A 60,948-nucleotide genomic window follows, 5' to 3' on the forward strand; every position below is an offset into this window, starting at 1 on the left:
TGAAACCACTTCATGCATGAAGAGCTGCTATTTGAAAGATAAAAGCCAGGAATCTTTATCTTCCTACTGAGTAGTAATTATGTGATCAGCACCATGCTAGACACTGGGTTAAAGTGATAAAATACACAGACATAATTTGGTGGTGACCATGAAAATTAGAAGGGATCATGGATTTCACTACTGCTTATTGTTTCATTCTTCTTCTAGTGTAGCACTACCTTAAAGAGATCAAAATATGACATCAGACTTTATGTAACTGTTTATCATGAAGCTACAATAATTAACTTGGTGATGAATTAAAAATAGAACAATGAAAGAGACTAGAGTACATTAACAGACCAAAATAGATAGAGCTATTTAATGTATTATAGAGATGGCATAACTGTGGGCAAAAGATGGATTGTTCAATAAATGGTATTTGGAGAGTGATGACAGGGAAAATGGTGGAGTGAGAAGTGTTAGGAATCCGTCTCTCCACGTAGACAACAATTGTACTTCTAGAAACTAGAAACTGTCTGACATGACTGTTTTGGAAATCTTGATTCTGCTTAAACTCTTTCAGCTTCCAAGGGGAAAACTTTGCTGGTAAATTGTAGTTATTATCAGTCCTTTTTAGCCATCAGTGCAATAGGAGCTACTCATACTCTAGCCTCCTTCCAAGGCCCGTGTCAGTGTAGGGACAGAAACCTGTGTCTCTGGCATGGCTTGTTGGAGCTACACTGCATAATAAGGGTATTGTCCTCCAAATATCAGCAGTTTATATTCTGTTACGGATAGCTGCTTCTGATTACTGAGGTGCAGGTAAATAAACCTGGCAACCGTTGTTTTACTCCTCGCCAGCTCAAGTAGCTTCCAGAGGATTTAAGCGAGCCTCATCATCATTTTTTTTTTTTTTTGGACATTCAAAAACAACTGCATATACAGAGTAATTTAGAAAGGCACTGTGTATACCCAAGGAAAGATACGGTCCCAGAAAAGACCTGAGAAGACCTTAAGCTTCCACCCCATGCTGACTTCTGGCATAGAGACATGTTACAACAATTTTTTAAACCACAGAAAACCTTAGGGAAGGGGATATACAATTCGACTTCCAGAGTTACCACATTATAAGATTCAAATGTGCACTCTTTAACAAAAGGCCACAAGGCATGAAAAGAAACATGAAAGTATAGCCTATTAAAAGCAACAAAATAATAAATAAACAAAAAACATGCCTGAGGAAGCACAGATGCCAAACTTACTAGACAGAGATGTTAAAACTGTGGTCTTAAATATGCTCAAAGAGCTAAAGGAAGACATGAATGATGACAGTAAAATGGTGTATGTACAAAATGGCAGTATCAATAAAGATATAGAAATTATGAATAAAGAACCCAAAGGAAATTCTGGAGCTGAAAGGTACAGTAACTCAAAAGACATTCAACTAGTGCAAAAGCTGATTTCAGCAAGCGGAATAAAGATTCAGAGAACTAGAAGATAGAACCTTTTAAATTATTGAGTCTGAGGGACAGAAAGGGGAAAAAAATGAAAAGTGAACAGAGCCTAAGGGACCTGTGGGACATGATCCAGCAGAACAACAGGCCAACTTACACATTATGGGAATATTAGGAAGAGAAGAGAGAGAGAAAGGGGCAGAGAGATCATTCAAAAAATAATAATGGCTAAAAACTTTCCAAATTTGATAAAACACTTGAATGTAAAAATCCAAGAAGCTCAATGAACTAGAAACAGGACAAAACAAAGTGACATGCTAACACACATTATAATCAAATTATTGAAAGACAAAGACAGAGTGAATCTTAAAAGCAGAAAGAGAGCAGTGACTGATCATATACAAGTGATTGTCAATAAGACTGTCAGCCAATTTGGTATCAGAAACCTGGAGGCCAGAATATGTTGGATTTATATCATAAAAGTGCTTGGGGAAGAGTCAACTGAGAATTCTATGTCCACCAAAAAATATTTTTTAATGGGGATAAATTAAGACATTCTCAGATAAACAAAATCTGAGAGAGTTCATTTTCACTAGATATGCCAAGCAAGAAATTCTAAAGAGAGCCATGCAGATTTAAACAAAAAGAAACTAGACAATAACTCACAGCTGTATGAAGAGATAAAGATCTCTAGCAAATATAAATATGTAAGTAATGACAAAAGCCAGTACTGTTAGAATTTTGGACTGTAGCTCCACTTTTTTATTTTTTGTATGACCTGAAAGACAAATGCATAAAAATCAATATTTAATGTATGTTTTGGACATGCAATGTATAAAGTTATAATTTGTGACAATAACAGAAAAGGGGATGGAGCTGACTAAAGAAGACACAAAATCTCAACAGTGGAATGACATTAGCAAGGTGGCAGACTAGGAAGCTTCAGGCCCTCCCCCTCTCACAAAGACTCCAATTTAACAGCAGTATATCAACCAGAGTACCTATGTTAAACTCTAGAGAACAACTGAGAAGAGAGACCACCCAGGTCATGATTTTCCCCACCCCTTTTGCTGGAATCCTTTCTTGATTTTACATTGTCATCAGCAATGCACGAGGGTTCCAATTTCTCTACATCCTCACCAACTCCAATTGGTTGAAAGATTTAAACACAAATCTTGAAATCATAAAAGTACTAAGACAATATATTAGAGTTTTTTTATATTTTATATATAAATTAATTATATTTTACATTTTATTTTATATATTTTATTATATATATTTATATAAAATAAATTTATATTTTTATATTTTTTATATTTTATATTTATAAATTAAATAAATTTATATTCTAGCATCCTATTAGGTGTGAAGTGGTCTCTTATTGTGGTTTTTATTTATGTTCTATTAATAACTAATGTTTCTATCTAACCTATTTATATTCTAGGTTAGATAGAAATAAACGGGACATAAAAAATTGATAAAGTTAACTGATAATGTTAACATGATTCATAATATCATAAACATTTGCAGATGAATTAATCTTGCATATAGAAAATCCTAGGAGATCCACTAAAACCTGTTTAATGAACAACCTCAGTAGAGTTGCATGATAAAATATCAATATGTGAAAACATATTGTATTTCTATACAGTAGTAATGATCAAACAAATAATGACATTTTTATAACTGCAAGCTCATCAAAATAATTTTTAAAACTAAGGAGTAAGTTTTACCAAAAAAGTGCAATATTTGTTCACTGAAAACTCTAAAAATTGTTGAAAGGAATTGAAGACCTAAATAAATGGAAAGACATCCCAGGTTTATGGATTGTGAGACTTAATATTATTAAAATATTGATACCAGCTAAATTGATCTATAGACTCAGTGTAATCCCTACCAAATTCAGCTGCCTTTTCATAGAAATTCAGAAGCTGCTCTCAAAATTTATATGCAGGTGATCCACAGTATCCAAAATAATCAATAAAAGAACAAAGTTGGAGGACTCACACTATTTGATTTCAATGCTTACTATGAAACTACAGTAATCCAGACTATGTGGTGCTGACATAAGGGTAAACATAAATATGAATGAAAAAGTATTGACAGTCCAGAAATAAATCCTTACATGTATTGAGTTTGACAAGAGCATGAGAGCCACACAATAGGGTAAGAATTGTCTTTTCAACAAATGGTGTTGGGATAATTGGACAGGCACCTGCAAAATAATGACTTTTAATCCCTGCCTCACACCATATATAAAAATGAACTAGAAATTGTTCAAAAACCTAAATGTAAGAGCTAAATCTATAAAACCCTTAGAAGAAAACACATGGTATAAATCTTCGTGACTATGGACCTTTGTGACATTTGGTGACTCACATATGACACCAAAGCACAAAGAACAAAGGGAAAAATAGGCAAACTGTACATCATCGAAATTAAAAACTTTTGTGCTTCAAAGGACATAAGTAAGTGAAAACCCAACCCAGAGAATGGGAGACAATATTTCAAATCATATACTTAGCAAGGAACTTCAATCTAGAGTGAATAAAAACTGTTTCAACTCAAAAATAAAAAGACAACCCAATATAAAAATGGTCAAAAGATCTGGATAAATATTTCTCCAAAGAAAATACAAAAAATTGCAAGTAAGCACATGAAAAGATGCTCAACATCATGAGCTATCACTGAAATGCAAATCAAAACCCCCAAACATTTCCATACCCATTAGGATGAAAATAATTAAAAGACAGATAATAAAATGTGTTGGTAAGGATATGGCAATATAAGCATCCTCATACACTGCTGGTGGGAATGTAAAATTGTGCAGTTGTTTTGGAAAGCAGTCTGGCAGTTTTTCAAAAATGACCTTATGTTGTAGCAATTTCACTTCTAGGCATGTATCCAAGAAAAGTGAAAACATATGTCCACATAAAATGTTGTGCACACATGTTCATAGCAGCATTATTCATAATAGATAATACATAGCAACAACCCAGGTTTCCATCAACTGCTAAATAGATAAATAAAATGTGGTATATTCATACAATGGAATAATTTTCTGCAGTAAGAAGCAATGAAGTACTAATAAATGCTACAACAGGGAAGAGCCTTATGCTAAGTGAAAGAAGTCACAAAGAACCATTGTAGTCAATTCCTATAATTTCATGTTGCTCTGGCATCCACCCTAGATATAGGGTTAACTTTCTAACTTTCTCATACCAGAGGCAGGGCCTAATCACCTAATTCTCCACTTCCTCCCACTTTTTCAATGTGGTCAATCCAGATATCTGCCTTACACAACCAGATATCCACCACCCTCTGGGACAGAGAGAGATATCCTACTTGACTTGCCCCACTGACCCTCACACCCAACATGGACAATGCAAATATGCCACAGTGATCACCTCTCAGTGATGGTGTGACCTCCTGGAACTCATCCCTACTTGCTTCAAACTCACCAGTTTGAACTCATAGGAAACATGTTTGGGTAATGCCTTTGATCACAATAAAGGCCCAGCCTGCAGGTCTGTCCCACTCAACACCCATTGGTTGCGTATCCTGCTGTCTTCAGACTTCTCATCAGCCCTTGTGGGCAACCCTCTTCTCTTGTAGATCTGAGTAATAAAAATATTTTGTATTTCATGTGTTTTGTTGTGCTGTCTTCTCTGTGCCTCATTTGACTTACACAACCAAACCTAACTATCCTCCTGGTCAGGGCTCTCCTTGCAAGTGGCTATCTTAGCAGGGATAAACTGGACACAGGTCAAACAAGAGCCACAAGGGTATCTGCCAGTATAAACAAGTTTTCAGTGAGAGGGACACCTGGTCATAGGTTGGACACTTAGGCATTAGGCTGTCTGCCAGGATGAAGTATCCTATGAAAAGCACACTGTAAACATTGAAGACCACCTTCCTTAAAGCCCCATTCAGCGCAGGGCTGGAATTTATAGCCACTCTCCAGACAGAGACCTCAAGACCAAATTAGAAAAAAAATCATAACAATAAAAATCACAACAACTACATATTAAATGATTCCATTTATATGAAAAATCCAAAATAGACAAATTTATAGAGACAGATGAATTGTTGCCTCTGGTTTGGGGGTTAGGGCAATGCAATCTGACAACTAAGGGACAGAGAATATCTTCTTGGGCTTAAAAATGTTACAAAATTGATTTTGGTGATGAATGCACAACTCTAAGTGTATTAAAGTCTTTGAATTGTACATTTTGAATTGGTGAATTGCATGGTATATGAATTGTATTTTAATAAAGCTGTTTTAAAGTATTTTAAACAGGCTGGGCACGGTGGCTCACACTTGTAATCCCAGCACTTTGGGAGGCCGAGGCGGGCAGATCACGAGGTCAGGAGATCGAGACCATCCTGGCTAACACGGTGAAACCCCGTCTCTACTAAAAATACAAAAAAATTAGCTGGGCGCTGTGGCAGGCACCTGTATTCCTAGCTACTCATGAGGCTGAGGCAGGAGAATGGTGTGAACCCGGGAGGCGGAACTTGCAGTGAGCCGAGATTGTGCCACTGCACTCCAGCCTGGGCGACAAAGCGAGACTCTGTCTCAAAAAAATAAATAAATAAATAAATAATAATAAAATAAATAATAATAAATATTATAATAAAATAAAATATTATAAACAAGTCAAAAAACAGCATATACTGGAAACACTAGTTACAACAGATGTGGCAATCTACAGGCTCATTTTGTGAGTTAACAAAGACATAATATAAATCAATGGAGTGAATATCCCAATGGAAAGCTGAGTAAGTAAATAATTAGTTCACAGGAAAGAAAAAAGGTTTGTAGTACTCAACAAATAGATTTGGGACTTTTGTTAATTATTACTGTTGTTAACCAAGATTTCCTGCAGTCCAATTTTCAGACTCTTAGCCTTGCACTTCCCTACACCTTTGAACACAACAATGGCCATGTAAGTTGCTTCGGTCGATGCAATATTCAAACAGATTTTTGTCAGTTCTGGCAGGAAACTTTTAAGAGCCGCTCTGAGATTTGTCATGATCAGTCTTTTCCTATGTCATGGTAACCAGCAATGTTTCAGATCATAACTGTTCCATTTAATCCTCATGAGTAAAGCTCCCAACAGACGTGTTAGACATGTAATATGAACAACAAATATATTTTTGTGATTTTTTTTGAGACAGAGTCTCACTCTGTTGTCCAGGCTGGAATGCAGTGGCGTGATCTTGGCTTACTGCAACCTCTACATCCTGGGTTCAAGTGATTTTCTTGCCTCAGCCACTCGAGTAGCTGGGATTATAGGTGTGCGCCACCATTCCTGGCTAATTTTTGTATTTTTAGTAGAGATGGGGTTTAGCCATTTTGGCCAGGCTGGTCTCAAACTCCTGGCCACAAGCTATTTGCCTGCCTTAGCCTCCCAAAGTATTTTGGTTATTTTAAGTTGCCCAGATTTGGGGGCCATTTGTTACGGCAATGTAATGTAGCACATCATTATTGATAGGCTCCCTCACAATTGTAGAACACATTAAAATAATAGTATTCCATTTTTTACCTTTCATATGAACAAAAATAAAAATTGGATAATTCCCAGTGCTGACAAGGTGTTTCTGAAACAGACAGTTTCATTTTAAAAAATATTCTTTTATTCATTGAGAAATAAACATTGTATATATGTATGATGTCCAACATGATGCTTTGATATATAGATACATTGTGGAGTGACTAAATCAAGCTAATTAACACATCTATTCCATCTCATGAGTTTGTCATAAATTAACGAATCCCCTATACTCATATATTTAGGTTATATCTATTTTTTCCTACTATAAACAATTCTGTAAGGAACTTCTCTGTGGGAAATTTCTAGTACTAAATGATACATTTCACTCGTGTATTTTTTATTTGTGTCAGCCCAGTTATAGTTCTTGCCCTATTTCACCCAGTAAGATTACCTGGGTGAATTCTAGGATATTGAGAAAAGATATTGAAAATCTGAAGATTATATAGGTGCTTGTGTTTGCTGATGCTTGGATCAATTCTGTTTTTCTGTTTTATCTACACTTTGAGTGCACTCTCTCCAAGGTGTTTTTCTTTTCTAAAGTTAGCCCATAGATGAAGGAATAGCAGAGGATTAATATTCTTGTAGCTAAATTGATTTGCACATTCTTAAGGTATTTCCCTAGGGAAAAATTCTAGAATTCCTGGCTCAAACAATCTCTGATAAAGAACTCTTAGTTGTATTTAAAAAATTACAATCACCCTTCTGTCACTTTCTCTATAGTGGCACAGAAACGCTTATTCAGTGATCAATTCAAGTACCTGAACATCGAAGAGGAGTAAAGTTTAAATGGCCTTGAGAGACTTGTGAAAAATAGCTGTCAAGACTTCTTTAAGTAGCATAGATAAAAAGTCAAAAATTTTAGTGTCAGCTGCAATATATAAAGATCTTAGAAGTCATCACTCCCAAATTTAAATAAGAAAAACCTGAACAAACTGAAAACAAATTGCCTTTTTTTTGGTCCTATCAGAGAACTAAGGTCATAGGCCAAACCAATACCATAAAATCTGGAGAAACAGTACATTCAGAGTCAAAGCTGAAATTGGCTTACATGGAATAGAATTTACTGGAGCCATAAACTGGTAGGGACACTTAAATGTTAAGTTGATGAACTGCTTGACACTGACTGTAGAGCAGCAGGAGAGTGAGAAATTCTGGGAGTCATAGTCTTATAGGGGCTTTTTATGGATTTAACCTTCAGGAAACTCACTCAGTTCTTATGGTGAAGAACCAAGAATTATCCCCTCATGAATCTGGCAGAGGGAGAGGAAATATAACCATTTTTAAGTATACCCAGAACATTCTCCATACAACTGACTACTCTTAAGAGAGACAAACTACTGGAGCCTTATCCCACCTGGGGTCAGGCATTTCACAATTCCAACTCCACCTAGCATTCTTGTCTCACTTTCGGAGGAAGAAAGTTAAGAAACACTTATGAGGTCACAGGCCAAAGGAAAATATCCAATTTTAGCCCCTTCTACACTTCCTGTCTCACTCTTAAGTTTAAAAAAAAAAATGAGAAGCACTTGTGAATGTCACAAAATGGGCAAAAGCTCACAAAAACATTGAAACCTAATAATAGGACCAGGAAATACTTCTCCTTCCCCCACTGCCTGCCTCCATTTCTACTACATCAATAAAGCTACTGTATTATAGCAGGATATTAAGACACACAAAACTGTACATATCAGACCATATTTAAGAAATCTCTAGGGAAACCCAAAGACAGCAGGGGAGACTAAAGCAAGGACATCAGAAGAAAATTAAGCTATAGCGAACAATAAACACAGCCTAACTACTAGCCAGACTAAAGGCCTACTTACCTCATTTTCTTTTACCCAGTACATCATATTGATCTTTCAAGAATAAAATGCAAGTATAATAGAAAAATACCAAGGAATCAAGACCTAGAGTAAGCATCAGAATTAGTTTGGGATATGGCAGAGACTTTGGAATTATCTGACTAGGAATTTAAATAGGAATTTAAAACAACTATGATTAATATGCTAAGTGCCCTAATGGAAAATGCAGACAACATGCAAGAACAGATGGTTACTGTAAGCACAGAAATTGAAAGTCTAAGAAAGAAACAAAAGGAAACTGCCAGAAATAAATAGAAATGAAGAGTACCTTTCATGGATTCCTCAATAAACTGGACATGGCTGGAAGTAGAATCAGTGAGCTTGAAGAAATTCCAATTGAAACTTCCAAAACTTCCAAAAATTTCCAAAACAGAATGCAAAGAGACAAAACAGGAGAACTGTGGAACAATTACAAAACATGTAACTTACATGTAATAGGAATAACAGAAAGAAAAGAGAGAAAGGAACAGAGATATTTGATGTCATAATGGCCGAGAATTTTTCAGAATTAATTACATATACCAATCCACAGATCTAGGAAACTCAGAGAACATGGAGCAGGATAAAAATCAGAACATCTACACTAGTTATATTATATTCAACCTGCAGAAAATCAAAGACAACGGGAAAATATTTTAAAAGCCAGAGAAAACACTTACCTACAAAGAAGCAGGGATAAGAACTGCATTCAGATTTTTTTCAGAAACCGTAGAAGCAAGAAGAGAGTGGAGTAACATATTTCAAGTGTTAAAGGAAAAGAACACCAACATAGAATTCTATGAAATTACCCTTCTAATCTAAAGAAGACATTCTGGGTATTCTCAGACAAATAAAAATTGAGAAAATTTGTTCCCAATAGACCTGGCTTGTAAAGGTATCAATAGACAATCTTCAGAGAGAAGGAAAATTATGCAGGTCAGAAATTCAGATTTACATAAAGAAAGGAAGTGTGTTAGACAAGGAATAAATGAGGGTAAAATTAAATCTTGTATTTTTCTTATTAATTGATTTAACAGAAAACAGTTTGTCCAAAATAATAATGTTAACAACAATGTATGTGATCATTACAACTTATAGATTAGTGTAATAAATGACAACAATGGTATAAAGGATTGGAGGGATGAATTAGAAATACCCTGTTATAAAAGTACTTCTCTCAAGGGAAATTTTTAAATAACCTAAAAAAGTTATGAAAATACAACTTATCAAAGCTGTGGGATGTAGCAAAACAGTGCGTAAAAAGAAGTTTATAGCATTTCATGAATATATTAGAAAAGAAGAAAGATCTATAATCAGTAATCTAAGCTTCTATCTTAGGAAAGTATACAAAGAAGAGGAAATTAAATTCAAAGTAATCAAAATAAAAGATAAAATCTAGGCAGAAATCAATGATACTGAAAATAGGAAATCAATGGAAAAACTCAATGAAAACAAAAGCTGATTCTTTGAAAAGATTAAAAACATTTATAAGTCTCTAGCCAGACTAAGAGAAAAAGAGACAAGGCACAAATTGTTCATATCAGAAATAAAGGAAGGCCTATCACTACTCTCCTGTTGACATTAAAAAGATAATAAAAGAATATTATGAACAACTTTGTCCAAAACTTTGATAGCCTAGCTGGAATGGAACTATTCCTTGAAAAACACAATCTACCAAAACAAACCCAGGGAGAAATAGATAATCTGCCTAAGCCTATAACCATTAAAGAAATTGTATCATAGCAAAGACATGGAATCAACCCAAAAGCCCATCAGTGATAGACTGGATAAAGAAAATATGGTACATATACACCATGGAATACTATGCAGCCGTAAAAAGGAATGACATCATGTCCTTTGCAGAGACATGGATGGAGCTGGAAGCCATTATCCTCAGCAAACTAACACAGGAACAGAAAACCAAACACCACATGTTCTCACTTGTAAGTGGGAGCTGAACAATGAGAACACATCAACACAGGAAGGAGAACCACACACACTGGGGCTTGCTGAAGGGGATGTGGGGAGGGAGAGCATCAGGATAAATAGCTAATGCATGTTGGGTTTAATACCTAGGTGATGGGTTGATAGGTGCAGCAAACCACCATGGCACAAGTTTACCTATGTAACAAACCTGCACATCCTGTACATTTATCCTGGAACTTAAAATAAAATTTAATTAAAAAAAAAAAGAAACGGAATCAATGCATAATACACTTCCAAATGAGAAAGCACCAGGCCCAGATGGGTTCACTGGTGAATTCTACCAAACAGGAAGAAATTATAACAATTCCATACAATCTTTCACAGAAAATAGAACCCAAGGGAATACTTTCTTTAAAAATGCTATGAGGTCAGCATTACCCTAATACCAAGACCAGGTAAAAAAGTTACAAGAAAGTAAAACAGACCAATATCCCTTACACACATAAATGTAAAAATCCTCAACAAATATTAGCCCATCAAATCCAGCAATGTATAAAAAGAATTATATACCACAACCTAGTAGAATTTATTCCAGGTATGCAAGAATGTTTCAACATTCAAAAATCAATTAGTATAACCCATCACATCAAAAGGCTAAAGAGGAAAAATGATAGTATTACATCAATAGAGCAGCAAAGGTATTTTGCAAAATCTAACACCCATTCATGATTTTAAAAAGAGAAACTCTCAGAAAACTAGGGATAGAGGTGTTATGGGCTGAATGTGTATGCCCCATGCCAAATGTGTATATTGAAGTTCCAACACCCAATGGGATGGCATATGGAGGTGGGACCTTTTGCAGTTCATCAGGTTTAGATTAGCTGATGAAGATGGAACTCTCAAAATGGGATCAGTGCCCTTATAAAAAGAGACACCAGAGAGCTTGATCTCTCTCTCTCTCCGACTGCATGCACACACTGAGGAATAACCATGTGAGAACACAATGAGAAGGTGAATGAATGAATAGGAAATCAATGGAAAAACTCAATGAAAACGAAAGCTAGGAAAACAAGCTAGGAAGTGAGACCTCACCAGGAACCAAATCTGCTGGCACCTTGATCTTAGACTTCCTAGCCTTCACACCTGTGAGAAATGAATGTCTATTATTTAAGCCACTCAGTATATGGCATTTTGTTATAGCAACCTGAACTAAGACATAGAGAACTCTTTATACTTAATAAAGAACATCTACAAAAATCTACAGCTAACATCATAAGGGTAAGAAACTAGATGCTTCCCTGCAAAGATCAGGAACAATCCAAGGATGTCCCTTCTCACTAATCCTATTCAACATTGTACTGGAAGTCCTAGCTAATGCAGTAAAACAATAAACTCAAATAAAAGGTACACAGATGTGGAAGGAAGAAATAAACTTATCTTTGTTCACAAATGACATTATTATTATTATTTTGAGATGGAGTCTAGCTCTGTATTTTTAGTAGAGATGGTGTTTCACCATATTGGCCAGGCTGGTCTCGAACTTAGCCTCAAGTGATCCTCCCACCTTCCAAAGTGCTGGGATTACAGGCATGAGCCACCGCACCCGGCCCACAAATGACATTATTGTCTACATAGAAAATCCTTCAAAATTGCCCTTATATGCTCTCAGCAAACTAGTATTTCACGCATGAGAAATAAAAAGAAAAAAGTGCCCCCAAAGACCATTGAACCTCTCATTGTGAAACAGAAGCTCATGAGTTTTAAACAGAGAAGAAGTCAGGAGGGGCCTCTGAACAGTTTGTTCTCCAAGCAGCCGAGCACACCTTCACTAAGGAGAACCACATTCTAGGATTTAGCATTGGTCTTGAATTACTTATCTCAGATCCAAAAGTTCAACTTGCTGTAGGCTTTGATGTGTTTATGCCTAAAACTTCACTGTACTCTATATTGTCAAACTACACTCGCACAGAAAGCCTTTTGTTTAGAAAATGGTGTGTGCATTTTTTATAACGACTTTGGCTAACTCCTTACCCAATAGTAAGAGAAAAAAAGGACTTGATGACAACCAAAAAGGACTAGACCAAAATACTGTGTGTACAATAAAAGTGAGAAGTGTTACAGCATTCCAGAAAGGATTAACATGAAAGCTAGCACAATGAAACCATAAGCATTCTGCAACTAAATTGACAAGAGAAGAAAGAAGGTATGGGAGCGTAGTAAGACAATGAGATCAAGGGGTATACTGAGGCTGGACAAGAACGCATATATCCTATAGATATTGATGACTCATGAAGGATTTTACATGTGAAGGAATAATATGAAATTATTTAGAAGTAGATCACTGTAGAGATGTCCAATAGAACTTTCTATCATGATGAACATATTCTATATTTCTGGTGTCCAGAATTGTCCCACTGCCCAAAATAGCCATCAAGTGACTATCAAACACTTGAATCCAAAAACGTATAATAAAATATAAAAATATAGATTATGAACAGTGGGATTTGTCCCAAAATTACGGGTTAGCTTAACATTTGAAAATCAAGGTAATTACCAAAATGAAGAAGAAAACTGATATGATCATTTCAATAGATGCAAAAATTTTTGACAAATTTCAGCACCCATCCATTATGGAAAAAAAAGTCAGAAAACTAAGGAGGAAGAAAAAGAAAAAGAAAAGAAGGGAACTTCCTCAATAAATATTGAAAAGGAAGAACACTGTTGGAGGATGTATTTACCTGACTCCGGTACTTGCCAAGAAGCTACAAAAATTAAGAATGTTTGGCACTGGCATAAGGGTCAATAAATAGTTCAATGTAATAGCCTAGGAATTGGCCCACACTTATAAAATTTTTAGATTTTTCTACAAAGGAACCAAGCAATCCAACTGGGGAAAGTGTTTTTAACAAATGATGCTTGGACTACTGAATATATATATGGAAGAAAATGAACCTTGACTCCAGCCTCACACAACACACAAAAAATAAATTTGAGACAGATCATAGATTTAACTATAGAAGTTAAGCCACAAAGTTTATAGAAAAAAAAAGAATTTATTCATGGCTGGGACTGTAGGCAAAGGTTTCTAAGAGAGTGTACATAAAATAAACTAAAACTTGGGGGAAAATCAGCAAAGAAAGGCTGAAAAATATTTCAAATTAAAGTAAACCAAAGAGACACACCACATTCAGTGTATACACACATATTTGATTCTGGGTCAGTAAAGAAAATGACTATGAAAGAACTTTTGGAACCAATTGACAGAGTGTGAACAGTTTATAATTTAGATAATAGTGTAGTAATAAATTGTATCAGGCCGGGCACAGTGTCTCATGCCTGTAATCCCAGCACCTTGGGAGGCCGAGGCGGGCGGATCACTTGAGGTCAAAAGTTCGAGACCAGCCTGGCCAATATGGTGAAACCCAGTCTCTACTAAATATACACAAATTAGCCAGGCGTAGCGTGCATCTTTATTTCCAGCTACTCGGGAGGCTGAGGCAGGAGAATTGCTTGAACCCAGGAGGCGGAGGTTGCAGTGTGCTGAGATCGTGCCACTGCACTCCAGCCTGGGCTAGAGAGAGGGACTCCATCTCAAAATAAAATTAAAATAAAATAAAATAAAATAAGTTGTATCAATTGGATAGAGAATACATTTCTTGATTTTGATAATAAAAAAGAAAATTCCAAAAACAATGACAAAAGACCCAGTTACTAACAAACATTTATGGCAATGTTGCAAAATAGAAGGTTAAGATGTAAAAGTCAATTTTTTCTTATATCCCAGGAATGAAAAATTATAATTTGAAATAAAATATACAATACCCTTTATATTGGCACCAAAAATGAAATACTTAGGTATAGATATACAAAAATAACTACAAGTTCTCTCTGAGGAAACTACAAAACATTGATGAAAGAAACAAGATCTAAATAAATGGAAAAATATTCCCTTTTTTTTATCATAACATAATATCATGAAGATGTCAGTTCATCTGCACTTGATCTATAGACTCAATGCACTCCCAATCAAAATCCCTGCAAGTTATGTTCTGGATATTGGCAAACTGATTATAAAGTTTATGTGGAGAAGCAAAAGACACAGAATAGCCAACACAATATTCAAGAAGAAGGACAAGGTCAGAGGACTGACACTACCCAACTTTAAGACCTACTGTAAAGCTTAAGTAATTAAGAGGGTTTGATATTGGTGAAAAACAGACAAGTAGATCAGGGCAACAGAAGACAGAGCCCAGAAGTAGACCCACAGAAATATGGTCAACTAATCTTTGACAAAGGAGCAAAGGTAATTTAATGGGGAAAGGATAGTTGTTTCAACAAATAGTGCCAGATTCACAGGCAAAAAAAAAAAAAAAAATAGACAAAGACCTTACCCCTTTCACAGATACTAACCGAAGTTTAAAAGGCAAAACTATGAAACTTCTGGAAGATAACATAATAGAACATCTAGGTAACTTTGGGTTTGTCAACAACTTTTTAGATACAACAAAAGCATGATCCATGAAAGAACAAATTGATAAGTTGGGTCTCATTAAAGATTATTCTCCTCTACAAAATAAACTGATAAGAGATTGAAAAAGAGAAGCCACAGAGAAACTATTTGCAAAACAGACATCTGATAAAAGATTGCTATCCAAAATATACAAAGAATTCTTAAACTTAACAATAAGAAAACAATCAACCCATTTTAAAATTGGGTAAATGATGGGAACAGACACTTGGCCAAAAAACATATTCAGATGGCAAATGAGCATATGAATACATACTAAATATCACATGTCTGGGGAATTGCAAATGAAAATGACAGTAGAAAGCCCAAAGTTAAGCTAAAAGGGTTAAAACAGGTCCTTGTCCACAGTGAGTAAGAGGGACAAAAGGAAGTAATGCAAGCTGCTGCACAGGCAAGGGATATACGAGTGTGCAAGTTCACAAGCGTGCATGTGGGAGATGGGTTGGGGTTGGGGACAGAGGGGTGGGTATCATGAGTCAGTACAGCTGCCTCTATGTCCTGGGCTTAATGCTTGTGAGTTATTTGTTTTGGAAATTTAGATTTTAGGAGCAAGTCAGGGTTACACAGGTGCTGGTGGAGGCACTGAGGAGTAAAACCATGGCTGTTGCAATCTATTAGACTGGAACACATTTTAAGAGGAAATAAATAGCTTGTACAAGTCAGACAGACATAGGTCAGCATCTTCTTTTAACTTTTTATTTACTCTCGACTTTAAAAATGACAAACTATCCGAGCTGGTTTCCTCATCTGGTATAAGGAGGTAGTAATAATACATTCTGGTAGTAGTCTATAATGTCTTTACACACAAAGAGATTAGAACAGGGCCTTTCTCAGTTCAGTAAATGTCTATCATAGTCCCTGTTTTCTAAACGAATTGACAACAAATTGTCCAACACGTTTCAAATTCTCACGGTAAAACCGATCAGCTTTTGGTAGAACCACCCCTCTATAGGTAAATATCTTGAGAGCAAGATCCCTGCACCTCCAGAATTACCACAGTAACTTGTGCTGGCATAGTTTTCGATACATCTGCAAACTTTCAGAATAGGGAATTGAACAAGAAACCACAGGTGAATGTAAGCACCACAAGAAAGGGGATTCATTTCTCCTTGGTTTATACTGTATGCCCACTGCCTAGGAGAAAAGTAGGAGCTCAATATATATTTGTTGAATAAAAGAAAGGCATCAGTGACGTTATGAAAGGGGAAGAACAGCTCAGGAAGGCAAAGAGATGCACACGCGCTAACAAATTCCAGCAGACCCAGGTTCTGTTCTCCCAAGCCTGGAATTCATTCATGAGAGTATGCTGTGGAACAGAGAAAATCCACCATTCAGTTAAGGCCATGAAAAAAGCAGAGTTAACGTGGTCTTCCTCTAATACATAACATTCATCTCCAGATGTGGTACAGAATCATCCTCACATGTTTTCTTCATATCAGCAAAATATTGTACAGTTATAGTAAATATCTGGTAACAAAAGCTATATGGAAATATATGAAAATTCATCATAAGAATAGGGCTCCTGGCCAGGTACGGTGGCTCACGCCTGTAATCCCAGCACTTTGGGAGGCCGAGGCAGGCAGATCACCTGAGGTCGGGAGTTCGAGACAAGCCTGACCAACATAAAGAAACCCCATCTCTACTAAAAATACAAAAAATAAGCCAGGCGTTGTGGCGCATACCTGTAATCCCAGCTACTCGGGAGGCTGAGGCAGGAGAATCACTTGAACCCAGGAGGCGGAGGTTGCAGTGAGCCAAGATGGCACCATTGCACTCCAGCCAGCCTGAGCAACAACACCGATACTCCCTCTCAAAAACAGCAACAACAACAACAAAAGAATACGGTTCCCTTTTGTACCTGGGAAATACCAGTGGTTTCAGCAAAAAGGAACTTTCTCCAAGATTACCTATAAGGGACATAAAAAAAAATCACTCTCCTTTAGGAAGCAAAGAAGAGGCAATTGATGTAGTGGTGAGGCATGAGCTCCAAAATAGATCTTCCCCAGAGACTGATCCATGGGTAAAGAAAGTCAAGGGGAATAGACTTCAACAGGATGGTGAGTGTATTAGGTTCATACTGCTGCTTTAACCAATTACCACACATAGAAGGGCTTAAAATCATACAAATTTATTATTATCTTACAGTCCTAGAGGCTGGAAATCTGCAAAGGGTTTCATTACACTAAAATCAAGATGTTGCCAGAGGAGCTATCCCTCTGGCATTTCTAGGGAAGAATCTGTTTCTTTGTCTTTTCCAGGTTCTGGAGACAGCCTGTATTTCTTGGATCTTGGCTTCCTTCCATCTTCAAAGCCAACAATGGCCAGTGTAGACTTTCTCATGATGCTTCAATCTGATACTGAGTCCCTGCCTCCCTCTTCCACATCTAAAGTACCCTTGCAATTACATTGGCCAAGATAATCCATCATAATCTTAAATTAAATTCAGCTGATTAGCAATCTTAATGATCCTTTGCCAGGAAATATGAAATGGTACATGTTCTGGAGAACAGGACATGGACATCTTTAGGGGACCGTTACCTGCCAAACACAATAAGGGTAGCATCTAAATGAGTTTTCAAATGGACAGCAGTAACAACATCATCAACTTCGTATTTAACCACATTCCTCTGTCTGTCCCATGCAGGAAGCAGGGAAAGGAGGGGCTCAAGAGTAGAGGACAGATGTGGGGGTGAAAGAAGAGGATTCAAAAGGAGCCAGGTTGCTTTGTCTCTGGGGGGGGGGGGTGCACGGTGGGATCCTCTCCTGAGAATGACTGCTGAAACAACAGGTAGTTGTGGCAGGTGGCTGAGATCCAAGCTGGTTCGAATACCAGCCACATTTCCACACTGCCAAATGTCATGGCAAGAGAAGATTTGACAGGGAACCGAAGAGGAGCCAGGATCATCCCTACCTGGTGGCATCAAAGAGAGGGGACTGTTATGACCTCCTGCGGGTCCTGACAGGGAAAGGTCCTCTTTTGGGGGCAACTGTGGCGACGGCCCAATGCCAACGTGAGCCACCATTTGAAATGAGAAACAGCGGTGTGGCAGAAAGAAATGAGTCTGGTGCAGACCAGTGGTTGGTTTCCTAGGGTTAGAGGTCTAGGTCTACCTTCTTTTAGAAGACGGGCAGTGGTGAGTCCTTGATGGGAGCCCCCTGCCCCGGAATTCCCTTAAGAGCAGGTGTACCTTCCTCCCCTGCGTGGCTCCACGAAGCTGGGAAAGAAACGCACAAGACGACCACCCTAGAACCCCAGGCCTGTATGGCCTGAAATCGCCTCTCCCCTCCCACACTGCAGTGCTGACACCCCCTTTCCCATCAGCGTCCAGAAAGGAGGGTGAGGGGACTGGGGAGAGGGAGGGGGCAGACACCCAGCAGTCCCTGTGAGGGGGGTGGTTGGGGCGGGGGTGCAGACACATCACGGGGCGGTTTGGTATTCATCCGCTGTTCCCTCCAGCGCGGCTCTTCCCGACCTCGCGATCCTGTCCCCTGCCAGGGACCCCAGCCGCCCGCTGGTCCCATATATTACAGCAGCGACAGAAATATGGTAGTGGTCGACACGTTAGGGTCCGCGGGGTCCTCCTGAGGCAGCCTAGTGCCAACCCGCAGGCCCAGGCTGGGGCTCATCCTGGCCCCGCCCACCTCGGGGTCGGAACTACGGTGGGCCTGGGAGGGGGGCGTCAAGTACTTTCGCGCCGTATCCCTCCGCCCCCCTTCCCGACACCCTCGCGGCGAGCGGTTCTTGCCGCATCCTGCGCAGCCCCTGCCTACTTTGGTGCAGAGGCGTGGGGGGCGGGACGCGTCTTTGCCATTTGGATCGCGGGGAAAGCAGTGGCTCCAAGTGAGCCAGAGGAGAGCTGAGGAGAGGAGGGGGAGGTCGACGACCTGGGCCTTGGGCCTCTGAAGGCAAGTGCGGGTGCATGAGGTGGGGGTCCGCGTTGCGGGGGTGGTCCGGCAGGGTGGACCAGCAGGCAGCCTGCCCCGCGGACCCTGACAGCCTGGCAACGAGGAGACTATCCGTTCGGAGCCGGGCGCTTGAGAAAGGTGCGCAGTGCCCGAGACCCCTGGCGATGGGGAGGCGGTGACCGGAGCGGGCCCGGCCAAGGGCTGAGGGGCTGGCTCGGGAGGCACCGTCAGATCGTTTGGAGGAGAACCGCGCTGACCGCTTCCCAGCCAGCTTTGCAGGCGCCCGCGCCCCGCCCTCGACGGTGTCTGTGCCCGGAGAGGGCTGTGGGGGAGGCTCCTGCGGGAGAAATGTCGGAGCGGGAGCCGTTGTGGGGGGCGCCCGGGGAGGCCGTTGGGGGGCGCCCGGGGAGGCGGGTGGGGGTCGGCGTCCCGGCTGTGTACCCAGTCCGCGGGAGGTGAGCCGCGTGTGCTACTCCGGGTCCCGATTCCCGAAAGGGGCCTGTGGGGCCGCATGTCCTCGGTGCCTTCCCTTCCCACAGGCTCCAGGTTGATGTCAAACTCTTCTGTCTGTGCAGTAGGTCTGGCGTATTCTGACAGGACACAGTGAGCATCTGTAGAGGAGAGGCTTGAAATAAAGGAGCACGAATATTGCCTGGATTTCTGGAGGTGTGTGGGGATGGGGGTTGGGCGCTAAACACTGATTGGGGACCTGAATCGGGGTAGGGGACTGTGACCAGAGCAGGTCAGGCATCCAGGAGCACCTCCTAATCTTCCCCTCTCTAATGGCGCTTCCCCCACCTTCCATCCCCACCTTCCTCCCCCACCGTCCTAAACTGGGGGCATGAAAGGGTGGGCTTTGGAGGTGGGGGTGATCAGGGAGACATACTGACAAGTACCAATTCACAACCTGTTTTCTAGAATATGCGGCGCCCTTCCCCCGTTTTATGCTGCGCAGAGCAAGGGGATGTGGCGCACCTAGTGGTGAATCCTCAGAATTGGAGAAGGGAGTAATGGGAAGAGTATGACGTCAAGAGAAGGAGTTCTTATCTCTGGAACCTTGAAGCAGGGCCCAAATAAAACGAGAATATTCTACCAGCAAAACCCCGAATGTTGAAAGACAGATACCAATAATATGGGGACTCTTATCCTTGGCGTTGGTCTGTCTACCAAGTGCTCTTCTGCCACCACTTATATCCTGACTGTCTTACTTTTTCATGTATTTGTCCATAGGCCTACTTTAAGCCTGGCCAGTTCTGCAAGAAAGGCAAGGAGGAGGAGACTGGCTCACAGCTCTGGAGGTTAGTGAGAAGGGGGAGAGGACAATGCAGGGGACAGTTGGAGAGAGAGAGCATGGCAGGTGGCAGATCAACTTCCACCTGTAGTAGAAGTGGCAGACCCACTTCTATTCTGCCGGATTTGTACAGTGCCAGCATCCTTTTTATTTCTTGCAGGAGACACGAGATAGGTGTAGGTTGGGTTGTGACTCAGAAAAGACCTGAGAGCAGGGACTAGGACACAGGAAACCATAGATACATTGAACCCTTGAATGGGAAGACAGATATTTGTCACAGGAGCCAGAATGCCTGCCTACCTACCAAGCACTCACACTCCATTCTCTCCTGTATGTTCACTTGTCTCTAGGACCCCCTTCTGTCAGCTGTGGGGCTTGACACTACTTGAACAAGAGAAGGAGGGGGAAACTGCACCACATCAGTGAAGGTTGGTATGAGAGCGGGTATACTTTTGGGTGGGGTAGTGGAGGCCAGCATGGGTCCGGGAGTGATTAGGGTCCAATCTGGGGGCTTCTTGGCCCCTCCCATTGCCAACACACTTTCCCACCATTGTTGGACCTGTTTTGTAGGAGGCAGCCGGTCCAGAGAGACTTTCTCAAAGCCCAGCTGTCTCACCTAGCATTCAACATCAGTCGCACTGCATACGTCTCATACAATTGGAAGAGACTCAAAGCCTCATTTCATTCTCTCTCCCTAGATCCACCTCCACTGGCTGCTCAGCTGGTGGTGGAGTTGCTGCTGACAACCACCCTCAACGGGTCTGCACCCATCCAGGAAATATCTGTCTTCCTTTAGCTTGGTTGTACCTGTTCTCGCTCTATCTGTATTACTGAATTATTGACTGAGACTGTGTTTGGGAAGGAGGCTTGAGTGACTACTGGGCTGGATATTGACTCTAACTCTTATTTCCAAGCTTATATCCTTAATCACCTAAAGATCAGAGTGTGAAGAAACAAACCTGTGACAGATTTGTGGTTGAGGTTTAGACTGGGGGACGAGTATATTACCTGACTTTCTTTGTAACTTGTACCATGACTGGGGCAGAGATTGAGCCTAGTGCCCAGGCCAAGCCTGAAAAGAAGGCTGGGGAAGAGGTTGTCGCTGGGCCTGAGAGAGAGAATGATGTCCCTTTGGTGGTCAGACCCAAGGTTAGGACCCAGGCAACTACTGGGGCAAGGCCCAAAACTGAGACCAAGTCTGTGCCTGCGGCAAGGCCCAAAACTGAGGCCCAAGCAATGTCTGGGGCAAGGCCCAAAACTGAGGCCCAAGTAATGGGTGGTGCAAGACCCAAAACGGAGGCTCAAGGAATGGCAGGGGCCAGGCCCAAAACCGATGCCAGGGCAGTAGGTGGCGCTCGTTCTAAAACTGATGCCAAGGCAATCCCTGGAGCAAGGCCCGAGGATGAAGCCCAGGCGTGGGCCCAGAGTGAATTTGGGACTGAAGCAGTGTCACAGGCAGAAGGAGTGTCCCAGACTAATGCCGTTGCCTGGCCACTGGCCACTGCTGAGTCTGGATCAGTTACTAAATCTAAGGGCCTGTCTATGGATAGAGAACTAGTCAATGTGGATGCTGAAACCTTTCCTGGCACCCAGGGTCAGAAAGGAATCCAGCCCTGGTTTGGACCAGGGGAGGAGACTAATATGGGGTCTTGGTGCTATTCCAGGCCCAGGGCCAGAGAGGAGGCCTCTAATGAGTCTGGGTTCTGGTCAGCAGATGAGACCTCTACAGCGTCTTCTTTCTGGGCTGGAGAAGAGACAAGTGTCAGATCATGGCCCAGGGAAGAGTCCAATACCAGGTCTAGGCACAGGGCTAAACATCAGACTAATCCCAGGTCCAGGCCCAGATCCAAGCAAGAAGCCTATGTTGATTCCTGGTCTGGATCTGAGGATGAGGCCGGCAACCCATTCTCCTTCTGGGCTGGAGAAAATACCAATAACTTGTTCAGGCCCAGAGTCAGGGAGGAGGCAAATATCAGGTCCAAGCTCAGGACAAATAGAGAAGATTGTTTTGAATCTGAGTCTGAAGATGAGTTCTATAAGCAGTCCTGGGTTTTGCCTGGAGAAGAGGCCGATAGTAGATTCAGGCACAGAGACAAAGAAGATCCTAATACCGCCTTGAAACTCAGGGCCCAGAAAGATGTTGACAGTGATAGGGTCAAACCAGAACCCAGGTTTGAGGAGGAAGTCATTATTGGGTCCTGGTTCTGGGCAGAAAAAGAGACCAGTTTGGAGGGTGGAGCTTCAGCAATCTGTGAATCTGAGCCAGGAACTGAGGAGGGGGCCATTGGCGGATCCGCATACTGGGCTGAGGAAAAGTCCAGTTTGGGGGCTGTGGCCAGAGAAGAGGCCAAGCCGGAGTCTGAAGAAGAGGCCATATTTGGGTCCTGGTTCTGGGACAGAGATGAGGCCTGCTTTGACCTAAATCCCTGTCCTGTGTACAAGGTCAGTGATAGGTTCAGAGATGCAGCTGAGGAGCTTAATGCATCCTCCAGGCCCCAAACCTGGGACGAGGTCACTGTTGAATTCAAACCTGGTCTTTTTCATGGGGTTGGCTTCCGATCCACAAGCCCCTTTAGAATTCCCGAAGAGGCTTCTGAAATGCTTGAGGCAAAGCCCAAGAACCTGGAACTTAGCCCAGAAGGAGAAGAGCAGGAATCTTTGCTTCAGCCTGATCAGCCTAGTCCTGAGTTCACATTTCAGTATGATCCTTCCTACCGGTCAGTCCGGGAAATTCGAGAGCATCTTAGGGCCAGGGAGAGTGCAGAGTCTGAGAGTTGGTCCTGCAGCTGCATACAGTGTGAGCTGAAAATTGGTTCTGAAGAGTTTGAAGAACTCCTTTTATTAATGGACAAAATTCGGGATCCTTTTATTCATGAAATATCTAAAATTGCAATGGGTATGAGAAGTGCTTCTCAATTTACCCGAGATTTCATTCGAGATTCAGGTGTTGTCTCACTTATTGAAACCTTGCTTAATTATCCATCCTCTAGAGTTAGGACAAGTTTTTTGGAAAATATGATTCACATGGCTCCACCTTATCCAAATCTAAACATGATTGAGACATTCATATGTCAAGTGTGTGAGGAAACCCTTGCACATAGTGTGGATTCCCTTGAGCAGCTGACTGGAATAAGGATGCTTAGACACCTCACTATGACTATTGACTATCACACACTGATTGCCAACTATATGTCCGGGTTTCTCTCCTTATTAACCACAGCCAACGCGAGAACAAAGTTTCACGTTCTGAAAATGCTATTGAATTTGTCTGAAAATCCTGCTGTGGCAAAAAAACTATTTAGTGCCAAAGCTCTTTCAATATTTGTGGGTCTCTTTAACATAGAAGAGACAAATGATAATATTCAAATTGTTATTAAAATGTTTCAGAATATCAGTAACATTATAAAAAGTGGAAAGATGTCCTTAATTGATGATGATTTCAGTCTTGAGCCGCTTATTTCTGCATTTCGTGAATTTGAGGAGTTAGCTAAGCAACTACAAGCCCAAATAGACAATCAAAATGATCCTGAGGTGGGACAACAAAGTTAATATAATTAACCACCTGCCGCTGATCAGCCTTATGTTCCCAAAGAGCCCTGAGTAGTGCTTTGGTGTTCACAGTCTGTTTTTTTGTTGTAACTTATATTTTTTAATGCTGATGTTAACTTTGTCAAACTCTTGTTTTGAGCTGGATCATTTTGTGGATGCCAAATGAATATCAAAACTGAAAACACATTTGTTGATATTTGTCTTGCTGTCCAGATTGTGATATTTTTCAGTATTAAGCTTTCAATGAACTGTGTCACCTAAGTAAGCTACCCTGCTATTCGTTGTTTAAATATATGGTTCTCTATTTGAGTCTGTGTTTTCAATAAAGTTCTATGTTAAAATTGGCATAAGTGACCCTTCTTCAGTTTAAGAACCATGTACAGATAAATCGTGTGCACTTACAAACAGGTAATTATTAGTATGACAAACATGCACTCATTAGAAAATTCTGTTCTTGAGTTAAGAAGGGAGAGATTATTGTGGGCTCTGATATTTGAGGAATGCTTCCGAGAAGAGGGACCCACTTAAATTGGTCAGGATGGAACAAATTGGTCAGGATAGGAGAGCAAGACAACTTGCCCGCCTGTTTGCCCAATTATGAGCCTTCCCAACAAGCAACCTAAAATTAATACTTCTTATAGGACCCATTTAAATTACCATCTTAGCCCTGGGACTTGCATAAGGGTAGGATAAGACAAATCATTAGGTTGCTCTTGGAAGTGGGCAGTGGTGGTTTGAAGAAAAGCGTGTAATTGAATAATCTGTTCTGGTAGCATGGATGAACCCAGTCTGCCTGAAACAAGTAAAAGGAGTTTGATGAGAAAAGCAGTTAGAAAGTTGGGAAGAGGCCAATTTGGGGAACAGAATAAGCCAAATCTGCATATTTAACCATTCAAAGTACAGGTGTTACTTCAATGCCACCTAAAGGCTGAAAGAGTAGGATAGCATAATTAAATGGAGTGGGGAATATGATTTCCTTTATATTCCTAGACAAACCATTCAAAGTACAGGTGTTACTTCAATGCCACCTAAAGGCTGAAAGAGTAGGATAGCACAATTAAATGGAGTGGGGAATATGATTTCCTTTATATTCCTAGACAAAGGAAAGTGTTAAGGAAATACCATGCAGCCGTTGGAATGATTATGTATGGATAGGTTTATTGACACAAAAGGACATTAATTATTTTATATTTGGTGAAACAGAGAATGTGACATCATGTATGGAAAATTAGATTCCATTTTTAAAACATCTGTAAATGTACACAATTCCTATGCAATTTCAATAAGAATTTCTAAACACAGTCTGGAATAAAATATATACCTTGTTAAAAAATGCTTAGAGACAGGCGTTGGGGAGATGCAAACATTAATAAGACAAATTAAAAAATTAATATGCTTACATTTTGTGCCTTGAGTTATAGATGAGCATGCCGGAAAGGACAGAATTATATAAATGAATAAACTATAAGTGTTAAAAAATGGTTAGAGATAATATCATTTAGAAAAGTTGTAAATGAATGAGCTATCAGAAAGACTAGCTTTTTATAAAATGTTTTCAAGATAAAAATTAAAATTGGCCAGGCACAGTGCCTCTCACCTGTAATCCCAGCCCTTTGGGAGGCCGAAGTGGAAGGATTGCTTGAGCTCAGGAGTTCAAGGCCAGCCTGGGCAACATATTGATGCCTTGTCTCTACTAAAAATACCAAAAATTAGCCCAGCATGGTGGCACGTGCTTGTAGTCCTAGCTACTCAGGAGGCTGAGGTGGGAGAATCACTTGAGCCTAGGAAGTTGAGGCTGCAGTCAGTCATAATCACACCACTGCACTCCAGCATGGGTGATGTGAGTGAGACCTTGTCTCAAAAAAAATAAAATAACCAAGGGTGGGCCAGGCGCGGTGGCTCACGCCTGTAATTCCAGCACTTTGGGAGGCTGAGGTGGGCGGATCACTTGAGGTCAGGAGTTCGAGACCAGCCTGGCCAACATAGCGAAATGCTGTCTCTAGTAAAAATACAAAAACTTAGCCAGGCATGGTGATGCGCTCCTGTAATCCCAGCTACTGGGGAGGCTGAGGCAGGAGAGTCGCTTGAGCCCGGGGGGCAGAAGTTGCAGTCAGCTGAGGTCGCACCACTGCACTACAGCCTGGGTGACAGAGCAAAACTCCGTCTCAAAAAAAAAAAAATTACCAAGGGTGTTAAGTTTAATATTAGTCTGTTCATGGTACAAAAATGGCACCTTTTTCACACAATTATTACCGTAAAAAACATAACATTTCCTTTTGAGGTGACAACAAAATTCTGGAGCTAGATAGTGGTGATGGTTGTACAACACTGATAATGTACTGGGTTGTATACTTTAAAATGGTTAAAATGGTAAATTTTATGTTATGTGTATTTTGCCACAATAATTTAAAAAATGACCACACCATACCTTCAGTCAGGAGAATTGGAAAAGACAGGGATATATGTTGGTTTGGAGAGGAAATTCAGACGTACGAGAAATATCCAATGTTTTATTATTTTTAGACATGATAACATTTATTTGTCTGAGGATGCTCTAAATTTTCAAAGGTAAAATTACAACTTATGTAAATGTAAAAAGAATATGTGAAAGATTTTTCAACACAATTAATGAACAACTGCTAGGATTAAGAAAACAGTTGAAGGGTATATGTGTATATACAATATACACAATATGAGGATATAAACAAAACATTGATTTCATAAACACATAGGAAATTAATAAATGTTAGAATAACACTGCCAGGTTAAATATAAAACTGGTTAATATCTTACAGGGCAATAAATTGTAATATTTAAGGATATCTATTGCACTGGACATAAATCATTTACATATCTATTGAATAAAATATCTACATGTTAACATCAGTGTCTACAGAGTTGAAAAATAGGTAAATCAATAGACATCCCAGCACTGCCCTGAAATGACATCCAGTAACTAATGGTGACTTTACCTAAGTTTTGTATAATTTTTCTGACAGTGCAACATGCTTTTTTTCCCCACCTGATCCTAGTTTGGTAAGGTATATGGAAGTGGCAGTTTTGCCTCCCTTCGCAAGCCATAAGTTTTAACAGGGATTATCCTGGTGGTGCAAATTGGAGTTTGAATGTTTGTTTTGCTTACCAGCATTTTTCAAGACAGATCTGTGTGTGTTTTAGTATGTCGCTTGAGTCGTATACAAAATATTAAAAATCACTTCATTTCCCAAATCCTCATCGAATGTTCCTCGCCAGCCGAGTGGTCCTCCAGAGCAAAGGCCAGCCTTCCTTCCAGCTGTCTGGCCAAGGAACTTCAGGGTCTTCTAGCAAGCACCCCAGAGGCAGAAGACTGTCATCCATGGTACAGGACTGCGGCGAACAAGCTGACTGCGCAGTCACGTGGGGCTGACGGTGGGTCAGGTGACCAGGCTCTGGATTAGGCCTGCCGAGAGGAGTGTTTTCTTGCATCCAGAAAGGACCTGAAAGGCGGACGACACCTGTGCTCCGCAGAGCAAAACGTGGGAGGAACGGCGGGATGTTAAGGTAGGTAGGTGTCTTTCCATGTTGCATCAGCCTGAAAACTAATTTCTCAGGCGACTGGAACTACAGCATTTGTTGGTAAAGGAAACAATCCCTCAGCCAACCGGGAGCGTCTTAGCCCGTCTGTCTTTTGTCCAGGAGCTCAAGAAGCAGAGAGTCTACCTGCCCGACTCATTCGTGGAGAGGAGCAGCGGTTGCTATTGGAGGAGGTGGGTGCAAGGACGGCAGATGGCGTCGCTGAGAGGTGGTGACTGAGACTAGATGTGGGTGCAGGTAATGCCTCGGATCCGCTTGCTCCCTCCTACCTTTTGAACACCCTTGACCCTTCATCCCAAGGCTCCCAGCCCAGTGCCCTGTGTTTGTATGTGTGGGTGGGGGAGGTGGGCATATGGATGGAGTTGGCTTCAGGGGAGCCCAGAGCGGGGAAATGGTGAAGTGACAATTCGTGAATACCTGTGGTGCTGGATCAGGAAAGGCAGGGGTGGGGATGGGAACCGTGAGCTATGCGTCCGCACTCATTCTAGTCTCTGTCTTCTTACTGGCAGTATTCAGGCAGTGGGGATGGCTGATACCAGCTCAAAACTGGCAGAGGGTGGAGGAGGGCAGGAGAAGAGAACACATACATCTGCCTTTTGCTCCAAGGCTCCAGGTGGCTGGGGATGCAAGAGAGGAATGAACCTCAATCCGGGCAGTTCTAGGAAAAGGAGGAGGAGACATAGACTCGAGGGGAGGAAACCTAGATGCTGTGGGCCCTTCACCTAGGATTTCTCATTAGGATACTCCAAGCTTCTCAACCCCCAAGGGGATTCCTGGATCTCAGCCCCATGCAGCAGGATCTCATTCCCATTGAGGGACACAAAGTGGGTTGCTACTCCGTGTGAGCTCTCTCTCCCTGCTGTCTTGGGCCTAAGAGGAGGGTCTTTCTGGGGACCACCTACAGAAACTGCTTCATGGATAGTCTCCTAAGTTTCCCTCTGCATACCCTTTGCTCTCTTGTGTTGTGATCTCTGCTCATTCCTTAGGATGTGTTTCTTTGGTCCCATCCTAGGTAGCAGCCCCATGGTAAGTCCTTGTCCTCTTTCACATCGAGTATCCTACTTTCCCCCTACCCCATGCACCCACTGGGTACCAAGTGAAAGAAAATGGTTCCTCTCCCCACAATACTTCTGGCACAGAATGTGTGGATTTTTCACACCAAGCAATTCTCCTATTCTTTGAGGACATCAGCTAGGTATCCTACAATTTAATTCAATTCTGACACTACCCAGAGTTAGTGCAGACCTCTCTGGTTAAGGGCTCATTCCCATAAGACTGCCCTCCCCCACGTCAGACAACAGTCACAAGTAATGGATCTCCATGTCACCCACACTTCTGTCTGACTTAGCTACTAGTTGGAAGTTCCCACAACCCCCTCCTCAGGTTCAGTAATTTGCTATAAGGGCCCACAGAACTCAGGGAAACACTACTTCCTATTACTGGTTCATTATAAAGGATATAAATTAAAAGCCAGATGAAGAGGTACATATGGCAAGGTCCAGAAGGGTCCCAAATACAGAAGCTGCCATCCATGTGGATTTGGGGTAGACCACCTTCCCAGAATATGAATGAGTTCGCCAACCTGGAACCTCTCAGACATTTGGGATTTTTGTAGAGGTTTCATTACATAGGCATGATTGATGAAATCATTGACCATTGGTGATTAGCTCAATCTTCAGCCCCTCTCTTCTCCTTGGAGGTCAAGGGGTGAGGCTGAAAGTTCCAACCCTCTAATCATGCCTTGGTCTTTCTGGTGACCATTCATACCTTGAAGCTATCTAGTGCACCCACCAGTCATCTCAGAACATAAAAAAAGACACCTATCACTCCAGAGATTCCAAGGGTCTTAGTGTCAAGAACTTGAGACTAAAGCCACATGTAACAAAAGATGCTTCCGTTATCCCTATCAGGAAATAGCAAGGGTTCTAGGAGCTCTATGCCAGGAATATGGGACAAAGAATTATGGTTACCAAAGGCTGGAAAGGATATTGGGGATGGGGTATAAAAAGGAGTTGGTTAATGGGTACAAAAATACAGTTAGAAGGAATATGATCTAGTGTTCAGTAGCACAATAGGGTGCCTATAGTTAACAATAGTTATTATATATTTCAATATAATTAGAAGAATAGATTTGGAATGTCCTCAGTGCAACAAAGTGATAAATATTTAAGGTGATGTATATCTCAATTATATTACACATTGTATGCTTATATCAAAATATAATTTATACCCCATAAATATGTACAAATATTACATATCCATGTGAATTAAAAATTTTAAAAAATTTTAAAAATAACTCATTTCAAATTTCAATCAAAATAAAAAAGATCAAATGCTGATTTCTTCATATATCACAATACATACAAAGTCAGTGTAAAAAAGTGTTGCTAGGAAGAAATGACTTTTTCTAATGCCACTCCTATCCTTATGTTTATACCAAGTTTATAGAGTTGAAACTATGTTGTTCTACTACTTTAGGCCCTCCTATTTAGACTTAAAAGCTAGGATAGATACAAGGTATGTGGGGCAAAATCATAGGTAGAGATTAGTCCCTAGGACTACATCCTCCTCTCCTACCCTCTCCTATTATTTTCTTCTCTTTACTCTCCAGAATTCTGATAATATAAGTACTGGGGCCAGCATTCAGCTTATGGTTTTCTACTCAAGTTGTCTTGTCTCTTGTCTCTGTGTGTTTTTTCGAGTATGTCAACAGAGAAGACTTCAAGTATGGTGTGGTATAATAGAGAATATAGCTGATCTTTATCCCTAGTTGCTGACACAGAGCTTCAAAAAATCTTGGAATTTCCTGTGTGACAGGAGTATCTCTGTTATGCTAATGAAGTGACTTATGGTGGGCCCCTAGATAGCTTCAGTATGGGGACTGGTCACCAGAAGGACCAACCATGTGATTAAAGGGTTGGAACTTTGGGCCAGCTCAACCTTCAGGGAAGGCAGTGGGGCTAGGTATTAAGTTCAATCACAACCAATGGTTTAATCAATCTTGCCTATGTAATAAAACCCCAGTGAAAACTTTGAACTTCAGGGATAAGTGGAGCTTCTTGGTTGGTGAACATATTGTTCTCTAGGGAGGGTGGTGTACCCTGACTCCATAAGGAGAGGGTATGGAAGCTTTGTGTCCAGGATCCTTTCAGACCTTGTCCTGTGTGTATACTTAAATGAAACTGTAATAATAAGAATAGCACTTTTCATGAGTTCTGTGAGTTGTTTCAGTTAATTATGAAACCTCATAATGTCATACAAACTCCTGAATTTATAAGTGGTCAGTCAGAAGCATGGGTGGCTTCCTGAGAATTGGGGCTGGTATCTGATCTAAAGTAGGGGCAGTGTTGTTGGTGATTGTGCCCTTAAACCTGTGGAGTCCAATGCTAACTCCAAGTAGTTGGTTTCAAATATTTGACGTCAGAACAATAGTGTAATTTTCCCTAGTTTTAGCAGCCACACCTAGATTAATATACATAAAGCTTACCTTTGCTGTGTATTCTACATCAACAAGTTAAAATGAAGGAGTCAGACCCAACAGTGTATTATGGGTGAAAAAAGTGGTCTGTTTTTGTGACATGTACCTGTAATTTAGATAATTTTTAAAATTATCTATGTATCTATTTATCTATATCTATCTATGTGTCTATCTAATCTATCTATCCATCTAACCTGTCATCTTTTTTTTTCTTATCACAGCTCCCTTAGCCTAGAATTCCTGTTGTGGGTATTGCATTTATATTTGGAAAACTTCAAACTGTGGCCTGATTAAATACTTCTAAGTCCCAAATGTACTCCAAAGCAGATACTTAAACAGTTTATGCCTGTAGAATTTTTCAGTCTCAGCCGAAGAGCAGGGCGACTGGTGTGTGTGTGTGTGTGTGTGTGTGTGTGTGTGTGTGTATCCAAGCAAGATGATGATTGCCTTTGTTCTGACTTGTAGGGGGTAGACTCCTTCCTCAATTATTTTTCTGGGGTATAGTTGAAATAAAAGCTTCATCATTCACTCAGGCCTCTTGTTCCTTCTCCCTTTTTTGATAAATATTATGGGCTACTTTATATAATAGAGGCTACTTCAGATGTCACTTGGCCTAAAATGTTGTTGCATGGGGATAGTATCAGAGTGAATTTTTCATCTGTCTAGTCTGGACTTTTAGCAGCCACTAATTCTCAACTCTGCCCCCAATTTCAAAAGAGCAACCTTCAATGGGATCTCATCTATAAAATACCACCAGATTTTCTATCAAGGCTTTCACGACCTTGCACCCTTTAATACAAGTCTGCCTTTCTATCTCCATCTCTCATAACATTCTTCCAAGTCAAGGCCAGGACTAGAATGAAATAAAGAAAGAAGCTCTCGTTTTCAAGTGCCTCACACTATTCCAGGCCTTGCCCCACTTTGCCTGCAGTCAAGCCACACTGGAAAATCTGTTGTTTTCCCAACTGTATTGTGTGCTTTACTACTTTTATGCCCTTCCCACATGCTGTCCCTTCAATCTTCAATGTTCTTACCCTTTTTCTGTCTATGGGAAACATCCTTTTGGGCTCAGTTCAAATGCCAGGGCCTTTTTGAAGTCTGATACCTCCTCGCCCTTATCCCTTGCCCCTTGATAGGAAGTAATTCCTCCATTCTTTGTACTTACACAATATTTTATTTGCCACTTGGCCACTTCTTTCTTTTCTTTTTTTTTTTTTTTTTTTTTTTTTTTGAGACGGAGTCTCACTTTGTCACCCAGGCTGGAGTGCAGTGGCACGATTTCAGCTCACTGCAACCTCTGTCTCCCAAGTTCAAGCGATCCTCCTGCCTCAGCCCCCCCTAGTAGCTGGGATTACAGGCACGCACCACTAATTTTTGCACCATTAATTTATGCCCGGCTAATTTTTGTATTTTTAGTGGAGACAGGGTTTTGCCATGTTGGCCAGGCTGCTCTTGAACTCCTGACCTCAGGTGATCCACCCACCTCGGCCACCCAAAGTGCTGGGATTACAGGCGTGAGCCACTGCGTCCAGCCCACTTGTTTCTTTATACCATGTTTCAGAGTCTTTTTATTTTTTTTATTTTTATTTTTTAATGAATAACATAGAACTAGTGTTGAGGGACAGGAAGCATAGAGAAAGAAGCTTGGACTCTGGAAGTGTGATTCAAACCCCAGTCTGTCTGACTGCAAAGCCTGAATGTTTACTACTTAAAATAGTAATTTCTGTTAATATTAAGATTTATTGGATTTATTGGGTGATTTCTATGTGCCAGGGTACTCTACTAAGGGCTCTAAATGTATTCACTTAGTTAATCCTCAAAACAAACTTATGAGGTAGGTGCTGCTATTGTTTCCATTCTACATATGAGGAAGCTGAGGCACACATTGGTTAAGTAGCTTAGCCAACCTCACTGAGTCGGTTAGCAGAGGAGGTGACATTCCCACCTTTGTGGTTTGAATCTGGAGCTGATGTGCATTACTTTTATTCTATGTCTATATTCCTCCAGTGCTAGTTATCACTAAAAGCTTTCATAATCATTGTAACTGTTTTTACAATCAGATCTTCTGTTCCTCAAAGCTTGTAGCAAAGTATTTATCATAAAGAAATTATACCTGACTATTGTTAGACCTCCTGTCCCTTATCCTTTTTCCCTGTTTATCAGCCTATTCCACCCTTTCCTTCCTTCCCAACCCAATGTCCATCACAGTACATTATTTTTACTACTCTTCTACCTCATCCTTTAGTGCCTGGCTCCACTGTCCTGGAAAAACCCCAACTCTGGATAAATTTCAAGTATCTACGACTTTCTATACCTGTGTTGTTTAGTGCACCTGGGAAAATTAATCATATTGTTCTAACTGTCGACACTGTAAATGTGTCTTTCTCAATATCAGCACAGTCCCCTGAATTGAAAGCAGGTAACCTTTGATATCTTTATAATCTGGATATTTCACAAGGGTGCACCTTCACACAATGATCCTCTGAATTGAAACTAGGTTTATCTATTATCCTAAGTATTTAATATACCTCTGGACCTCCTGGATAAGTCAGAGTTTGGCTTCTGCCTGAAGCTTTACTTTTTAATCTGCAGCAGAAGCCAAACAGTTGTCAGACCTCTAGCAATCATTAGGACAAGTGTTGAGAATTTCTGGCTTTTCTTTCCTGGGAAACATGAGTTCTGCTACTGCAGATGTAGGTGCTCACTGATGGACACAAGTCAGGAATTCTTACTCATTGAAGAGCTGTTTTGTGCCTGAGCACATCTAGGATTGTTCCATTTTCATATAACAAGGAATTCAACTAAAACTAACTTAATAAGGAAATTAATTATCCAAAGATTGTAAGTACTGAAGTAGAGCAGCCTTCATGGTTGTTTAATTCAGCGAAGGACTCAGCTTTTTTCCGTCTCTTCTGCCATTCACAATATCAACTTCTGTCCTAAGGCTGATAGCTTGACGGCTACAATTCTAGGAGGTAAGCAACTTCCTGAGGAAGAAGAAAAGACAATCTTTTCTGATGACTTTGTCTTATGAATGAGGACACTTTCCTCAGAAGTCCATCTGTAACCTTCCCCTAATGTCACATTGAGTGGAATTTGATCAATGCCTCTTCCTAAACAAGAGAGTACCAAGGGGATAGATTATCCATAGACCAAAGAGACTCACGCCTGGAAATGGAATTAGCCTCTCTGTGACATGTGACTAAAAGGAGGAGAAAGTCAGTAACCTGCAGTGGCAACTATGCAAAAATGGCATCCTTTTAGTAAACGGTTATGGTAAGCAACACAGAATATACAAAGCACTGAGGCTACAGCACAAAGCACAATGACACTGACTTAGCAATTATGACCTTTAAAAACCATGTAGTTCTCATCTATTCTTTCCTGCTTTCTCCAGCCCACTCCATAATAGGAATAGATCAGAAATTTTAAAAGAACTAGAAAGATCTGATATACGCATGTGGTGCAGGATATCAAATAGTTTTCTCAGTATACACAATAATCCTGTAAAGTAGTTAATGCCAGCTCCCTTTTAAGGATGAAGAAACTGGGTTATAAAGACATTAAGTACCTTTGCTAAAGTTACACAAATAATTAGTGACAAAGTCTGTATTCATACTTTGAACTGTCTGGCTCTGAAATCTGGGTACTCCCAACTCTTCTGTACAAACTCCCTTTAGAATGTACTCCCAGGGCTCAGAAACTAGTTACTCTAGTCTAAGCAAGCACTTAGCAATTATTAGGCAGTTAATGTAAACTATAGATTCTAATAGTATCATGCACTGCCTCTTGATGGTGGTGGTGGTGGTAGTGACATAGACAACTTTTCTCTCCTAGCACTAAGTTACAGTTCCTCAGACTTCATTACCAAGAATATATATTTTTTTTAATTTTTAAAGATTTTTTGTAGAAACAAGGTATCACTGCATTGCCCAGGCCAGTCTTGAATTCCTGCGCTCAAGCGACCCTCCCACCTTGGCCTCCCAAAGTGCTGGAATCACAGGCATGAGCCATTGTGCATGGCCATTACCAGGAATTTTGATTCAGGAGGTCAAAATTCTAATTTGCACTGCACATTACAAATTTTTGGGCTGAGATGTCAGGTTCAGGGAGCCCCATAAATTTCCTGTACCTGGGAGTGAAAAGAGCTAATATTTATGGAGCAGCTGGGTTTTCCAGGGCAACCTAATTCCCAGATGTGATGTTCAGCAGAAAAGAAGCAGACAAAAGCAATGTGCACTGCTTTTTTTTTTTTTAAGATAGAGAGGGGGTCTTGCTATGTTGCCTAGGCTGCTCTTGAGCTCCCGGACTTAAGCGATTCTCCTACCTTGGACTCCCAAAGTGCTGAGATTAAAGGTGTGAGCCACCACACCCAGCCCATTTTAAATTTTTTATTTTTTATTTTGCACTGCTCTTTAGCTTCCCTGTTAAAACCCATAGCCAGACTTACAGTTTCAGTTCCAACATATAAGAACTTGTAAGTCATTGCTCCTGTACTTAAACCAGAAAAAAATCTGAACAAACAGAATCAACAACGTTTCTTAGATTCTTCAAAGAACTGAGGCATAGGGCAGTTGACTACCCCAAATTCTGAAGGCAAATCCAGAGAGTCACAGCCTATTTCTTCTTTCATAGAACAGAAACTGCTAGAGACATAAATAGGTAAGAGCACTTAAATGTAATTTTGATGAATTGCTGGAGACTGAGTGTGGAATAATATGAGAGTGAGAAACCCCTGAGGATCTGCAGTCAGGGAGGTCCCCACACTTTTGTGGGCATTACTTCCAAGAAACCCACCATATTCTTGCAGTGAAGAACCCAAAAATATCTCCTCATGGCCCCTGCAGTGGGAAGGGAACTGTACTTTTGTGAAATACACCCAGAGCCTTCTTCACTTTTTTTAAAAAAAGCCTATTCTGCGTGGAAAAGACTTTATCAGAGCCTTATCTCAGCTGAGGGAAAGGCGTTTCTCCTATTTCAGACCCCTTTAGGTTTCTAGTCTCATTTAAGGGAGAGAAGGGAGCTAAAATAAAACTCTTATGAAAATGAAAGCCCAGGGACACAGGCTCACAAAAGACTGAAATTTAATCATAATATTATAGAACACTTCTCTCCTCTACACTTCACCACCATGCTAACAAGGCTTTATTATAATAATAGTGGATAACAGTGAATAACAGCTAAAAGAGCTGCAAAATGTAAACTCTCCCTGAGAAGAATATTTAGGGAAATGCTAGAAATCAAATATACTGTAACAGAGCCCAGACACAGTGGCTTACGCCTATAATCCCAACACTTTGGGAGGCTGAGGTGGGTAGATCACCTGAGGTCAGGAGTTCAAGATCAGCCTGGCCAACATGGAGAAACCCCATCTCTACTAAAAGTACAAAAATTAGCTGTGCGTGGTGGCGGGCGCCTGTAATCCCAGCTACTCAGGAGGCTGAGGCAGGAGAATCGCTTGAACCCAGGAGGTGGAGGTTGCAGTGAGCCGAGATCGTGCCACTGCACTCCAGCAAATGAAGAATGCCTTTGATGGGATTTTCAGTAGACTGGACACAGTTGAGGAGAGACTCAGCAAGCTTGAGTAGCAGTCCCCAACCTTTTTGGCACCAGGGGCAGGTTTTGTGGAAGACAATTTTTCCATAGACTGGGGGCAAATGACATGGTTTCAGGACAATTAAAGTGCATTACATGTATTATGTACTTCATTTCTATTATTATTACATTGTAATAGATAATGAAATAATTATACAACTCACCATAATGTAGAATCAATGGGAGCCCAGAGCTTGTTTTTCTAAAGCTAGATGGTCCCATCTTGGGGTGATGGGAGGCAGTGACAGATCATCAGGCATTAGATTCTCATAAGGAGCATGCAACCTAGATCCTTCACATGTGCAGTTCATAATAAGGTTTATGCTCTTATGAGAATCTAATGCCACTGCTGATCTTCCAGAAGGCGGAGCTCAGGCGGTAATGAAAGTCACGGGGAGTGGCTGTATGTACAGATGAAGATTTACTGGCTAGCCCGCCACTCACCTCCTGCTGTGTGACCCAGTTCCTAACAGGCCATGGATGGGTCCAGGTCCGTGGCCTGGGGGCTGGGGACTCCTGAGCTTGAGGATAGGTCAATAGTGTAAACCAAAGCTGGAGCCAAGATGGCTGAATAGGAACAGCTCAGGTCTACAGCTCCCAGCGTGAGCAACACAGAAGACGGGTGATTTCTCCATTTCCATCTGAGGTACCGGGTTCATCTCACTAGGGAGTGCCAAGACAGTGGGCCCAGGACAGTGGGTGCAGCGCACCGTGCATGAGCCGAAGCAGGGCGAGGCATTGCCTCACTCGGGAAGTGCAAGGGTTCAGGGAGTTCCCTTTCCTAGTCAAAGAAAGGGGTGACAGACGGCACCTGGAAAATCGGGTCACTCCCACCCCAATACTGCGCTTTTCTGATGGGCTTAAAAAATGGCGCACCAGGAGATTATATCCCACACCTGGCTCAGAGGGTCCTACACCCACGGAGTCTCACTGATTGCTAGCACAGCAGTCTGAGATCAAACTGCAAGGCAGCAGTGAGGCTGGGGGAGGGACACCCGCCATTGCTGAGGCTTGAATAGGTAAACACAGCAGCCAGGAAGGTCGAACTTGGTGGAGCCCACCACAGCTCAAGGAGGCCTGCCTGCCTCTGTAGGCTCCAACTCTGGGGGCAGGGCACAGACAAAGAAAAAGACAGCAGTAACCTCTGCAGACTTCAATGTCCCTGTCTGACAGCATTGTAGAGAGCAGTGGTTCTCCCAGCATGCAGCTGGAGATCTGAGAACGGGCAGACTACCTCCTCAAGTGCGTCTCTGACCCCTGACCCCCGAGCAGCCTAACTGGGAGGCACCCCCCAGTAGGGGCAGACTGACACCTCACACAGCCAGGTACTCCTCTGAGACAAAACTTCCAGAGGAATGATCAGACAGCAGCATTTGCGACTCACGAAAATCCGCTGTTCTGCAGCCACCGCTGCTGATACCCAGGCAAACAGGGTCTGGAGTGGACCTCTAGCAAACTCCAAGAGACCTGCAGCTGAGGGTCCTGTCTCTTAGAAGGAAAACTAACAAACAGAAAGGACATCCACACCAAAAACCCATCTGTACATCACCATCATCAAAGACCAAAAGTAGATAAAACCACAAAGATGGGGAAAAAACAGAGGAGAAAAACTGGAAACTCTAAAAAGCAGAGTGCCTCTCCTCCTCCAAAGGAACACAGCTCCTCACCAGCAACGGAACAAAGCTGGATGGAGAATGACTTTGACGAGTTGAGAGAAGAAGGCTTCAGACGATCAAACTACTCCAAGCTACAGGAGGAAATTCAAACCAAAGGCAAAGAAGTTGAAAACTTTGAAAAAAATTTAGACGAATGTATAACTAGAATAACCAATACAGAGAAGTACTTAAAGGAGCTGATGGAGCTGAAAGCCAAGGCTCGAGAACTACGTGAAGAATGCAGAAGCCTCAGGAGCCGATGCGATCAAATGGAAGAAAGTGTATCAGTGGTGGAAGATGAAATGAATGAAATGCAGCGAGAAGGGAAGTTTAGAGAAAAAAGAATAAAAAGAAACGAACAAAGCCTCCAAGAAATATGAGACTATGTGAAAAGACCAAATCTACGTCTCATTGGTGTACCTGAAAATGACGGGGAGAATGGAACCAAGTTGGAAAACACTCTGCAGGATATTATCCAGGAGAACTTCCCCAATCTAGCAAGGCAGGCCAACATTCAGATTCAGGAAATACAGAGAACGCCACAAAGATACTCCTCGAGAAGAGCAACTCCAAGACACATAATTGTCAGAGTCACCAAAGTTGAAATGAAAGAAAAAATGTTAAGGGCAGCCAGAGAGAAAGGTCGGGTTACCCACAAAGGGAAGCCCATCAGACTAACAGCAGATCTCTCGGCAGAAACTCTGCAAGCCAGAAGAGAGATGGGGCCAATATTCAACATTCTTAAAGAAAAGAATTTTCAACCCAGAATTTCATATCCAGCCAAACTAAGCTTCATAAGTGAAGGAGAAATAAAATACGTTACAGACAAGCAAATGCTGAGAGATTTTGTCACCACCAGGCCTGCTCTCAAAGAGCTCCTGAAGGAAGCACTAAACATGGAAAGGAACAACCGGTACCAGCCACTGCAAAATCATGCCAAACTGTAAAGACCATTGAGGCTAGGAAGAAACTACATCAACTAAAGAGCAAAATAACCAGCTAACATCATAATGACAGGATCAAATTCACACATAACAATATTAACTTTAAATGTAAATGGACTAAATGCTCCAATTAAAAGACACAGACTGGCAAACTGGATAAAGAGTCAAGATCCATCAGTGTGCTGTATTCAGGAAACCCATCTCAAGTGCAGAGACACACATAGGCTCAAAATAAAAGGATGGAGGAAGATCTACCAAGCAAATGGAAAACAAAAAAAGGGAGGGGTTGCAATCCTAGCCTCTGATAAAACAGACTTTAAACCAACAAAGATCAAAAGAGACACAGAAGGCCATTACATAATAGTAAAGGGATCAATTCAACAAGAAGAGCTAAGTATCCTAAATATATATGCACCCAATACAGGAGCACCCAGATTCATAAAGCAAGTCCTGAGTGACCTACAAAGAGACTTAGACTCCCACACAATAATAATGGGAGACTTTAACACCCCACTGTCAACATTAGACAGATCAACGAGACAGAAAGTTAACAAGGATACCCAGGAATTGAACTCAGCTCTGCACCAAGCAGACCTAATAGACATCTATAGAACTCTCCACCCCAAATCAACAGAATATACATTCTTCTCAGCACCACACCACACCTATTCCAAAATCGACTACATAGTTGGAAGTAAAGCTCTCCTCAGCAAATGCAAAAATCAGAAATTATAACAAACTGTCTCTCAGACCACACTGCAATCAAACTAGAACTCAGGATAAAGAAACTCACTCAAAACCGCTCAACTACATGGAAACTGAACAACCTGCTCCTGAATGACTACTGGGTACATAACGAAAAGAAGGCAGAAATAAAGATGTTCTTTGAAACCAACGAGAACAAAGACACAACATACCAGAATCTCTGGGACACATTCAAAGCAGTGTGTAGAGGGAAATTTATAGCACTAAATGCCCACAAGAGAAAGCAGGAAAGATCCAAAATTGACACCCTAACATCACAATTAAAAGAACTAGAAAAGCAAGAGCAAACACATTCAAAAGCTAGCAGAAGGCAAGAAATAACTAAAATCAGAGCAGAACTGAAGGAAATAGAGACACAAAAAACCCTTCAAAAAAATAAATGAATCCAGGAGCTTGTTTTTTGAAAGGATCAACAAAACTGATAGACTGCTAGCAAGACTAATAGAAAAGAAAAGAAAGAAGAATCAAATAGATGCAATAAAAAATGATGAAGGGGATATCACCACCGATCCCACAGAAATACAAACTACCATCAGAGAATACTACAAACACCTCTATGCAAATAAACTGGAAAATCTAGAAGAAATGGATAAATTCCTCGACACATACACCCTCCCAAGACTAAACCAGGAGGAAGTTGAATCTCTGAACAGACCAGTAACAGGCTCTGAAATTGTGGCAATGATCAATAGCTTACCAACGAAAATAGTCCAGGACCAGATGGATTCACAGCCGAATTCTACCAGAGGTACAAGGAGGAACTGGTACCATTCCTTCTGAAACTATTCCAATCAATAGAAAAAGAGGGAATCCTCCCTAACTCATTTTATGAGGCCAGCATCATCCTGATACCAAAGCCGGGCAGAGACACAACAAAAAAAGAGGATTTTAGACCAATATCCTTGATGAACATTGATGCACAAATCCTCAATAAAATATTAGCAAACTGAATCCAGCAGCACATCAAAAAGCTTATCCACCATGATCAAGTGGGCTTCATCCTTGGGATGCAAGGCTGGTTCAACATACACAAATCAACAAACGTAATCAAGCATATAAACAGAACAAATGACAAAAACCACATGATTATCTCCATAGATGCAGAAAAGGCCTTTGACAAAATTCAACCCTTCATGCTAAAAACTCTCAGTAAATTGGGTATTGATGGGACGTATCTCAAAATAATAAGAGCTATCTATGACAAACCCACAGCCAATATCATACTGAATGGGCAAAAACTGGAAGCATTCCCTTTGAAAACTGGCACAAGACAGGGATGCCCTCTCTCGCCACTCCTATTCAACATAGTGTTGGAAGTTCTGGCCAGGGCAATCAGGCAGGAGAAGGAAATAAAGGGTATTCAATTAGGAAAAGAGGAAGTCAAATTGTCCCTGTTTGCAGATGACATGATTGTATATCTAGAAAACCCCACTGTCTCAGCTCAAAATCTCCTTAAGCCGATAAGCAACTTCAGCAAAGTCTCAGGATACAAAATCAATGTACAAAAATCACAAGCATTCTTATACACCAATAACAGACAAACAGAGAGCCAAATCATGAGTGAACTCCCATTCACAATTGCTTCAAAGATAATAAAATACCTAGGAATCCAAGTTACAAGGGATGTGAAGGACCTCTTCAAGGAGAACTACAAACCACTGCTCAAGGAAATAAAAGAGGATACAAACAAATGGAAGAACATTCCATGCTCATGGGTAGGAATAATCAATATCATGAAAATGGCCATACTGTCCAAGGTAATTTACAGATTCAATGCCATCCCCATTAAGCTACCAATGACTTTCTTCTCAGAATTGGAAAAAACCACTTTAAAGTTCATATGCAACCATAAAAGAGCCCACATCGCTAAGTCAATCCTAAGCCAAAAGAACAAAGCTGGAGGCATCACGCTACCTGACTTCAAACTATACTACAAGCCTACAGTAACCAAAACAGCATGGTACTGGTACCAAAACAGAGATATAGATCAATGGAACAGAACAGAGCCCTCAGAAATAACCCCGCATATCTACAACTATCTGATCTTTGACAAACCTGAGAAAAACAAGCAATGGGGAAAGAATTCCCTATTTAATAAATGGTGCTGGGAAAACTGGCTAGCCATATGTAGAAAGCTGAAACTGGATCCCTTCTTTACACCTTATACAAAAATTAATTCAAGATGGATTAAAGACTTAAACGTTAGACCTAAAACCATAAAAAGCCTAGAAGAAAACCTAGGCATTACCATTCAGGACATAGGGATGGGCAAGGACTTCATGTCTAAAACACCAAAAGCAATGGCAACAAAAGCCAAAATTGACAAATGGGATCTAATTAAACTAAAGAGCTTCTGCACAGCAAAAGAAACTACCGTCAGAGTGAACAGGCAACCTACAAAATGGAAGAAAATTTTCGCAACCTACTCATCTGACAAGGGGCTAATATCTAGAATCTACAATGAACTCAAACAAATTTACAAGAAAAAAACAAACAACCCCATCAAAAAGTGGGCAAAGAACATGAACAGACACTTCTCAAAAGAAGACATTTATGCAGCCAAAAAACACATGAAAAAATGCTCACCATCACTGGCCATCAGAAAAATGCAAATCAAAACCACAATGAGATACCATCTCACACCAGTTAGAATGGCGATCATTAAAAAGTCAGGAAACAACAGGTGCTGGAGAGGATGTGGAGAAATAGGGATACCTTTACACTGTTGGTGGGACTGTAAACTAGTTCAACCCTTGTGGAAGTCAGTGTGGCGATTCCTCAGGGATCTAGAACTAGAAATACCATTTGACCCAGCCTTCCCATTACTAGGTATATACCCAAAGGACTATAAATCATGCTGCTATAAAAACACATGCACACGTATGTTTATTGCGGCACTATTCACAACAGCAAAGACTTGGAACTAACCCAAATGTCCAACAATGATAGACTGGATTAAGAAAATGTGGCACATATACACCACGGAATACTATGCAGCCATAAAAAATGATGAGTTCATGTCCTTTGTAGGGACATGAATGAAACTGGAAATCATCATTCTCAGTAAACTATCGCAGGAACAAAAAACCACACACCGCATATTCTCACTCATAGGTGGGAATTGAACAATGAGAACACATGGACACAGGAAGGGGAACATCACACTGTGGGGACTGTTGTGGGGTTTGGGGAGGGGGGAGGGATAGCTTTAGGAGATATACCTAATGCTAAATGACGAGTTAATGGGTGCAGCACACCAGCATGGCACATGTATACATATGTAGCTAACCTGCACATTGTGCACATGTACCCTAAAACTTAAAGTATAATAATAATAAAATAAAATAAAGAATTAAAAATCTTAAATGTAAAAAAAAAAAATAGTGTAAACCAAAAAAGTACGTAAGACATGTCTGAATTGATTTAGAAGTTTATTTTGCCAAGGTGAAGACATTCCCAGAAGAAAAGAGCATGGAATCACAGAAACAGTCTGTGTTCTGTGCCTTTATCCAAAGATAATTTTGAGGGCTTCAATATTTAAATGGAAACAGCAGGCTAGAGGGGAAGAGGGAGGGTACAGTAATCCACATGATGCAAGGGAAAAGGAGCAGAAACAGGAATAGTCAATTCCGTATTCCTCTGGCCGACAGTAAATCAGCACTTTACATAAGATAAGGAAAATGTGTAGTATGTACCTGTGGAGATATTTAACCTTTTATCTGTAGCTATCTGCTTAGGAACAAAAAAAAAAAAAAAAAAAAAAAAAAAAGAAAGGTATTTTATTGCATGACTTAGCTTTCAGCTTAATATTTTCCTTTTGGCATAGTGAATCAGGGTCCTGGGTTTTTATTTTCTTTTCACAATAGAAACTTCTAAATTGAAATGAAAAAAAGAACTGAACATTGAAGCACTGTGGGATGATTTTAAAAGGTATAACATATGCATAGTTGGAATACTAGAAAGAAAACAGTGAATTTGGAGCAGAAGAAATATTTCAAATAATAACAGCTGAGAATTTTCCAAAATCAATGACAAACATCAACCACAGATCCAGGAATTTTAGAAAATACTAAGCAGGATAAATACCAAAAAAGTCTACACCTAGGTGTTACCATTGGAAGGTATCCAAGTTACCGACAGTGAATCCATACAGGTCTGCAGCAAACTCAATTCTTGTCTGCTCAGAAGAAACAATTTGACTAAGGGGCATAAAGCAGAAAAAGAGACCGAGGCAAATTTCAGAGCAGGAGTGGAAGTTTATTTAAAAAGTCTTCAGGGGCCGGGCGCAGTGGCTCACGCCTGTAATCCCAGCACTTTGGGAGGCCGAGGCAGGCAGATCACAAGGTCAGGGGTTTGAGACCAGCCTGACCAACATGGTGAAACCCTGTCTCTACTAAAAATAAAAAAATAAAAAAACCCAGCTGGGCGTGGTGGCACATGCCTGCAATCCTAGCTACTCAGGAGGCTGAGGCAGGAGAATCACTTGAACCCGGGAAGCGGAGGTTGCAGTGAGCCGAGATCACGCCACTCCAGCCTGGGCAACAGAGCGAGACTCCAACTCAAAAAAAAAAGAAAAAAAAAAAAACGCTTCAGAACAGGAAAGAAAGGGGAGTACACTTGGAAGAGACCCAAGCAGGCAACTTGAAGGACAAGCACACTGTTTAACTTTGATCCTAGGATTTTATAGGCTGGTTCCTTTCCCATGATTCTTCCGTTAGTGTGGGCTGCCTGCATGCAAGGTGCCCTCCTTACCCTTGGGAAGTGAGCACGCACAGTGTGTTCAGAAAGTTGCATGCATGCCCATCTGAGGCTTTCTTCCCTTTTCCAGTGGAGTGCCCCCAGAAGGTCATACTCTGTCATTCTGTCTCTTAATGCACATGCCTGGGAAATTGCTTCTCCCTGGTATCTGCATTCAATTAACATTTTAGTGCAATAGGTGTGGACTATCAGGAAATGGCCTCTCCTTCATGCCAGCTGCCAACTATCACTTTTAAAGAGGCAATGGGATAATTGCGGAACCATCACCTGACATTCCTAGTGGGTGGGTGGAGAGCCCTCTCTTGCCCTGCTCATGCCTGTCTACCTGTAACATTCCCCCCTCAAGAGCCCAAGACCCCAAATCTTTGGGGAAAAATGGACAAAAGTCAGTCTTCTGTAACTGCTTTCCACTGACAAAGGGACAGTGGTGGTTCAGTGGGTCTTGGCCTCTTGCTAGCTGACAGGGCAGGAACGTCATTCCGTGGATTGGTGAAAGCAGTATCTAGTCAGGTCCGAGGGAGTCAGGGGCAGGATTTTGCCACCTTCCTGTCCCACTGATGATCAGTCTAGGGGTCCCCTATAGAAGGGTGTCTCTTGAATATTGAGAGGATGATATCCCTCACTGAAGATCATCTGGAGCTTGATGACCCAACCTTTTTTTTTCTTCTGAGCTGCATCAAGAGATCACTGGTTGGTTTACAGGAATAAGCAGGGTTAGTCCAAAATGCAGACAAAAACTTAAAAACAACTGATGAGACTAGATTCTAATTGTAGGTATATAATAATTTTTGAAAAATATTTTTCTCTCTCCAGTCCTCGTGATTTTTTTTTTAATTATGATAGGACTGGTTTGTTTGGAAAGTAAACTTTAGTCTTGGTATACTTAGCCTGATTATTTGCATAAAGCCCAGCAAGAATAATTTTTTTTCACATAGGCTTTTAAAATTTGCTTTGATGGAACTCTGTTCCATAAGTAATCTCAGATAAGACTTTTTAAAACTGAGCTCACCCATGGGTTTGTACCTTCAAATAACTATGAGTTAAGTAAATTTCTCTTTTTTTGAGGTTCCAAAATAACTTGGGGCTCCTAGGCCTGTCAGAAAATGACATTCTTTACATACCACAGGTCAGGAACCCTGTACAGGGACTGTGTAGACAAGGTATGAGGCCAGTTTTCCCAAAGGGCTTTTATTGGCTCTATAAGTCAAGCTTGATTCCTTAAATGAAGACATGTCATTCCAGTCAAAGACTTGGTAAAACAACCAGTTTCTCCCATTGCCCTGTTGCAAAAGAAAGCATTCTTATTGCACTTATGCAAATAACTATATTGCCATAAGTTAAGAATACTCACAAATTGGCTGGGTGCAGTGGCTCACGCCTGTAATCCCAGCACTTTGGGAGGCCGAGGCAGGAGCATCACCTAAGGTCAGGAGTTCGAGACCAGCCTGACCAACATGGTGAAACCCCATCTCTACAAAAAATGCAAAAAAAATTAGCCGGGCATGGTGGCGGGCGCCTGTAATCCCAGCTACTCGGGAAGCTGAGACAGGAGAATTGCTTGAACTTGGGAGGCAGAGGTTGCAGTGAGCCGAGATCACACCACTGCACTCCAGACTCCAGCCTGGGCAACAAAGAGCGAAACTCCATCTCAAAAAAAAAAAAAAAAAAAGCTCACAAATTGTTTCCAAATTCTGGAAAAATCAGGTAGCGAGAAAGGAATAGGCTCCAAATTTTCTTAACAGGAGTATACTTTACTCAATTGTTAAAAGCTGTAAATAACTCAAGAAAAGTTTTCTTGAATCTGAAAAACAAAGGATCAGCAACATTTTAAGCAAAATGTTAAAAAAAAAGATGACTTCAGTCTTTTATTAGTTTTGTCCATTCAGTTAACCCCTGTTCTGCTTGATATTCATGAACATTTCAGCTCTCCATGAAAGTCCTGAAAGGTATTTTTTCCTTTATTTTAATGTCACTTTCACTTGCATCCGTGTGAAGAGACCACCAAACAGGCTTTGTGTGAGTAACATGGCTGTTTATTTCACCTGGGTGCAGGCGGGCTCAAAAGAGAGTCAGCAAAGGGAGATGGATTATCATTAGTTCTTATAGGTTTTGGGTTAGGCGGTGAAGTTAAGAGCAATGTTTTGCGGGCAGGGGTGGATCTCACAAAGTACATTCTCCAGGGTGGGGAGAATTACAAAGAACCTTCTTAAGGGTGGGGGAGATTACAAAGTACATTGATCAGTTAGGGTGGGGCAGGAACAAATCACAATGGTGGAATGCCATCAGTTAAGGCTATTTTTACTTCTTTTGTGGATCTTCAGTTACTTCAGGCCATCTGAGTGTATACGTGCAAGTCAGAGGGGATGCGGTGGCTTGGCTTGGGCTCAGAGGCCTGACAACTTGCATCAGTGGCCTTTGACCAGCCTATATCCTTGTCTCCATGGCCTTATAGTGACTCTCACTCAGAGGATTTTAGTAATAAAATAATTATCTTTTTTCTTAGAAGCCTGTTTCTCTGTTAACTGCCGCAGTGGCTGGACTTCCCTCCCCCCTCCCTTAGAATATGACCTTGAAGGTCTTGATGCACATTGAGAAGGGCATGGAAGTAATTCGAGAAATGGAGGCTATAGGAGGCAGTGGAAAGAAGCAAGAGGAATACTCATGGAAAGCCTTCATATGCTCACGAAAACAGGAGCCCTTGTATTCAAGAGGGTAATGTTTATTTGCCCTCTGAACATAAAACAGTAACCTCTGAGGACTTGGGGCTTGGGGTAAGAATTTCTTCTCCTCCCAAAGTGGTGGTGGCTTAAAAAGCAAGAGGGTGGGCTCCTTAAAGGACCAGAGTGAAGCATTATGCAGGCAGACAAGCCATCAGAAAACTTAGCGCTGGGGCATAACAGGAACAAAATGCACATGATGAGTTGTAAGAAGCCAGCAGCACTGGAGTTCCAATTAGTGTTCTGGCCACATGCCAGCAGACAGGGGAAAGATGGAATGTCACCCGAGATAGTAAAAACAAATATAAACCTCGGGGGATATCCACAAGGGAGCCTGTGCCTTTGCTGCTGCAGAAATGCAGAGAGCCATGGGCGCATGAATAATAGGGAGTGTGTATTTTAGAAGTCATGTGGCATGCAAAGTGAAAGCAAAAAAGCAGACTTTCACCCAAGGCAGAAGGTCTGGTGGGCGTGAAAAGCCATTTTAGAACACACACACAGAAAACAGAAGAATGGATGGTATACATTTTTGGAAAAGAGCCAATTTTAGTTGGAAAGAAAAAGCAGAGGAAATCCCAGACATTGCATGGTTTTTAGGCCTCAGCCTCACCGCTCTCATGAGCCTCCTATCTAGGAGGGCCATTTAATGCTTCTGACCTACTTGGTGTGGACCCTAAGGTCCTTCCCACCCCTGCAAGCCACCCATTAGGGTGAGCTGGGAAATCAGCCACAGAAAGCAGAGTCACTTATGGAGAGAGAGAGAGAGAGTGAGAGAGAGATTGATTGATTGATTGATTGATTGGGAGAATGTAAAGGAAGAGAACAAGAGTCTCTGCCTGGTAATCCAGGGAATTCTTCCGAATCTTAACCAAGATCAACAAGTGTTACTTCCACGAGTCTGCAAGAACCACAGTGTTATAGAGCTTGGGGCCCAAGTCCCTTAAAATACCTGGAAAGCCTTCCCCAGATTGTGAAGAGTAAAATAAATACCTAACTTTTCAATGTCCAAAAACCAACCAACATCAACAAGCATCAAGAGCAGCCAGGGAAGCCTAACCTCACCAGACAAACTAAATAAGGCACCAGGGACCAATCTTGGAAAAACAGAGATGTGTGACCTTTCAGACAGAGAAGTTGAAATAGCTGTTTTGAGGAAACTTAATGAAATTCAGGATACCACAGAGAAGGAATTCAAAATTCTATCAGATAAATTTAACAAAGACATTGAAATAATTAAAAAGAATCAGGCAGAAATTTTGGAGCTGCATACTGAAGAATACATTAATAGCAGAATTGATCACAAGAAAAAGAAAGAGAAGAAAAGAAAAAGAAAGGAAGGAAAGAAAGAAGAAAGAAAAGAAAAAACTGCACACGGGGGTCGGATGCCTCCAACCAAAGAAGGCAAGGCATAGATATCTCTTAACATCTGAGTCACATGGCCAATATGTTACCGGTGGCAAATAACCGAGTCTCATGGTACCTAATATGTTAAGGGTAACAAGTGTCCAAGTTACCATTGGTGAATCTGTATGGGTCTGCAGCAACCTCAGTTCTTGCCTCCTCAGAAGAAAGAATTTGACTGAGGGACATAAGGCAGAAAAAGAGACCAAGGCAAGTTTCAGAGCAAGAGTGGAAGTTTATTTTAAAAGGCTTTAGAACAGGATAGAAAGGAAAGCATGCTTGAAAGAGACCCAAGCGGGCGACTTGAAGGACAAGTGCACTGTTTAATCTCGATCCTAGGACTTTATAGGCTGGCCCCTTTCCCATGATGCTTCCGTTAGTGTGGGCTGCCTGCATGCAAGGTGCCTTCCTTATCCTTAGGAAGTGAGCATGCACAGTGTATTTAGAAAGTTATATGCATGCCCATCTGAGGCTTTCTTTCCTTTTCCAGTGGAGTGCTCCCAGAAGGTCATACTCTGCTATTTTGTCTCTTAATGCATATGCCTGGGAAGTTGCTTCACCCTCGTGCCTGCATTCAATTAACACTTTAGTGCAATAGGTGTGGGCCATTAGGAAATGGCCTGTCCCTGGCACCAACTGCCAATTTTTCAATTTTAGAGAGGCAATGCGATAATTGCTAAATCATCTTCTGACAGTCCTAGTGGGTGGGGGGGAGAGCCCTCTTCTGCCCCAATCATGCCTGTCTAACTCCCTGTAACATAGGCATATCATATGCAAACTGAAGAAAGACAAAGAGAAAATACTGAAAAAAACAAAACAAAACAAAACAAAACCCCTTACCTACAGAAGAACAAGGATAAGAATTACAGTGCAGAAGCCATGCAAGTAAAGAAGAGAGTGGGCTGTAATATTTAAAATATTGAAAGAAATACTACCAACCTAGACCTCTGTGATTAGTAAAATTATCTTTAAACATGAAGGAGAAATAATTTCTCAGACAAACAAGAACTGAGGATATTCATCACCAGCAGACCTGCCCTGCAAGAGATGTTAAAAAGAAGTTCTTCAGGGAAAAGGTACAATAATATAGGTCAGAAATTTATAGAAAGAAAGGGCATTGGAGAAGGAATAAATGAAGGCATGCTTGCTATTGCCCTTATCATTCTTGTCCATCTCAGTGTGCTAATGAAACCACCTTTGCTAAAATTATAGCTGATGAAATTATGACAGTGAAAGAGATCAGACCTTACCAACTCCATCTTGCTTCTAAACTTTAAGCTGTCCTTGTTCATTCCTGGGTGTAGGCCAAACTAACCTTGGGAAGGAATTTAGTTTATAGTTTAACTCTGAAACAAAATTGATAATAGCCCTTTCCCAGTCGGGGGCGGGGTGGGGGGGGGACCTTCTTGCCTGGGGACCAGTCTGCCTTTGTAGGCCTAACAAATTAGCTACAAGATTAAAAATTATGGTTTAGGGGCCACACAGCCTCTGGCTGCAAGAGTCTGAACCTCCCCAAATTGCTCCTGGGAATAACATCACTGTTGAAAAACCTAAGATGAGTACTTGAGATACTTTGCAGACCCTGCCTTCCTTATTGGAAGCAAGTAAAACTCCAAAAAAATAAAGCAGTTGTACAGCAAACTAAACTTTAGTTCTCGACCAAATTTTGGGAGATCAGGGATTCTCTGGAGGAGGGCTTCCAGGCCTCTGCAAGTTGTCCTATTGGTTTGAGCCATAAAGATAGCTCAAGCTGGTACCAAGCACCTATAGGAGATTCGTGAAGGTCAGGGGCATCTCCACTCGGAATCCCTTTGTGGTTACCAAAATATGAACCCCAAATATCTGAGACAGTTCTCAGTCAATTGAGGAAGTTTATTTTGTCAAGGTTAAGGATGCTTCTGTGACACAGCCTCAAGAGGTCTTGACAACATGTGCCCATTGCGGTCGGGGCACAGCTTGGTTTTGTAAATTTTAGGGAGAGATGAGACATCAATTAATACATGTGAGATGCACATTGATTCTTTCCAGAAAGGCAGGACAACTCCAAGAGGGGAAGGGGCTTCCAGGTCAAAGGAAGATAAGAGATAAATGGTTGTATTCTTTTGAGTTTCTGATTAGCCTCTCCAAAGGAGGCAATCACATACGCATTTATCTCAGTGAGCAGAGGGGTGACTTTAAACTCCGTCTGTCCTTTGTCCACAGGGAATTTCCTTGTGGAAAAATGGTGAGGGATGTATGTAGCTTTTTTTTTTTTTTTTATCTTAGTAACTATCTTTTTTAGGAATAGAATGGGAGGCAGATTTGCCCTAAGCAGTTCCCAGCTTTACTTTTCTCTTTGGCTTAGCGATTTGAGGATCCTGAGATTTATTTTCCTTTTGCAATAGATATATACTTATAATGCACACTTTCCATAAACCATATGTATTATTGTACAACTTGCATTTTCACTTTGTATTTTGAGTTATTTCCATTTTGGTATATATAGAGCTACTTCTTTTTGGTATCATAGTAGGGTAGAATAGTACTTTATAAAATAAATTTATCATACTTAGTTTAATCCTTTCCCTATTGATGGTCATTTATGTAACTGCCCAATGGGTTCTTCCTGCCAGCTGCACAAACAAAATCAATTCAAGGAGACCATGGCATTGCAGTAAAGAAAGAGTTTAATTGATGTGGTGCTGGCCACACCAAATGGGAGATGGAGTCCTGTCTTAACTCAATCTCCTGAAGAATTTGGGGGCTAGGGTTTTTCAAAGGTAGTTTGGGGGAAGTCATGGGGGTGGCTAGGCAATGGGTACTTGGTGCTGATTGGCTGGGGGTGCAATCATAGGGGTGTGGGAAATGGTCCTCCTGTGTGCTGAGTCACTTCTGGATGGGGCCTCAGGAGCAGTTGGTGGGTCTAGGTGGAGCCAGACATGCAATAAATCTGAAAAGATACCTCAAAAGGCCAATCTTAGGTTCTACAATAGTGATGTTATCTGCAGGAATAATTGGGGAAGTTGCATATGTTGTAACCTCCAGAATAAAGGCTGTCAATCCTTTATGTCTACACCTTAGCAGGACTCAGGCTGCTCCATCCTCCTAGCCTGGTGGTTTCATTATTAGCTTTACAAAGGCATTTGGTTAAGTTTTGGGGAATGGCTATTATCATTTAAACTGTAAAGTAAATGTCTCCCAAAGTTACCTTATAAGCCCAGGAATAATTAAGGGCAGCTTGAAGGCCAAAGGCAAGACAGGTGTTAGCCAGATCAGCTCTCCTTCACTGCCATAATTTTCTCATTGTTATAATTTTTGCAAAGGTGGTTTCATTTACATTATTTACAATTAATTGCTATTAAAAGAAATTATGCATTTTAATATTCTTGCATATATTTACTTAAAGCATTATACTGGAGAAAGAAAACTCTCACATCAGAATCTGCAGGCCTATGTCCTTCATATTTAAGACATTGTGTTAAAGTTTTAATACTATTAAGCTTAAAGGACAAAGCCAATAAGAACACACAAATGTTAAGATCATATCCTAAAGTGATTCATCAAAAAGTAGTGTGACATGCAATTGAAACTCCTGTTTCTCTTAGTATGACTAGTATCTCCTAAGTCACATATATTGGTGTGTCAGATTGAGGCATCCACAAAGGGAATACAAATGACCAGGAAAATGATCATATTTTTCTGCCTCTTTGTGCTCTATATTTTAAAATGTAGGTATTGGTACTTTTAGGAGTTGCTTCACAATCTCTGTCTTCCTCTCTTGCTCCCTTCCAACACTGAAAAACCATACAGAAAGCAGCTGTGGGTGGCATACTCTGGACTAAGCCCTGGGGTTACAGGCAGCAAAGACAAACCTATGAATTAGCATTGATCTGCAAACCACAGAGGGTACCATGGAATTGTCATGACTCAGTAGCCCCTCACCTCCTTCAACCCTTGACTGACTATACCATCTACAATGTGCTGAGAATACAGTGGTGAACAATACCAAAAGGGTACTTTCATTCAGGGAACTTCCAGTCTAACAACTCAAACTCCCCATCGCTTGGAAGGGAGAGAAAAAATATATATATATTCAGAAGAAAAAAGCACATGTATGCATTAGGCAGGGTGCAAGGCTGGGAGAAAAGGAGGAGTTGAGGAGCGCAGCTGGGATCTGGGATCTGCCTTGAGGAAGTGCGCGAATAGTGGTCCCCTCTCCTCACAAAACAGTGGAGAGTCGCCAAGACCATCCCTACCTGGTGCCATCAAAGAGAGAGGACTGTTATGACCTCCTGCGGGTCCTGACAGGGAAGGGCCCTCTTTTGGGGGCAACTGTGGCGACGGCGCAATGCCAACGTGAGCCACCATTTGAAATGAGAAAAAGCGGCGTGGCAGAAAGAAATGAGTCTGGTGCAGACCAGTGGTTGGTTTCCTAGGGTTAGAGGTCTAGGTCTACCTTCTGTTAGAAGAGGGGCGGTGGTGAGGCCTTGATGGGTGCCCCCTGCCCCAGAATTCACTTAAGAGCAGGTGTACCTTCTTCCCCTGCGTGGCTCCATGAAGCTGGGAAAGAAACGCACAAGAGGACCACCCTAGAGGCCCAGGCCTGTTTGGCCTGAAATCGCCTCACCCCTCCCAGACTGCAGTGCTGCCACCCCCTCTCCCATTAGCATCCAGGAAGGAGGGTGAGAGGGCTGGGGAGAGAGAGGGGTCAGACACCCAGCAGTCCCTGGTTGGGGACTTGGGGCGGGGGTGCAGACACACCAAGCGGCGGTTTGGTATCCATCCGCTGCTCCCTCCAGCGCGGCTCTTCGAACCTCCTGATCCTGTCCCCTGCCCGGGCCCCCAGCCGCCCTTCGGTCCCATATATTATAGCAACGCCAGAAATGTGGTGGTGGTCGCCACGTTAGGGTCCGCAGGGGTCCTCCTGAGGCAGCCTGGTGCCAACCCGCAGGCCCAGGCTGGGGCTCGTCATGGCCCCGCCCACCTCTGGGTCGGAACTAAGGTGGGCCTGGGAGGGGGCGGCCAGCACTTTCGCGCCGTATCCTTCCGCCCCCCTTCCCGACACCCTCGCGGAGAGCGGTTCTTGCAGCATCCTGCGCAGCCCCTGCCCAGTTTGGTGCAGAGGCGTGGGGGGCGGGACGCGTCTTTGCCATTCGGATCGCGGGGAAAGCGGTGAGAATCCAAGTGAGGAGCCGCCAGAGGAGAGCTGAGGAGAGGAGGGGGAGGGCCACGACCTGGGCCCTGGGCCTCTGAAGGCAAGTGGGGGTGCGTGAGCTTGGGGTGGTCCGCCAGGGTGGACCGGCTGGCAGTCTGCCCCGCCGACCCTGACAGCCTGGCAAGTAGGAGACGATCCGGTCGGAGCCGGGCGCCGGAGAGAGGTGCGCAGTGCCCGAGACCCCTGGCGATGGGGAGGCGGTGACCGGTGCAGGCAGGGCCAGGCCAAGGGCTGAGGGGCTGGCTTGAGAGGCACCGTCAGATCGTCTGGAGGAGAACCGCGCTGACCGCTTCCCAGCCAGCTTTGCAGGCGCCGGCGCCCCGCCCTCGACGGTGTCTGTGCCCGGAAAGGGCTGTGGGGGAGCTCCTGAGGGAGAAATGGCGGAGCGGGAGCCATTGTGGGGGGCGCCCGGGAAGGCCGGTGGGGGCCGGCGTCCCAGCTCTGTGCCCAGCCCAAGAGAGGTGGGCCGCGTTCGCTACTCGGGGCCCTGATTCCGGAAAGGGGACTGTGGGACCCCGTGTCTTGGGTGCTGTCCCTTCCCACAGGCTCCAGGTGGTTGTCAAAGTCTCCTGTCTGCGTGGTAGGTCTGTTGGGTTCTCCAAAAGTGGAACTTTGAGTGGGTGAATTATGAAGACACTAAAATGAAATGTTTAACCGCCTTTTATAATACCGCACTGTTTTATTGCCTTACATATTTAGATCCCCACATCCAGTTTTGTGCAAGCAAATAGGGTGTGGACTTGGTCGAATTTCACAACAGTGGTCCATGTAAATAAGGGTAGTATTTTTCCACCTTTCTTGTTCAGGATCTGTTTTCTCAACATGCTGATCCACTTTAAGTAATGTCATGATGTGTGAGAATGTGGGTTCCAAGTAGAGGGGTAATCTTTTTGAAGGGTCAATTTAGAACATTTGAAGTCAATCTGCTTCTTCAATTTACGGTTCTGGAAACCAAAACTCCATCTCCAGCCACTCCTCACAGACCCTCTCATTTTGGTACAGAAGTAGTCCCACAGAAGAATTCATGGCATTTCTGATGGTGGATATCAGAGGAGCTATGAGAGTTAGGAGACTTTATTTACTTAGTTTCTGATTCTCAAAAAGGAGGTGTTAGAATCCGAATTCTGGGAATCTGTCGATTAACCTGCTATTTTTCTACCATTGTTAACATAGTCTCTTGGGGTTATTTTTTGCTAGTTGCTCCGCCTTCTTTTTGTAGGGCGTGACTCTTCTTTGGTGGGAAGGATAGCATCTCCTGAGAACCCTGTTGTATGAGCAGGCTGACATAGGTGGTGAATAAAGTAGGATCTAGGTATGCATGGGGAAGGGGAGGGACATGCACAGATGGTATTAAAATAAGAGTCTCCATTATGTTCCCTGCCTGCTTTGTAAGTACAATTGCCTATGTTCCACTACCTATTTCTGCACCTCATTTTTTTTGTTTAGGAAAGGAGCTGTAACTTCTATTGGGAAAATGACTGACTTCAAAGTTGGCAGGAGGTGTAATCAGGCTGCAGGTCTTGGGGTGATTAGGGAATCATTGAGGAAGAGCAGACAGGTGGGAGACATTTAACATAGCCTTGAATATTCAAAAGCATATATTATAACCCTTGTTATGGGCATTAGATCATCTTAGTCTCTTCTGTTTTCTTTCCTCTGCCTTCCTTTCTATCCTTAGGTCTGTTTCTTTCTAGGTTCCTGTAGAGATCTGTATGTAGCTGTTCACTTGGAAGTTAATTAAGAAAGAGAACAAAAACTATTCATTTGGATTCAAGGTAGGTTTATGTGTGAGCACCCCTGTTGATTGGGGTTATGGAAAGGCTGTTGCCAAGTGGGTTAGACCAGATCATATCTTGGCACCACTGTCTTCCATCTTTCTAGTCACCTCTGACCTCACATTTGTGTACAAGTGATGGGGTGGGGTGAGCCAGGATTATGCCTATGAGGTAATTGGTAGACATTGGGGCAGGAAATGGGAAGATAAGCCACAGGGAGTACTAGGAGGCCAGAAGTGTTATATAACCAAAGCCCTAGATTTGGAAAGGCAGAAATTGGGTTTAGAGATTAGAGTGTAGGTCTATCAACCAAATACTCAGAACTCCATTCCCATCTGTATTTTTGTCCATAGGCCTGCCCATGAGTTAACTATAGGGCATATCAACACTGCAAACAGGGAAGGAGGAAAAATTGCACTAGATCAGTGCAGGTTGGTGTGAGTGCTGCCTGAATACACCTATGAGGTCTAGTGGTATATATTTTAGTGGTGGACCTACTAGCATGGGTCCAAAGAGACTGGGCACTCCTTTAGCCTTTCTCACTCTCAGCAAGCTTACCTGCCATCTTTGTTCCTGTTTGATGCAGAGTAAAAGAATGACAGTGCTTGGGCAGGACATTGTTGAGCATTAGTGGCAGTGTGCAAGGTATAAAATTAAGTAGCAGAGTTTTTTATTAATCCACTTCTACACAATTCATTTCTACTCTCCTATGTCCTTCTGTGTGGCTGTTTGCGTAGAGAAGCACAGTTGGAGAAGACTGAAAGCCAGTTTCTTTCTTCAACCTCAGGTCCATCTCCACTGGTGGCTGTGGTGGCTTTGGATTGTTGGAAGACCATCACCTTCAGCAGGTCTGCACTTGGGAACAATCATTCTCCCCCAGCCCGAGCGTGCCTCTGCCCTCTGTATCATTGACAGAGGCTGTATGTTTGGAAAGAGAACTTTGTGACTGCAGAACTGACAGTTGACTCTAATTCTTGCTACCAAGTTTTTCCCTGATCCAGTGAAAGAGTGTTAAGACTTCGACCTAGGACACATTGAGAACCAAGGCCAAGACTGGACAGGGCCATATAACTGGGCTTCAACCATGGCTGGGACTAAGAATAAGACAAGAGCCCAGGCCAAAACTGAAAAAAAGGCTGCTATACAAGCTAAAGCTGGAGCAGAGAGGGAGGCTACTGGTGTTGTTAGGCCTGTAGCCAAGACCAGGGCCAAAGCAAAAGCCAAGGCAGGGTCTAAGACAGATGCAGTAGCAGAGATGAAGGCAGTGTCTAAGAACAAGGTTGTTGCTGAGACGAAGGAAGGAGCTCTGTCAGAGCCTAAGACTCTGGGCAAAGCCATGGGAGATTTCAGTCCCAAGGCTGGGAATGAGTCCACCAGCTCCACATGTAAAAATGAGGCTGGTACTGATGCCTGGTTCTGGGCTGGAGAAGAGGCCACTATCAATTCCTGGTTCTGGAATGGAGAAGAGGCTGGTAATAGTTCCAGCACTAAGAATGATAAACCTGAAATTGGTGCCCAGGTCTGTGCTGAGGAGTTGGAGCCTGCGGCTGGGGCCGATTGCAAACCTAGGTCAAGGGCTGAGGAGGAGGAGGAAGAGAATGTTATTGGGAACTGGTTTTGGGAAGGAGATGATACTAGTTTTGACCCTAATCCTAAACCTGTGAGCAGGATAGTTAAGCCTCAGCCTGTGTATGAAATTAATGAAAAAAATAGGCCCAAGGACTGGTCTGAGGTAACTATCTGGCCCAATGCCCCTGCTGTAACTCCAGCCGTGTTAGGATTTAGATCCCAGGCACCATCTGAGGCAAGCCCTCCTTCATATATTGTTCTGGCCTCCGCTGAAGAAAATGCCTGTTCTTTGCCTGTGGCAACAGCTTGCCGCCCTTCTAGGAACACTCGCTCATGCTCACAGCCTATCCCTGAGTGTCATTTTGATTCTGACCCCTGCATCCAGACCATAGATGAGATTAGACATCAAATCAGGATCAGGGAGGTAAATGGGATTAAGCCATTTGCTTGTCCTTGCAAAATGGAATGCTATATGGATTCTGAGGAATTTGAAAAACTTGTTAGCTTACTTAAGTCAACTACTGATCCTCTTATTCATAAAATAGCACGGATTGCAATGGGTGTCCATAATGTTCACCCATTTGCCCAAGAGTTTATTAACGAAGTGGGTGTAGTGACACTTATTGAAAGCTTGCTCAGTTTTCCTTCCCCTGAAATGAGAAAAAAGACGGTAATTACTCTGAATCCTCCTTCTGGGGATGAAAGACAACGCAAAATTGAATTACATGTTAAGCATATGTGTAAAGAAACCATGTCATTTCCTTTGAATTCACCAGGACAGCAATCTGGATTAAAGATACTAGGACAACTGACTACTGATTTTGTCCATCACTACATTGTTGCCAATTACTTTTCAGAGCTTTTCCATTTGCTGTCCTTAGGAAATTGCAAAACCAGAAATCTTGTTTTGAAACTACTTTTAAATATGTCTGAAAATCCAACTGCAGCCAGAGACATGATCAATATGAAGGCATTGGCAGCATTAAAACTCATCTTTAACCAGAAAGAGGCAAAAGCCAATCTTGTTAGTGGTGTGGCCATATTTATTAACATAAAGGAGCATATCAGAAAAGGCTCAATTGTAGTTGTTGATCACTTGAGTTATAATACACTCATGGCCATTTTCAGGGAAGTTAAAGAGATTATTGAAACAATGTAACATGAGCCAGAGTTAGAACATTTTGAGCCATCTTCAAACTCTAGCAGGCTGTACATTACAGTGTACACATTATACACTGCATCTTTAACACAAAGTCACCTGTGACAGGCTCTAGGTTTGAGCTAGACTATTTTGGGGGTATCAAATGAATATTATACCTTGGGCTGAAAATGTTTGATTTTTATCTTGTCTAGATTGGCATATTTTTAACATTTTACTTAAGATAGCAAACCAGTTCGTTTTAAGTAAGCTAACTTGTTCATTAGTATCTGCTTAGATACATCTGTGGCTTAAAATGGCAAAAAAGAAAATATCCTTGAGTTTGTAATCTAGTTACAGAAGTAAGGCATACACACACACAAAGATAACAGTACCTAGAGAGAGAGTGTGTGTGAGTGTGTGTGTCTCTGTGTGTGCACGTGCACGCTCATGGCCAAATGTGCGCGCTCTACATAAAGGAGGCAGGAGTTCCTATAGGCTATTTAATGTAAGAGAAACTACTATTTTTCTCCTGTTCCAGCTGTATCAGATACTCGTTCCACAACACAGAAATGACTCAGAATCTCAGACAAAATGTATTATTTGTTCAATTTTAATTTTGCTACAACATTCATAACTCTTAAATTGTTAGCCTGTTTCGTTTACATCAAAGTTATCTCACAAAAGAGAAGGCAGGAAACGTTTTGTGAGTGCGTATTCTATGTCAAACACTGTGTTGGCACCATATTTTACAAGTTATTTTCCTCTTCTCACAGTGATCTTGTGAGCTAGTTGCTTGTATTTTTATTAGAACTCATTATTCTGGGTACCCTCCAATGAGAATTAGAGAGGTTAAATACCTTTTCCTAGATTCCCACAGCAGGCAGGTGGCATAGCTGTTTTGTCTGACACCAGAACCCATCTCACCACACTGCTTTACAGTCTTCCTGAAGGACATGTTGAGGTGGGGGGGCCTTCAAAGCTCAGAGACTGGTTTGAATGGTTTAATTTTGCAATGGATCATGTCCATGCCAGGTGTTACAATTCTTAACTTCCTCCAAATTCATGTGTCCATTAGACATTTGGCTACCTCTGGCTGGAGGTCAGGAGAAAATTCTGAGGTAAATAGATGGATTTTATCTGGCAGTGTCGAAAATAGTAGGAGCCCAAAACTTTGTTCAATGAGTAAGATGTAGATTTGGAGTCACCAGCAAGGGAAACTTGTTAGACGTCCTTTGTATCTTTTTCTATCCATTTGTATTTTTTCTTTCCCAAAGAGCTGAAATCATTTTATACCCTGAATTTAAAAGGTAATTGCTTTTTTCCTCTTTGCAAAATCATACCTTAATTTTTTTTTTTTTTTTTTTTTTTTTTTTTTACCATTTATGATTTATTCTCCTGTGTGTCATATGAAAGGCCAAGGGGCTTTATCTTTTACTAGTAGGCAAGCCTGGGTATTTCTGCATTTGTACCAGCTAACACTACAAAATAGACTTAATTAGAGAAATTTAGACCCAGAATTGCAGCTTCAACAACACAAAACAGGAAAGCTAGAAGAGGTTGCTGTGTCAACCTACAAGATAGTGATCTTGGAAGTTGGTATGGACCAGAAAGCAGTCCCAGGACATTTAGGCTATTGCTGAGTTCTCTAAGACTCATGGTGGGAATTATAATCCCTGGTCTAAGCTGATATGAAAGTTTCTATGTGTGAAAATATGGAGTTATATGCTTTGAGATTTTCTGCCAGTTAAGAAACTAAAACAAGATCATACTGTAAATGTTTGTAACTTGCTTCCCCCCAGTTGTATACTGTAAACATCTTTGCATGTCAATAAATATGCCTCTACAACATATTTTTGAATCAGTTAATATTTTTCCTATGTTAACAGTTGGTATGTAGTGTTGTAATCCTTTATTGCATATTCTCATAACATACAATATACACATTCTTTTGCAAAAATAGGAATACAGTATTGAGACTTGCCTTTTCCTCTTAACAGTTATCTTTTCAATTTAGTATTATATAGATCTGTCACATGCTTTTCATCTAATAACTTTATGGAAATATAATTGCCATACATTAAGCTGCATGTTGAAAGTATACAGTTTGATCAGTTTTGGAATGTATATACACACAGAACCATAACCACAATCAAAATTGTAAACACATTCATCACCCACCAAAGCTACTTTTTTTTTGAGACAGAGTCTTGCTCTGTCACCCAGGCTGGAGTACAGTGGCACAATCTCGGCCCACTGCAACCTCTGCTTCCCAGGTTCAAGTGATTCTTGTGCTTTAGCCTCCTGAGCAGCTGGAACTACAGGTGCATGCCACCACATCCAACTAATTTTTT

The 60,948-nt window shown here is 41.7% G+C and overlaps 2 protein-coding genes across 11 annotated transcripts; both read left to right on the forward strand.

The window, feature by feature from the left end:
• Positions 1 to 19,767: 19,767 nt before the first annotated feature.
• Positions 19,768 to 24,382, forward strand: GPRASP2 (G protein-coupled receptor associated sorting protein 2). The gene is made up of 4 exons (XM_054470628.2): positions 19,768 to 19,858; positions 20,423 to 20,490; positions 20,834 to 20,911; positions 21,182 to 24,382. The coding sequence occupies exon 4, from the start codon at positions 21,516 to 21,518 to the stop codon at positions 24,030 to 24,032; it is 2,517 nt and encodes an 838-aa protein (XP_054326603.1). The 5' UTR covers positions 19,768 to 19,858; positions 20,423 to 20,490; positions 20,834 to 20,911; positions 21,182 to 21,515; the 3' UTR covers positions 24,033 to 24,382.
• Positions 20,832 to 60,447, forward strand: GPRASP3 (G protein-coupled receptor associated sorting protein family member 3). 10 transcript variants are annotated; one of them, XM_054470631.2, is made up of 5 exons: positions 20,832 to 20,911; positions 27,285 to 27,576; positions 27,708 to 27,842; positions 55,791 to 55,887; positions 56,675 to 60,447. In XM_054470631.2, the coding sequence occupies exon 5, from the start codon at positions 56,972 to 56,974 to the stop codon at positions 58,613 to 58,615; it is 1,644 nt and encodes a 547-aa protein (XP_054326606.1). In that variant the 5' UTR covers positions 20,832 to 20,911; positions 27,285 to 27,576; positions 27,708 to 27,842; positions 55,791 to 55,887; positions 56,675 to 56,971; the 3' UTR covers positions 58,616 to 60,447. The 10 variants fall into 10 exon arrangements, with proteins under 10 accessions (XP_054326606.1, XP_063516357.1, XP_054326605.1 ...); XM_063660287.1 differs by having other exon boundaries at positions 27,285 to 27,572; positions 56,625 to 60,447; XM_054470630.2 differs by having other exon boundaries at positions 27,285 to 27,572.
• The last annotated feature ends 501 nt before the right edge of the window (positions 60,448 to 60,948 follow it).

The sequence above is a fragment of the Pongo pygmaeus genome, chromosome X (genome assembly GCF_028885625.2).
Source record: "Pongo pygmaeus isolate AG05252 chromosome X, NHGRI_mPonPyg2-v2.0_pri, whole genome shotgun sequence".
In the NCBI taxonomy this organism is placed as follows: Eukaryota; Metazoa; Chordata; class Mammalia; order Primates; family Hominidae; genus Pongo; species Pongo pygmaeus.

Bases quoted from the DNA above. Each gene is read 5' to 3' on its own strand.
- GPRASP3 (XM_054470631.2), top strand. From the start codon at position 56,972: ATGGCTGGGACTAAGAATAAGACAAGAGCCCAGGCCAAAACTGAAAAA.
- GPRASP2 (XM_054470628.2), top strand. From the start codon at position 21,516: ATGACTGGGGCAGAGATTGAGCCTAGTGCCCAGGCCAAGCCTGAAAAG.